Consider the following 72,089-nt stretch of genomic DNA (forward strand, 5'->3'; position numbering starts at 1 on the left):
AACAAGTAGCTCCACAAGCTTTGGCCATACGCATACCGTGTAATAATGCTTCGTATTCTGCTTCATTGTTTGTTGGTAATGAGAAATTCATCCTCAGGACGTATCTCATTTTATCTCCTTGCGGCGAGATTAACACTACTCCAGCCCCTGCGCCTGTACTTCGCTTGGATCCATCGAAATACACCGTCCAAGAACCTGACATATCGGGTGCCGCCGGAATTTGCGACTGGATCCAATCGACTAAGAAATTAGGAAGAATCTGAGATTTGATAGCTGTTCGGTTAACATAGGAGATATCATATGGTGCTAACTCGATAGCCCATTGAGATACTCTGCCGGTGGCATCTAGATTGGTGAGTATATTCTTCAATGGAGCCTCTGTGACAACGATGATTGGATGTTCCGCGAAGTAATGTCGTAACTTTCTTGCTGTTCTCCACACGGCATATGCCAGCTTCTGATAATGAGGGTACCATTGTTTTGCTGGTGTAAGGACTTCGCTAATGTAGTAGACGGGGCGTTGCACACCATGAACTTTCCCTTCTTCTGCACGTTCAACGACAAGTACAGTGCTGACGACTTGAATAGTTGCAGCTATGTAAAGTAAGATTAGCTCTCTATCTTGTGGAGTTACGAGGACCGGAGAGGTTGACAAGACCTTCTTTAAATTGTCGAAAGCATCCTGTGCCTCTATTGTCCACTCGAACTTCTTAGATTTCTTCATCAGCTGATAGAATGGTAAAGCTTTTTGTCCCAATTTTGCGATAAATCTACTAAGGGCTGCTAATCGTCCCGCCAATTTCTGCACCTGTTGTAAACTCTCGGGAGGCTCCATGTCAAGAACAGCTTTAATTTTCAAAGGATTAGCTTCTATCCCTCTGGCTAAAATAAAGTACCCGAGTACTTGGCCTTGATACGTCCCCGACGTATCCATAATTTCTGTCGTTCCATGCTTGTTTTATGACAATACTTACATGTTTTGCTTGCACTTTATGATGATTTCATGCATTTTCCGGAACTAACCTATTAACGAGATGCCACAGTGCTAGTTCCTGTTTTCTGCTGTTTTTGGTTCCAGAAAGGCTGTTCGGGCAATATTCTCGGAATTGGACGAAATCAACGCCAAACCTCCTATTTTTCCCGGAAGGCTCCAGAACACCGAAGAAGAGTCGGAGAGGGGCCAGGGGGCCACCACACCACATGGCGGCGCGGGCCAGACCCTGGCCGCGCCGGCCTAGGGTGTGGCGCCCCCAGGTGCCCCCCTGCGCCGCCTCTTCGCCTATAAAATCCCTTTCGACCTAAAAACGCGATACCAATTGACGAAACTCCAGAAAGACTCCAGGGGCGCCGCCACCATCGCGAAACTCCAATTCGTGGGACAGAACTCTGTTCCGGCACCCTGCCGGAACGGGGAAGTGCCCCCGGAAGCCATCTCCATCAACGCCATCGCCTCCGCCATGCTCCGTGAGTAGTTCCCCCATGGACTACGGGTTCTAGCAGTAGCTATGTCGGTATTCTCTCCCCCATGTACTTCAATACAATGGTCTCATGAGCTGCCTTACATGATTGAGATTCATCTGATGTAATCGGTGTTGTGTTTGTTGGGATCCGATGGATGATACATTATGATTAGTCTATCTATAAAGTTTGTGAAGTTATTGTTGCTGCAATCTTGTTATGCTTAATGCTTGTCACTAGGGCCCGAGTGGCATGATCTTAGATTTGAGCTCTATACTTATTGCTTAGATTGTATCTACAAGTTGTATGCACATGTCACTGTCCGGAACCAATGGCCCCGAAGTGACAGAAATCGGGACAACCGGAGGGGATGGTAGTGATGTGAGGATCACATGTTTTCATGGAGTGTTAATGCTTTGCTCCGGTACTCTATTAAAAGGAGTACCTTAATATCCAGTAGTTTTCCTTGAGGCCCGGCTGCCACCGGCTGGTAGGACAAAAGATGTTGTGCAAGTTTCTCATTGCGAGCACGTACGACTATAATTGGAAAACATGCCTACATAATTAATAATCTGGATGTTCTTTCTTAATGCTTTGATTCCTATCAATTGCCCAACTGTAATTTGTTCACCCAACACTTGTCACTTATTGGAGAGTTACCACTAGTGTAGATCGCTGGGAACCCCGGTCCATCTCTCATCATAATATACTTGTTCTCTATGTCATTGGAAGTAGTATCAACTATTTTCCGGTGTCATTGCTCTCATATTGCTATTACTGCTGCTGTGTTACTGTTACTATTGCTCTCATATTACTGCTACTTTCACATCACCCCTGTTGCTAGTGCTTTTCCAGGTGCAGCTGAATTGACAACTCAGTTGTTAAGGCTTATAAGTATTCTTTACCTCCCCTTGTGTCGAATCAATAAATTGGGTTATACTACCCTCGAAGACTGCCGCGATCCCCTATACTTGTGGGTTATCAAGACTGTTTTCTGGCGCCGTTGCCGGGGAGGCATAGCTCTACTCATAAGTTCACCTGGGGAGTACACTCTACCTCTCTCTCTGTTTTTAATTTGTTTTATTTTGCTTTGCTTAGTTTACTTTTGCCTAGTTTATTTGTGCTTAGTTTATTTCTATCTAGTATTAGTTTGCGTAGTTTACTTTTGCTTAGTTAGTTTTTGTTTTGTTTTATTTTCCTCATATACCCAAAAATCCATAAAAATTTGAAAAACCTAAAAATTAAAAAAAACTGCTGTTATGGGAGAACCAACAACCTACTTGGAGCTTATGGAATGTTATAATTGTTATAGAGAATCAAGAACTGGTAGAATAATGAGTGCTATGATAGAAAAATTAAATACAATTGCTAGAATCTTGCTTAGACGCCATGATATAAACTGTTGCTCTCAACAGGATAAACATCTTAAATTTCAATGTGGCTTTAGTGAGGAATATTTTATTAAGAGCTATAATCGGAATTGCTATATTCATTATGGGTTCGAAGAGGTAGAACAATTTGTCTTATTTATGGGAGCCTCTGAGATAGAATCCTTCATGGTTGAGAATTATGAAACTTGTGCTATTTGTAAGGACCTCAAAGATTATGTCTCTACTATCCTTAATTCTTGCATAGAATGCTACAGTAGGAATCCTTATATCCTTGATTATAAAGAGAGACACATTAATGCACAAGAATGCACTCACAATTTGCAGGAACCGGTGGAAGAAGAAATTGATGAACCTGAAAGCTCATTGGATGAAAAAGAGGAGGAAATTGATGAAACTGAAAGCTCATTGGATGAAAAAGAAGAGGAGAGCGACGAACAAAAGGAGGAAGAATGGATTAGCTACCCATGCCAACCTTCTAATGAGAGTAACTCTTCATCTCTTACACTATTTGATTGTTCTCCATGCTTACCGAAAGAGGTTGAATGTTATGTTCCTGTGGATTCTCTTGAAATATTCCCTATGAGTAATACTTGTGAGAATAATTATGCTACTGTTATATATGATAATCCATGCTACTTTGATAAATCTTATGATAATGCTTTGTTTGTGCCTGATGTCGAAATGCATGGTACTATAGAATTTTGCTTGGCAAATGTTTATGACAAAGCTCTAGATGATGGTCCTATGTTACTTGATAAAATTAATTGTACTACTAATGAAAATGGGATTGGAGAGTTCTTGACTTATTCTATGAGTCCCATATCTCTTGAGATTGATCAACTACCTTGTTATATTATTAATAAAAGTAAGTTTGAAAGTTTTAATTCCACTATTCTTGAGATTGATAAAAATTATGTGTTTGGAAATCATGAAAAGTATGCTGCATGTGATAGTTATATTGTTGAGTTTGTTCATGAAGCTACTGAAAATTATTATGAGAGAGGAAAATATGGTAGTAGAAATTTTCATGGTACTAATACACCTCTCTATATGCTGAAACTGTTGAAGTTACACTTGTTCTATCTTCTTATGCTTGTCACTTTGTTCTTCATGAATTTATTTGTGTACAAGATTCCTTTGCATAGGAAGCATGTTAGACTTAAATGTGTTTTGGATTTGCCTCTTGATGCTCTCTTTTGCTTCAAATACTATTTCTTGCGAGTGCATCATTAAAACTGCTGAGCCCATCTTAATGGCTATAAAGAAAGCAACTTCTTGGGAGATAACCCATGTGTTATTTTTCTACAGTACTTTATTTTATATTTGTGTCTTGGAAGTTGTTTACTACTGTAGCAACCTCTCCTTATCTTAGTTTTGTGTTTTGTTGTGCCAAGTGAAGCCTCTAATCGAAGGTTGATACTAGATTTGGATTTCTGCGCAGAAACAGATTTCTATCTGTCACGAATCTGGGCTGTTTTCTCTGTAGGAAAATCAGAAAAATATGCCAATTTACGTGCGTGTTCCTCAGATATGTACGCAACTTTCATTAGTTTTGAGTTTTCTGATTTGAGCAACGGAAGTATTTTATTAAAATTCGTCTTTACTGGCTGTTCTGTTTTGGCAGATTCTGTCTCTGTTTTTTTTGCATTGTCTCTTGTGGACTTTAAGCGAGCTTTTCTAGACATAGAGAGCTGTAGCTAATGTTTTATTGAGTTCTTGCAATGTGCCACTACAGGACCAAGGTGGATTCAAATTTTTTGAGTACTAACCCCTCTAATGAAGTTTATGAGAAGTTTGTTGTGAAGGAAGTTTTCAAGGGTCAAGAGAGGAGGATGATATATGATCAAGAAGAGTGAAAAGTCTAAGCTTGGGGATGTCCCCGTGGTTCATCCCTGCATATTTCAAGAAGACTCAAGCGTCTAAGCTTGGGGATGCCCAAGGCATCCCCTTCTTCATCAACTTATCAGGTTCCTCCCCTGAAACTATATTTTTATTCAGTCACATCATATGTGCTTTACTTGGAGCGTCTGTATGTTTTATTTTTGTTTGTGTTTGAATAAATTCGGATCCTAGCAATCCTTGATTGGGAGAGAGACACGCTCCGCTTTTTCATATGAACACTTGTTTTTCGTTTTACTTCTAATGTTCAATGATAAAAGTTGGAAGCTACAACACTTATTATTATTTGGTTGGAAAAAGAAAATGCCTCATATGTCTTGGATAATTTGATACTTGGCAATTGTTTTGAGCTCTCAAGTAGATCATAAGTTTTTGCATGTAGTTTAAACCTATTAGTGGAGAACTACCGTAAATCTTGTTAAAATTGGTTTGCATAATTGATCTCTCTTAAGGTCTAGATATTTTCTGGTAAAAGTGTTTGAACAACAAGGAAGACAGTGTAGAGTATTATAATGCTTGCAATATGTTCTTATGTAAGTTTTGCTGTACCGGTTCATACTTGTGTTTGCTTCAAACAACCTTGCTAGCCTAAGCCTTGTATCGAGAGGGAATACTTCTCATGCATCCAAAATCCTTGAGCCAACCACTATGCCATTTGTGTCCACCATACCTACCTACTATGTGGTATTTCCTGCCATTCCAAAGTAAATTGCTTGAGTGCTACCTTTAAACAATTCAAAATTTATTACCTCTGATTTGTGTTAATGTTTTATAGCTCATGAGGAAGTATGTGGTGTTTAGCTTTCAACCTTGTCATTTACTTTTGACGGACTCTCATATGGACTAGTGGCACATCCGCTTATCCAATAATTTTGCAAAAAGAGCTGGCAACGGGATTCCCAGTCCCAAATTAATTAACCTAAATAGACACTCCTCCATGGTTTGTGATTGTTGGACGGCACCCGAAGGATTCGGTTAGCCATGGCGTGTGTAAGCAAAGGTTGGGGGGAGTGTCATCATCATAATAAAACTAAAATAAAAAGGCACTCCTTCATGGTATGAGATTGTTGGCAGGCACCCGAGGATTCGGTTAGCCATGGTTTGTGTAAGAAAGGTTGGAAGGAGTGCCACATAAATATGCAAATAATTCATGGGAGCCGCTCTTGAAAGTCCGGTTGGCGAGGTAGTTAGTGTACCCATTACCATTCGTTGACAACAACAAACACCTCTCAAAACTTTACTTTTTATGCTCTCTTTATGTTTTCAAAACTAAAGCTCTAGCACAAATATAGCAATCGATGCTTTCCTCTTTGAAGGACCATTCTTTTACTTTATGTTGAGTCAGTTTACCTACTTCCTTCCACCTTAGAAGCAAACACTTGTGTTAACTGTGCATTGATTCTTACATACTTGCATATTTGCATTCATCATATTACTTTATGTTGACAATGTCCATGAGATATACATGTTACAAGTTGAAAGCAACCGCTGAAACTTAAATCTTCCTTTGTGTTGCTTCAATGCTTTTACTTTGAATTTATTGCTTTATGAGTTAACTCTTGTGCAAGATTTTTGATGCTTGTCTTGAAAGTACTCTCCATGAAAAGTTTTGCTACATGTTATCTATTTGTTAGCAACTATAGATTATTGCCTTGAGTCACTTCATTCATTTCATATGCTTTGTAATAGTATGATCAAGGTTATGTAAGTAGCATGTCACTACAGAAATTATTCTTTTTATCGTTTACCTGCTCGGGACGAGCAGGAACTAAGCTTGGGGATGCTGATACGTCCCCGACGTATCCATAATTTTTGTCGTTCCATGCTTGTTTTATGACAATACTTACATGTTTTGCTTGCACTTTATGATGATTTCATGCATTTTCCGGAACTAACCTATTAACGAGATGCCACAGTGCCAGTTCCTGTTTTCTGCTGTTTTTGGTTCCAGAAAGGCTATTCGGGCAATATTCTCGGAATTGGACGAAATCAACGCCAAACCTCCTATTTTTCCCGGAAGGCTCCAGAACACCGAAGAAGAGTCGGAGAGGGGCCAGGGGGCCACCACACCACATGGCGGCGCGGGCTGCACTGGCCGCGCCGGCCTAGGGTGTGGCGCCCCCAGGTGCCCCCCTGCGCCGCCTCTTCGCCTATAAAATCCCTTTCGACCTAAAAACGCGATACCAATTGACGAAACTCCAGAAAGACTCCAGGCGCGCCGCCACCATCGCGAAACTCCAATTCGGGGGACAGAACTCTGTTCCGGCACCCTGCCGGAACGGGGAAGTGTCCCCGGAAGCCATCTCCATCAACGCCATCGCCTCCGCCATGCTCCGTGAGTAGTTCCCCCATGGACTACGGGTTCTAGCAGTAGCTATGTCGGTATTCTCTCCCCCATGTACTTCAATACAATGGTCTCATGAGCTGCCTTACATGATTGAGATTCATCTGATGTAATTGGTGTTGTGTTTGTTGGGATCCGATGGATGATACATTATGATTAGTCTATCTATAAAGTTTGTGAAGTTATTGTTGCTGCAATCTTGTTATGCTTAATGCTTGTCACTAGGGCCCGAGTGGCATGATCTTAGATTTGAGCTCTATACTTATTGCTTAGATTGTATCTACAAGTTGTATGCACATGTCACTGTCCGGAACCAATGGCCCCGAAGTGACAGAAATCGGGACAACCGGAGGGGATGGTAGTGATGTGAGGATCACATGTTTTCATGGAGTGTTAATGCTTTGCTCCGGTACTCTATTAAAAGGAGTACCTTAATATCCAGTAGTTTCCCTTGAGGCCCGGCTGCCACCGGCTGGTAGGACAAAAGATGTTGTGCAAGTTTCTCATTGCGAGCACGTACGACTATAATTGGAAAACATGCCTACATAATTAATAATCTGGATGTTCTTTCTTAATGCTTTGATTCCTATCAATTGCCCAACTGTAATTTGTTCACCCAACACTTGTCACTTATTGGAGAGTTACCACTAGTGTAGATCGCTGGGAACCCCGGTCCATCTCTCATCATAATATACTTGTTCTCTATGTCATTGGAAGTAGTATCAACTATTTTCCGGTGCCATTGCTCTCATATTGCTATTACTGCTGCTGTGTTACTGTTACTATTGCTCTCATATTACTGCTACTTTCACATCACCCCTGTTGCTAGTGCTTTTCCAGGTGCAGCTGAATTGACAACTCAGTTGTTAAGGCTTATAAGTATTCTTTACCTCCCCTTGTGTCGAATCAATAAATTGGGTTATACTACCCTCGAAGACTGCCGCGATCCCCTATACTTGTGGGTTATCAGGCCTCCCGGTACCCCGAAGAAGCATTTCTTCGGGTCCAGCTTGATTTTGTATCTGTCGAGGTTGTCGAAAGTTTCTCTCAAATCATCGATGAGAGTAGCCACGTTTCTAGTTTTGACGATGATGTCATCGATGTATACTTCAATATTTCGGCTAATTTGCTCTCCAAGGCAAGCTTGCATGCACCGCTGATAAGTTGCACCTGCGTTTTTTAATCCGAAGGTCATGACGTTATAACAGTACACACCATGTGGAGTTATGAACGCAGTTAACTCCTGATCTTCTTTTTTGAGTTTGATCTGATTGTATCCTGAATAAGCATTGAGGAAGGAGAGTCGATCGCAGCCTGCTGTGGAGTCGACTATTTGATCGATGCGAGGCAATGGAAAATGATCCTTGGGGCAATGCTTGTTGAGGCTTGTGTAGTCGATACACATACGGAGAACTGTCGTATCTTTCTTTGGCACCATAACTGGATTAGCTACCCATTCGGCTTCCTTGAGCTCCCGAATAAAACTAGCTTTGCGGAGCCGACTAACTTCTTCGCCAATGGCTTTTCTTTTTGGTTCTGAGAAACGACGTAACATCTGCTGTACAGGTTTGGCTTTGGGGTCAACATTGAGGGCGTGCTCAGCGAGTTCCCTGGGAATACCTGGCATGTAGGATGGTTCCCATGCAAATATTTCCCAGCGCTCATGGAGGAACTCAATGAGCGCGCTTTCCTATGCGACAGTAAGGTCTGCCGACGTGATGACCGTCTTCTTCGGGTTGGAAGGATGCACTTGATGCTTCTTTGCTTCTTTGGCCACGTGGAACTCGTCAGATTTTATATTCCGATTGTCGGCAGGTGGCTGTGCATGATCGGTAACTGCATCTATTGCATTAAGCTCTTCTCTGACTCCAAACTTGGAAGCGATCTTCTGGAAATCTCTGTCGCAGTTACCAGAACGAGAAAAACTCCCGTGAACAGTTATTGCTGTCCCATTATTGTCTGGCATCTTCAGTTTCAAATATCCGTAATGAGGAACTGCCATGAATTTGGCGAATGCTGGCCTTCCGAGGATGGCGTGGTACTGTGACTCCCAATCTACCACCTCGAACTCGAGCTTCTCCTTCCTAAAGTTGCTGGGTGTGCCGAAAACAACATCCAAAGAAATTTTACCAAGGGGATAAGCGGGTCGGGTTGGGATGATACCATGAAAACCAGTGACGAGGCGGCTCCTCGGCAATGCCCACCATGAGGGGCTTGGGTTTTAGAGAAAGGCGACGATGGAAGTTCCGGGAGCGAGACGGTACACGACGTACCCAGGTTCACGTCCCCGCGGTGGAGGATCGCTACGTCCTGCTAGCAATCCACTATATGAATATATGTGTACAGGGGGACGCCATAGGTGGAGTTGTTGTATCTAGTCTAGTTCTAATCTGCGGGTTGCAATGTCTAGGCGTGTCACCTCTATGATTTATGTTTCTGAATATCCATCCCCTAAGGGGTGCCCCAGCCTGGCTTTATATATCAGCCAAGCTAGGGTTTACAAGCGTCCTAGTAGGATTCGTATTGGAGTATTCTTTCCTTGTAGTCCAAGTTGAGGCGTGTGCAGGTCCAGCTTGTCGAGTCCTTATGCTGGTCCATCTTGATAATCTGTATCGGGTGTAGCAACGTCGGGTACCCGAAGGGTTATGCCCACATCAGTAGCCCCCGAGTGTCTGGCCGAAGTGAAGCTTCGGGCAGGGACTAAAGTTGTCATCGTCCGAATGTCTTGATCATCTGTTGAATGTTGAATCTTGTGCTTGATGTAGAGTCGAAGTTGCTTTTTGTCGGGTGCGCGAAGCGCTTCCGATGGGAGTAGCCCCCGAGTCTATGGGCGGGTGCTTGCAGCCGCGCATAGACTCAAGTTGTACTACTCGAAGATCTTGATGTTCATGTCGACGTCTTCGAATTCATTCTTCTTTATTGACGAGACTTCTATCTTTTTATCGGGTGCGCGGACAGCGCTCCCGATGGGAGTAGCACCCGAGCCTGTAGACGAATATGAAATAGTTATGTATAGGGTGTAAAAAATGCTGAGTTGAATACCGTGACTTCTTCGAGTTCCGAGAACATTTGGATGCTTTTGATGATGCCGATGATTTTGATGATGTCATAGATTGAGGAATTGATGATTGTGACGATATCATAGATAGAGGAGTTGATGATTTTGACGATGTCATAGAGGAATCGATGATTTTGGTAATGTCCTAAAGGAGTCGATGATTCAGATGATGTCCCGGAGGAGTCGATGATGTGGATGATGTCCCGGTGGAGTTGATGATTTGGATGATGGCGTAGAGGAGTCGATAATTTTTATCGGGTGCGCGTCCAGCGCTCCCGATGGGAGTAGCCCCCGAGTCTAGGCACGGATGCTTGCAATCGTGTGTAGACTCAAGTCGAGCAACCTGATGTTATAGTTTTCTTCAGATGCCGGTGGCAAATTTTTTGATATCCAAGGAGCAATTCTTGATGCTTCTTAGAAATTTCTTAGGCATCGGTGATGCTATTGTACGAAAGTTATCGGAGGCGAATTCTTTGAGTGATCAGCTCATGTTGCAGGTTCGATGAACCCTTTAGTAATTGCATCTCCGCTTCATCCGATTGCGTATGTTTTGGCGGCAGCCCCCGAACGAATCGATGGAACTAAGCCTGCCGATGACTCCGTCGCTCTTTAGTACTTCTGTAGTTTAAAGTACCGATCATGGGTTTTTTTGTAAGTTGTATTGTGTCCATCAACTGCAGCACTCGATAATTTATCTGAGGCTTGGATGGATTTTTAGTATATCGATAACCATAGCTCCCGGTGGGAGTATTAATTAATTATCAATATTGTAATAATTCATATTGATAACCATAGCTCCCGGTGGGAGTATTAATTAATTATCAATATTGTAATAATTCATATCGATAACCATAGCTCCCGGTGGGAGTATTAATTAATTATCGATATTGTAATAATTCATATCGATAACCATAGCTCCCGGTGGGAGTATTAATTAATTATCAATATTGTAATAATTCATATCGATAACCATAGCTCCCGATGGGAGTATTAATTAATTATCGATATTGTAATAATTCCTTGCAGCCCCCGAGTAATTCCAGCGCTCCCGATGGGAGTGCATCGAGTCAATATTATATAAGATGATATCCATTGAATATTCCAGACGATGAATCCACTGACCCGAGAGTGCATCGGGAGAAGATATATCCAGAGTCGAAGAAGATAAATCCATTGATAACCATAGATGATGAAGCTATTGACCCGAGAGTGCATCGGATCATTTATATAAGATAATATCCATTGATAACCATAGATGATGAAGCCATTGACCCGAGAGTGCATCGGATCATTTATATAAGATAATATCCATTGATAATCATAGATGATATATCCAGAGCCGAAGAAAATAGATCCATTAGCTCGGTTGCGGCGAAGCCAATATGGAAGCAGGTCGCATTGCGGACGCAGTCGAAGTAATCAATTTTTAATGTGACGAGCGCAGTTTGAAGTAATCATCCGTCCAGAAATAGTTGATGTGGCGGGCGTAGTTGAAGTAATCGCCCGACCAAAGATAGTCCATGTGGTGAGCGCAGTCGAAATAGTTGCGCCACCAAAGATAGTCTATGCGACGGTCGCAGTCGAAATAGTTGCGCCGCCAGAAATAGTTGATGTAGCAGCGCGGTTGAAGTAATCGTTCGGCCAGAAATAGTCGATGTAGCACCGCCCGGCCGGCGTGGTCGAAGTAGCTGCACGGTCAGAAATAGTCGATGAAGAGGACGGGTGAGCATCCGAATATATCGGGTCCGTAATGTCGGGTCCGCGGCAGGCGAGCCCCGAGTGCGCGATGGCAGGCACGGCCGACCGCGCAGAGTAGTCGAAGCTTTGTTTCAATCTGTAGTTATACCGTGGCGCAAAAACCTACGCGCAACTAATAATACGTGCCAAAAAAAATATTTAGCAAAATAAATTTTACGTAATTGAAAATATAGCACCTGGTGATTTTTGTGTCGGATGAAGATGCCGTATTGTCGAAGTCGAGCGGTGTTAGGTCGAAAGCAGTTGAGACGACGAACACGCCGGACCGAGTCACACGGCGGTGTCGCATATTTGTGATGGAGACGAAAGTGAGCACGCTAGGATTGTTGACGTAGAGTCCTCGAGAGAGAAAATACATGGCTGCAATTATTGGCTCGGTTGGCCGTGCAAAAAATAGCAATCTGACAGCTTGATAGCTTCTCCATGCATCTTTCTTCCACAATTATTTCTTCTGCAATCATTGGAGCTTGATTCGTAAATATCATGTACGTATGTATGGTTAGAAGTAAACAGCTAGCTGAGTAATCAATGAGAGAGATTAAGTGGCCTACAACGGCTGCTGCTTTTGGATCCTGTGGTCCTCCAGTCTACTTGGTCCAGCCTCCTTTTTTCTTCTACGTGAAACGCAGCCAAGTCCTGTACAAACTCGGCTTGATCGATCTTGGATGGATTGGATCGGAAACCACGGCGTGACTGAAAATTTCCATTCTCGCAGGTTGATCGTTGGCTTTGAACTATGCGGCAGATGTAATCTTGCCGATTGTTGTTGATGAAGGATCCCGCCCGGATGACGAAATCCAGCGTCGCGCTTCCCACAGACGGCGCCAATTGACGAGGCGGCTCCTCGGCAATGCCCACCATGAGGGGCTTGGGTTTTAGAGAAAGGCGACGATGGAAGTTCCGGGAGCGAGACGGTACACGACGTACCCAGGTTCACGTCCCCGCGGTGGAGGATCGCTACGTCCTGCTAGCAATCCACTATATGAATATATGTGTACAGGGGGCCGTCATAGGTGGAGTTGTTGTATCTAGTCTAGTTCTAATCTGCAGGTTGCAATGTCTAGGCGTGTCGCCTCTATGATTTATGTTTCTGAATATCGGTCCCCTAAGGGGTGCTCCAGCCTGGCTTTATATATCAGCCAAGCTAGGGTTTACAAGAGTCCTAGTAGGATTCGTATTGAAGTATTCTTTCCTTGTAGTCCAAGTTGAGGCGTGTGCAGGTCCAGCTTGTCGAGTCCTTGTGCTGGTTCATCTTGATAATCTGTATCGGGTGTAGCAACGTCGGGTACCCGAAGGGTTATACCCACATCAACCAGTGTCGGACTCTTTTAACATATCGACTGATAAACCCATGGCCTTCATTGTACTTGCAAACAGAAGGTTTAAACCGCTTCCTCCATCCATGAATACTTTGCTCATGTTGTATCCTCCAATCTGTGCTTCAAGGACTAGGGCTGCGTGACCGGGCCGTGGAACGGCTATCGGGTGATCTGCTCTGCTGAACAGGATGTTTTGATCCGACCAATCGATATATTCGGGTACTGCTGCCATAGCCACTTCTGCAAATTTTATCTCCCGCGAAAACTTCTTGGCTTCCCTCTTGAAAAAACTAGTTTTGTGAATCATGTTCACTTGTCCTCGAGATGTAGGGTAGACTTCGGTCGGTATGTAAATATCCTCTTCTGGCGCATGTTGCTGTTGCTGAGAATAACTATAGGCTACTGCCCTTTCTTCTGCCGAACGAGCTCTTGCCTCTGTTTCAGCCCTTAGCTCTTCACAAAACTTCTGAACGTCGAGGAACTGCCGACATTATTTGAGTAAATGAGTGGCTTTCTCGAGGCTATCCTTCGGGTCGATATAAGAGTGCAAGTAACATGGCACATCGAGCTGTTCCGTAGCCGACAAATAAGGTGTACGATAGCGGTTCTGGCTGGATTGCATGTTATAACGCCCTTTTTCACACTGGCATCGGCAACTTGCGGCTCGTTCTTCTTCTTCACGGCGTAGATCCCTTCGCCTTTTCCGTTGCTCCTCTCTGCTACTGAAAATACTTCGACTGATCTCGCTGCTTTCCCTAGGTAGGCCTGCCGAAGCTGTTGATGGGACAATTGTCTCTGGAGCCGAAGTCCTTAGGCTTGACGCGTTTGAACTGGGAAGTCAAAGAAATCCGCTAGAATCGATGATGAAGTGGACACCACCGAAGGTTGCATCCATGCTGCCGCGTAATTCCGAAGAGATCGGACACGACGCCTCAGCGCGTGGTGTGAACTCAAAGGAACCGCAACGAACTGAGTTTCTTGGACAGCGCCAATTGATGAGGGTGCTCCTCGGCAATGCCCACCTTTTGGGGCTTAGGGTAGACGGAATCCTGCAGGCTGATACGAGACATCGGATACCAAACAAACAGGGAGAGAGATTTACCCAGGTTCGGGGCCCTCGGTGAGGTAAAACCCTTACTTCCTGCTTGTCTGATCTTGATTATTGAAACTATCGGGTTACAATGGGGTAGCCGAAGGCTTCGACTACGATCTCGTCAAGAGACTAAGCTTTCTGATGACCTAGCTCTAGACTTACGGTGGTTATGGCTACGGTGATTGTGTGTCCCTCGGCAGACCCTCTCCTGGCCCTTATATTGCGAGGCAGGTCTCAAGAGTTCTGTCCGGGTTAGACTAGGTTACAAAGAGTCCTACGTCTAAACTTTCCTTGTTTCTTCGTCTTCTTGCCTTGTTCGTCAAGAATCCTTCTTTGGAACCGACATATCGGCCCATGTTGGTCGGTGAACAATCTTCATGGGCCCCTGGTCGGGCCGTAGGAGGTAGCATAATACTAGTTACCTGAAGGGTAATGCCCACATCAATAACGGAACAGGAACCAGGCACCAGAAATCCAGAAAGACCTTGATCAGCAAAGAGCGCTAATGATTTAGCTGGCTAGTGCATATCTAGTAAACAACAAGAAACTGCGCGTTGGCATCTTGGTGCAGGGCAGCGCGGCGGAGAGCGTCACCCAGTGTTGTCTAATCCAAAACCAGCTTATTAGGGTGTGGTAGAGATTGCAAGGTCATGCACCTCTTCCGAACTGAGCTGCTGGTGGCGGGCGGCCTGCCAGTCGCGCCAAGACACCACACGATTGCTATCCGCGATGATGCCTAGCTCCCATAGCCGCAGCAATCAGCTGCCTCCATTGGCCGTCGCTCGTTCATGCGCATGCGCGTTGCCATGGTCGTTGCCGAGCAGGCCTGCCCGTGCGCTAGAAGCGCCCACTTGGCCACCTCCCGCACTGCTTTCCATGCTAACCCTCCCATGGGATGCCGAATGCCAATCCCAACGCTAGGAAACACAGCCACCAACTTTTACTCAAATAGCTGAAGGGCACACTCGAGACAAACAATATTTTAGCCATCCAACACCAATAGCAAGATGAGAAGACAACTTGGAAGCACTCGCTGCACCAAGATTCTGTTAGGAGTGAAGACGGACACGCGGACAACCTGCATCCCAAGAAACCACAGAGGGCGAGAGTGAGGTGCTGGACTCCGGCGTGCTGCTGATGTACTGCACAAGGATCTGTTCTCCTGCTGCTGCTTGCCGGTGCGGGCCTAGCCAGCTTCATGCTCGACATCCGGCATGGAGGCAAAGGCGACCGGGTAAAGCGACCGGAGCTTGTTGATGTGGCGGCATAGGGGCGATCTTGATGAGCCAATGATCTTGTTGGGCTGGTCGAAACCGCGATAGTCCTGCGGGTCGGGCACCTACACGCGCCGACCTCGGATGCCTCTTGGACGTGTGCACCTTGCAATACCGGTCCTTGCCCATGTCCCCTTCACGCAGTAGATCCGCGTCGCCGCCGCTCCCTACTGCCTCTGCGTGCCTCCATCACCTCTCCCTCGGAATCTCGTCGGTGAGCTCGCGCTTGGCCGACGGCGCAAGCCCACTCCCCTTAGGTCGGCCCTTCTCCATGGCAGATTCGCTTAGTGGATGATGGAGAGGTCGGAGGGTGCGGACGGTGGAACATCCCAAAATCGCCAGAACCGAGCGGAGAAGATGCAGTGGGAAATGGCCCCAATCGGTCAAACACAGAGCGAGCAATTCCACCGCAGTACAATGAGGCCAGGGGCCCAGCTCTGGCCCACCACAAGTGAACCGGCCAAATCCGTAGCGGACGCCACCTACACCTATGCTGGCCCACCGTGCGTGCAAGCACCGGCAAAACGCTGGGAAGCCAGCGATCGCAACATGATTACTTGTTGTAGTAAAGTCTGATCCGGTCATTCCTTTTCTTTTTGTCTTTTCTTTTATTTGTTTCTTATCTCATATGAGCTTTACAAATTTGAAAAGAGTAAAGCAAAAACCAAATAAAAATCTGCGAAAGTAAATCGTTTATTTAGATTTCAGCCCTAAGCATAATTTTGAAGTAATTTGGAAACCAAATATGCAAATTTTAAAATAGTATGCCATGATGATATGATGCAACTATTAACATCCTTAATTGTAAAATTTGGGATGTTACAATGATAAAGGACAAAGTTCATGTATGCATTTTACATGCATCAACATCCCAAAGCTCAACCTATGCTCGTCCCGAGCATAAAGGTGATAAAACTAACATGAACTTTGAAATTCATAATATATAGCTTCTAAATAATCATGTAAAGTATCACAAGGTTCAGTCAATAAAGAATGACAATAAGTAATATGAACTCATCAAGTGATAACTTTTATATTCTACATAACATGCATAATAGTAAATAGCATTGTAAGAAACATGAATGATAAGTAATATGAATCATAAAGCATGCTTAGGAGAATCCTATAGAATTGTTGGAAGACTCTTTGTCCTCGCTTTTCAGGAATATTTCTTTTGACTCTTGAACACATAAAAGTAAGCAGGGAATGTATGTGCTAAACCTCCAACAAAATAAAAAGTAGAGAGCATAAAACATGGTTTTGAGCTATGCAACTCATGTCAACAATAATAATAAGGATGGGGTACCAAGTATCTCATGTATGAAGATATCTATGTGTCATGAGTTTGACCTCTTATGAGTAAGTATTGCCTCACTTTCTTGAATGCTAAGGACTACACCTCTCGTTTCACAACTTCGGGTTACCAAGACCTTTCAACATACATGTTTCAACCAAGTATCGCAATGGGGTACCTTCATGCCGCCTGTACAAAGGACCAAAGGAGATGTGCATCTCAACTATAGGCCATCCATACCGGGACAACATGAACAACAGACGTTGAGCATCCTCTCTAGCCCTCTCTCACTTTTTTTTCTCATACTCTTTTTTCTTTCTTTTCTTTTCTCACTCTTTTTTTTTCACAACTCTTTTTTCACAACTCTTTTTTCACAACTCTTTTTTCATAGCTCTTTTTTCATTCTTCCTACCGAGGATGCTCGTTGCTGAAACTTTCACCATGATTAAGCATGGCTTCGGTTAGCGGCCCATTGCTCTTCTCTAACAATGCATGCCTACTTGCTTAAAATAACCGCCATTCATTCCACAAGAGATAGCCATCAACAAAACAAAATAAATGATGATCAACGCAGGGTGCAATACCCCATAAGTGCAATGTTGAAAGACTTCCCCATTAAACATGGTTACGGTCTAGCTCATTACTCATAATCAGTCAAACCAACAACATGCATAGTGGTATTTCCTACCAAACCTTACTTTCTTATGAGCTTTAAATTACACAGAAAGGAAATTTTGAAAAGGTTGGAGGCAAAACACACACATTATACTTGGAATAGCAAGTGCTATATAGGTAGGGATGATAGACATTGGATTTGAGTTGAGCTTGGAAACAAGTCTATGCTTGTGTAAGAATTCAAATTTGTTTGGCTAGCAAGAGGTCTACAAGCATGCAATAGTATCCATAGACTATTCATTCATCATCAATCAATGATACTTAAAATTAAACATCTATGTATACTAGCAAGAAGTAGCACTGAATAAGGCACATAACAAATCATCACTCAATAGAGCATGTGAAACTAGAAATACAATACACAAAATAAATTTCAGCTTTTAGGCATTCCTCCTTTTTCTTTTATAAGCATGCAACTTATTTTACTTTGAACATTCAGAGATAAAGAGTTTGGTCCAGTAGCTCATGCATATGCATTATAAACACTCAATATGATGGTCCTCTCATAAAACAAAACAAAACTAGACACAAATAAAACAAAGACGCTTCAAGTTTTTGCGAAAATTCTATGTTGCTCAAAAAATAGAGTTTAGAGGTGCTCAAACCAGGAGTTTTTGAATGAGTCCAGTGGGGTGTCATGGGCATCCCCAAGCTTATGATATTCATCATACTTGATTCATATTAGTGTGATATTCCTCCATTCCCTGTGAAAAAACTTCAACACAAACTTTTCTGCCCATTCTTTTCTATGGGGTGATGTTAGAGGTACAAAGAAATCATGCTTGCTGCTATTTTACTCAAGAATAAAATTATATCTTCATGAACCAGAGAGCAAATAATGTTCTAATCATTCTAGTATATCAAAAGTTCCAAGTAAAAATCATTTTGGTACTCAAAAGAATGGATCTAACAAAGTAAGGCAGAATTTGTCCAGAATTTTTGCTGCAGCAAAACTGAATTATTTACATGACTTAGACACCTCATAAAATTAAGCCAATTTACGTGCATATAGAGGATGAAAAGTTACCGCAACTGCATTTTTATCAAGATTTTAAGAGCTACCCAAAAATTCACAAAAATCATGCACTAAAAAGTGCAGCTCTGAAAGCAGCAACTCCATATTATGTTTGCAACTTTAAACAACCAAATGGGTAAAAACTTGATACTTTATTTAAAAACCAGAGAGCAAACTAAAAGAAAACTAACATGCTACAGCAAGCATGCAAAATAAAAAACACAAATAAAAACATCTCGGGTTGCCTCCCGTAAATCGCTTTCTTTATAGCCATATAGCTAGGCTTACTTACTTGATTCAAGTGTCATGGAAATTATGTGGTAGCATGAATGCTACCTCCTTCTTCCTTGGAAAGTGCTCCATACACTTCTTGTGAGGGAATTTAAACTTGACATTCCCTTCTTTAGAATCAATTATAGCTCCTGTTGTTCTTAGAAAAGATCTTCCAAGGATGATAGGACTAGAGGTATTTCTCCCCATGTCCATAACAATGAAATCAACAGGTACATACGTCATATGCAATTCAACCATTACATCATTTACTTTGGCTAAAGCCTTTTTGGTTGAATAATCAGCCAGTAATAAATCAATAGAGCATTTTTCCATATTTTTGAGATAAAGTAATTCATATAGCTCTTTTGATATGACAGAAACACTAGATCCTAAATCTAGAATGGCATGATGTGTTTCTTTGTCAATAGATATTAAAATCTTGGGGATCCACGCATCCCCAAGCTTAAGTGGTATCATGGCTTCATTATTATACCTCTGAATCTTTTCTTTAATGACATAGTTAGCAATATAGGAACCAAAACTAGCTTGATTAACATTAATAGTGGGATCTTTAGCAAATTTCTTAAGTATAGCAATCAATTCATTCAAGCTACATTTATCAAGATCCAAGAGTGGTTCCCTAGCTTCACTAAGCATTTTAACTTCTTCAATATGTTTGTCATTAGTAGGAACATGAGTTTCTTTTTCATCCATAGCATTCAAAGTTATATTTTCCCCTTCATCTATTTCTTCCTCAACAATATTTGAGGTTTCAAATTGTGATAAAATAGGTGTAAGGAAATTAGTATATTGCAACAACTCATTGTAAGTTTCTTCAAATGTAAGAGGTGTATTTGTTGCAATAGTTACAGAGTTCATGCCAATTGCATGAGGCCCCTGAGGTTTTCCTGCAAACATGCTTAATAAAGTAGCTTGGTTGTTGGCAAGCTTTGATAAAGCTTTATCTAATCCAGCAGCCTGGTGTTCTAATCCCTTGATTTCAGAGCTTATCGAAGCAAGAGATTTATGTAAGCTTTCTATCATGGTGGCATGGCTAGCTACTTGCTCAGTAAGTGTTTTATTTGCCTCTAATGGTTTTTCTGAATTTTTATTAGTTGGAGGCATTATAGCAGGCTTCCACCTATTTTCATTAGATTTTGGGTAGGGAATGAAAGGGAGGCTACCATAATTATTTTGATAGGGAGGACGGCTATTATTATAATTGTTCCCATACCCATTGTTGCCAAATCTTCTTATAAAATTAACATCCACACTTTCATTGTTGTTGTCAACTAAATCTTGTAAAGGGGCATTATCATTATTTTGTTTAGCTATGTAGGCAAGTATGGCATCAATTTTATTGGATAGAGGATTTTCTTGTTCAATTGAATGCACTTTCTTTGTGGGATTAGGTGCTCTTTCAGTATACCATTGACTATGATTATGCAACATGCTTTCTAATATGGCTTTAGCTTCAGGCACGGTTTTACCCATAAAAGCACCTCCCGCAGCAGAATCTATCATGCTTCTAGACATTGTGTTTAACCCATTATAGAAAGAGTGTAAGATACTATTTCGATTTTATAGAATCTTAATAGGTGGGTAATACTTTTTAATGAAAGCCTCTTTAAGATCATCCCAAGAATTAATGCTAGCAGTAGGTAAACATAATAACCATTCTTTGGCTTTTCCTCTATGAGAAAATGGGAATAATTTTAGCTTAACAATATTGGTTTCCACATTTTTAAACTTTTGCATATCACAAATTTTGCAGAATTCATGTAAATGCATAGAGGCATCTTCACTACCACCAAATTGTTCCCTAGTTATAAGATTTAATTACCCAGGTGACGAGGGAGCTCCTCGGCAATGCCCACCATGAGGGGATTAGGGTTGACGGAATCCTGCAGGCTAGCACGAGACATCGGATACCAAACAAACGGGGAGAGAGATTTACCCAGGTTCGGGGCCCTCGATGAGGTAAAAACCCTTACTTCCTGCTTGTCTGATCTTGATTTATCGAGTAATACGGGTTACAATGGGGTAGCCGATAGACTACTTTGGTCGAATCGCCGGGAGGCAAGGAATCTAGGGTTTGTGCTAAGTTGCGGTGGTTCTTCATATTGTTGTTCTGTTGTTCGGCAGGCCCTCTCCTGGCCTTTATATAGCGGGCCAGGTCCCGAGAGTCCTGTCCGAACTCGACTAGGTTACATTGAGATCTAATCTAATCTTTCCTTTATCGACGCCTTCTTGCCTTGTTCATCAAGAATTCGTCTCCTGGTAGGTCTCCTTCGTTGCAACCGATGTATGGGCCCACCTTGGTCTTGGACAATCTTCATGGGCCCCTAGTTGGGCCAAGGGAGGTAAACTAATGTCGGGTACCCGAAGGGTAATGCCCACATCACCAGGACTTACATCAAAGTTTTCAGCAGTTATCTCAGGTGTAGTGATAGGCTTAGCACTAAAATGATCATTAGGAGTGTTTGTGTAATCACACAATTTAGTATTTCTTTCCCCCATGATTTTCAGAAGATAATTACTACTAATTTTTATGTGTTTTTCAATTTTTAAGAAAAAGAACTAACAAGCAAAAACCAAGACAAGCAAACAAAGACTAAAAACAAGACAAGTAAAATACTATGCAAAATCTAAAAGAGATAAGAGAGCTCACAGCGGTGTTACCTCCCCAAGCTTTGGTGAGACGCAGTTGTAAGAAGATTGCAACGGTGCCAGAAAATCTCTTACTTGGTTGTGGAAGTTGGCAATCACTGTAATGCACTCCTTTCAGCTCCCCGGCAACGGCGCCAGAAAATGTCTTGATGACGTTGGGACTCCAAGTGCAGAGTGTTGTGTCAGCAAAGTATTTTCCCCACAAGGGTGACTCGAGGGTTTATATCGAACTCTCGGGGAACTGGACAAAGAGTATACTCTTCTCTCTTCTTCTAGCAATCCTGCAAGTAAAATAAATTCCTTTTGTCCCCAACTCCACCGTGTGGTTGTCAAGCACAAGGTTTCGTGTAAGTAAATAAACACAAGTAATAATAAAGCAAATAAAACTAGACTAGATAAAATAACTAAGTAAAAACTGTAAAGGGGTTGATTGTTTTTGGTGTTTTGGATGCAAATAAGTAAAGTAAATATTTTTGTATTTTCGGATTAAAATAGTGCAGCAAATAGAAAATAAGATAAAAGCAATATAAATGCGTTTCTTATGATAAAAAGTGGACCGGGGTTCATGGGTTCACTTGACTATTCTCTCTTTAAGTTGTGGTGGACAAATACCAATTCATCAATGCAATATGAAGGTGCAAATAATAGTATATGTATGATCAGAATTAATATGGGTATCACGTCCTAACATAGAGATGATGCAACACATCTCTCTTATACTCCACAAGAAAGAAACTTCATCAATCTTGTATTAAGAATTAATAGAGCATAGCCATAAGTACTTTGACATGAAGTTTGAATATCAAATATACTACCTTGAACAAACAAGATCATCACTACTATCACGTGACGAACATAGCACATGCATTCACTTTATCCCTAGTGAGGTAGCAAAAGAAAAGCAAAGCCATAATAGATCTTGAACATATTGTCACTATCCAATCACTAAAACCATGCTGCTCCATCTAACACACAGATCACCCCACACACGCTCTTGCACAGATGTTGGATCAGAACAAATACTTAAGAACGGGGTACATAATATGCATCTATCAATACATCTTACACATAATATGATCAGATCTCATAGCACAATATCATAGAATAAGGAACCACCACATAGGTATTACAAATATGGCCATAATCATGTTAGGCAACTCATATGGCACTAAGAACTATGAAGAACATGAGAAAAATAGATCAAGCTACTGCCACAAACCCGTAGTCCAGAGGTGGACTACTCTCCCTTATTCATGGTGATGATGATGAAGATGTTGGAGAAGGTGGAGATCCCTCCGACGGTGATCCCGGTGGAGTTTCCCCCTCCAATCTTCTCTGCAGCAACCTCCGTTTTCGTGTTTCTGTCTTTCTGCGGCGCTCTCCTCCTGAGAACTCTTCGGGGCCCAGGGTGCTTCTACCAATGAAAAAATGATGCTCCAAAAATCCCAGGTCAATTTGACTTCGTATAGGTCTCTGAAAGTGAAAAATACGCAAAATAGAGTTTTCCTGTTCTGCAGAGTTATAAACCAAATAAAGGGGATCATTGGTAAATCCCCATAAATCAATGTAAAACATGGTATTATTATCATATATGTTGTAAATATGTGGGAATTCAATATGATAAAGGACAAAGTTCATGTATGCATTTTACATGCATCAGGCACACATGGCTAGGTCATTACACCAACCGCTCATTCAGCAGCTACCAAGTGGGCCCGAGGGATTCCATTTGATGTGGCGCAAGGCACCGGTGTGCACGTTTCGCGCCTGGCCCAGAGGGAGTAGCAAGGGCGTGTCGGCGATTGTATTGGGCTCCAAACTGGCCGGCTACTTTTGGGGCACGCCGGTGTGGCCCAAAAAATCACGCCGAACCCCCAAATCGCTATTGGGGTCGCTATGGGGTGGGCCGGTGGAGATGCTCTTAATCAAGCGGCCCAAGGGCGCAGAGGCGCCAGCAAGCCACGGCTAGTTCCTGGTTGCTGGCTCCAGCTAAGAGGATCTCCACTCCCCTCCCCCCATAAGATGTCCGACACATGGCCTTATGGGGGGTGCCGACGTCACTACGTCTTGTCGGGGCATCGGATCCTACCCGTAGCCCCCAAACGCGCCGCCCAAAATAAGTTTGACAAATTCAAACATCAAAGATCATAGATCAGATAGTTTTCGCACCTACAAACCGATTAGATAGTATCGACGATCACGTAGTCGAAAATCGCTGCAAATCAATATCTAGCGAACAAAATAAAGGCGCACGCTGGCCGGCATTACATAGCCACGGAAAATCAAAGGGCGAGTCATCCATCAGGGTAGAAGGCACCTCCTCTGGGGTTGCCGATGGCGGAGTAGCTGTCACCGGTGAAGCCTATGGCGTCGGGAGGGTCTCTGTTGCCGATGGAGTCGAGGTCGCCGGTGGTGTAGTGGTGCTGGCCTGGGTCGTCAGTGGAGCTCTCCTCTCAGACATGATCATGGCATGCTGATCCGCGCACCACGCCCTAGCATCATCATCCATGCCCCTTGTGTCGAACAACAACATCATCAAGCCCTCCATTCTCTTCTTCGCCGCCACGCTGGCCTTGATCAGGATGAGCTTGATGTACTAACTCTCGATGACCAGTGCCCACCCTGCCGCCGTAAGCTCTTCCATCTTTGCGGTCTGCTCTACCCGCTTGGTGGCGTGCGAAGCGGCTTAGCCATGCACGCCATGATGGACGAGCGCAGATTCTCGATGGCCGGCATCACATCCCTTGATGCCTTGGCCTTCTTGTTAACAACGGGCCAATGTCAGAGGCCGACAGTGGCGTCGTAGCGGGCTCGTACATGGCATTGGCCTTGGTGAGAGCAGTCCGCGTCTTCGTCCACTTGTTGTATGTCTCAATCCGGGCAAAGACGTGGATGAACTTAAATTTGACGTCGTCATTGTCCTCGCGATAGGCGGAGATCATGACGCGCATCTACAATGGCCGACAATGTAGCATCACACAAACGGCCTAAAAAATGACCAACAATGCACAATGAAGACTAGTTTTCTTACTTGATCGACGAAGTTGGTGCCGCTAACATGGACACGACAAACCTCCTCAACAACGTCATGCCACTTGTTGCAAGTATGTTGGATGATGTGCCAATGGTGGGACATGGCAGAGTCGTTGCGATAATGGTGCAATTTCTTGAAAAGCCGCCACTCGTCGAACGCCGCCTTCACCCTCTTCCAATAGCACTCCGAGTTTTGGTGAGCGCCGTGAAAGGGTTGATGCTCACCATTTTCCATGATTTGGTGAGGCACTCGTCCTCCCTCGAGCTCCAGTTGGGTCTAGAGCCGCCGACTTTCTTCTTCGGCTCCACAGCCTTCTTCTTCTTCTTCTTCTTCCCTTTGAGGTCGGCCATAGGCACATCCTCCAACTCCTCTTCGGCGACCTCGATATAGGAGTACTCGCCATTTTCCCAAGGCTCGTTGCCGTCTTCCTTGTCGCTATATGCCTCGGCTGCCTGTTGCGTGAAGTAGTGTGGCCCCCCACCGCCGTTGATGATGTCGACCATGATATAGTCGTTGGGCATTCCGCCGAACAGGCCCTGGCTACTGCTGCTTGCGGCGAACTACTGGAAGCCGTGCCGAGGAGGAGCCACACCGTCGTTGAAGAGAGTTCGGCGGAGCTCAGGTGATCCACCGAAGACGCCATTGAGGTCGCCGGTGGTGAGGATGTTGGGGTTAAAACCACCGAGAGGATCGAAGTCTTGGCATCCCGGCGAGAACCGAGAGAGATGCATCGTGGAGTTACCTTAGCTTTATTGGAGCACCGGCCATGGCGCCGACAACGCGCTTGACGGCGAGGGCAACCAGACGCTGCCTTGGCTCCCACACATGGTGGGGATGTATTGGGACGGCGGTGCCACCATCATCCCCACCATGGTAGCGGCCCTCTGCATTATGGTCGTCTCCATCGCCAAAGCCTTCGTTTTTTTTAAGAAAGTCACTCAGACAGTCGTGCATGATGACCACTCACATCAGAAAGGGTATCCGAAATAATGGTTCTCCTAAATATGACGGTGGGGCCATCGGCCGCATATATATGATTCCTTAACATACACAAAGCCATGAAACGCATGCTGACGCCTTGAACAGATCCTGAAGAGAACTCTAGGGTCGGGCCACCTCCGGCCACGCCCCGTTCCGCGTGCGCACGCCCCCCGTTCCTGCCCGCCTCGCCGCCCGCAGGCGCCAACCGAGCGCGGCGCTTTCCGCTCCGTATTCCACGACTGATTATGCGTTCCATCGAGTCCCCCACCCACGCGAACCCAATGCTATTCCATTCCAAGGCACGGCGGGTGCTGCTGCACCACGCTCGGCCGTCCATGACCTGACGCCTGCGCGCGCGCGCCCTCTGCCGCTGTCTGTCCGTCGCCTTCCTTCCGCGGCCGGGGAGGGCAGGCGCCATGGACGGCGGCGGACGCCACCCGCTCAACGTATTCTTCCATGGCGCGAGGTAGGCGATCGTCGATCAGCCAGCCAGAGGACCCGTCCTCTCCCTCGCCCTGTTTTTAACCTTTCGTCTTCCTTTGGTTCGTCGTGCAGGCTCGCGTTCAGGCGGGACGACCTCGGGAAGGAGATCATGGGAATCGCCGTGCCGGGCGCGCTCGCGCTCCTCGCAGACCCACTCGCTTCCCTCGTCGACACCGCCTTCATTGGCCACATAGGTTTGCTTGCTTTCTTGCTTCCCCCTCCTCTTGTCACGATTTCCTTGCCCCTTCCCGTGCAGGTGCTGCTGTCTTCGTCCCCTGCTTTCCATCTTCTTCAAACCTGCTCCATTCAGAATTGGAGTTTTTTTCTTTGTGCATCTTCTAAGCTTTGTTTCTGCACTATATAAGCTTATTGTGTAACATATGCTGAAAATCACTGCTATTCAATCGAAAATTATATACTTTGTGAACTTAATATTGCAGTCACATCATCGCTCGATCTTCTTCTCTTTTGGACTTTTTTCGAAACAATTTCTCACAGCCCTGATCCACTAATAAACTTTCTTATTGTAATATATACCTCATTTTGTATAATGCTAATTTGTTTGCTGTGATTTGTTTCGTAACAAGCAGGCCCAGTAGAGCTTGCAGCCGTAGGCGTATCCATTGCTGTGTTCAATCAAGTATCGAGGATCGCAATATTCCCGCTTGTGAGCGTCACGACATCATTTGTTGCGGAGGAAGATGCTACTTCCTGTGACAGATACAAAGATGAAATAGGCGGTGAGAATGAACCAGATAGCGAAATGGATGAACTCATTCCTCGCCAAGGTACACTTTGTGCTTCTTCTCTTATAAAGTTATTACTCCCTGCGTTTTTTAGATACCCCTCATTCTGAGTTTAGTCAAATCATTCCTATACACCTGATCTCTCTACAAAGATTGATTTTGACTAAACCAGGAGCGCCTGGTTATTAAAAACAGAGCGAGCATAAGGTTAAGCGATATGTCTTTATTTGATAATGGGATTTATTACCAGATACAAGTGCCACCTCCGGCAAGTCGTCTTTGCAAACTGACACAGGGGAGATCCAAATTGAGCTTAAAAGGAAAAATATTCCATCGGTTTCTACAGCATTACTACTTGGTGGGGTGCTTGGCCTTGTTCAAACTGTACTGCTTGTTTCATTTGCAAAACCTATCCTAGGCTTCATGGGCGTGAAAGCGGTAAAATGTTCCTTCATACTCTTTTTCTATTTATTGCTGTAATTAGCTAAAAATATTTTAGCTCAAACATTAATATTACATACTTCAGCTTTAACTTGCATTTAAAAAAATAATTGAGTGCCTTTCGTCAAAATCAGATAATTAGAACACTACTGTAAAGTTGCTTATTTTTCAACAGTTGGAAGGTTGATTTAATTATTAATAGTTGGATAATGGCATACTTTAGCTTTTGAGATTAAAATATTGAATCAAAACATACCTATGGAAACATAAATGGTCCTGGCACTTCATCCTTTTATTGTATAAATTATCGCTATAAATTAGTTGGACTTGAAAGACTCGAACTTTTCATTTGAGTTCTTTTTTGCAAATAATTCGTGGTTTATTTTTTTAATTAGGATAAATTTAAATTTAATAACCAAAGTGTACTTTTTCAAATAGGATTCGGAGATGTTGAAGCCTGCTCTCCAGTACTTGGTACTCAGATCTCTAGGTGCTCCTGCTGTTCTTCTATCTCTGGCAACACAAGGGGTATTCCGTGGACTTAAAGATACAAAGACTCCTTTGTATGCAACTGGTATAATAGTATTTTCTTTGATTGGATAGTACTGTGTTCATTCTCTTTTCACCTCTCGTTCAGAAAAATAACTTGGTTTTAACTAATCTATAAAAAAAAATTAAGTACTCCCACGTCAAAAAAATGATTTAGTATCTAGATACATTACAATTTAGAAAAATCTTCAACATCCTTTCTAGACGGAGTGAGTATCTTGGTGAAGCTTATTCCGATTATAATCATATAGTAATTTTCTTCTTATTATTCTATCAGTGTAACTTCCATGTGACAGATCTAAATGTCTTTCAATATATGCAGTTTTAAATTTTTGAGTCTACACTTGGGAAGTTGCATGTGAAAGAGAATGAAGGGAGTAAGTAATGAGCAAGAGCTTTATCACTAAACAAATATCAAAAATAATGAGTATATAAGCAGTCCATTAGAACACATCTAATAGCTCCCAATTCCATATTTAATCTTAATCAAAATAACACCTTTTAAATTTAGATGCGAAATGTAAATTGAGGATTAATGGTCAGATTCCCTAGGAAGAATTTCTTCCACGCCTAACACAGTTCAACTGTTTTTTTATGATCATCAGTGGCTGGAGATGCGATAAACATTGTTTTCGATCCGATATTTATGTTTGTGTTCCAGTATGGTGTAAGTGGAGCAGCTGTTGCTCATGTTATATCACAGTATGTAGTACCATCCTTTATCTTTTTGTCAGATACCATTTTTTCACAAATAGGAAGATTTGCATATTATCCCAAATTATGAAATCATTATCTATATCTCTCTTGTGATAGTGCATAGTGGATCTTCTGCAGATACTTCATTGCAGCCATACTCTTATGGAAATTACGACTGCACGTTGAACTATTGCCACCTAGCTTGAAACATTTGCAGATTGGTCGGTTCCTTCAAAATGGTAAAATATTACTACTTCTTGTGTTTCCATTTCGGACTTTTCACATTCTTTAATCAGCAACAACAATCGTTAATCTTTGTATGAATGTAAGTAAGCAAGTATAAAGCTGTACTGTGAAACTGTTCATGAAGAATATAGTCATAGGCTGAAAAAGAAGCTTGATTGTACTCTCTAGGACGTCTTTTGGAGTGATGATACATAGTAAGTAAGAACTTTTTTGGGACCCCGTTTCCTATTTGGGATAAACACTTCTACCATATCTACCTTTTCTTTTTGATAATGGAAGTGAGTGTCTCTCATGATGTATGTACCATAGGTGCACACGACCAAGGATTTATTGCAAAGTCATCCAAATATATCCGAGCAAACGGACGTGTGACACAAACTTCAAAAACTATGTAGCCTACGCTGGATTTGCCACCTAGAATGGACCGTTCATCTAGTAAAGAGTTTTCTACTCCATAGATCATTGTGAACTTCTTGTTTGGCGAAGATCATACATGAATTTTTTCCCCATATATGTTCGTAAGGATAACTTTATCTTCATGGATTTGTGTTGCAAGTCGAATTGAATAGTTATTAATGTTGTCTATATTTGACCTATATTGTTGCCTTTGATACTTTTTCATACCTTTTTAACCACTATACTTAAGCCTTTAGGTTTATGTAAATATATTTACTCTTGCAATCTTCAGGTTTTCTTTTGCTTGCCAGAGTTATTGCGGCAACATGCTGTGTGACCCTATCTGCATCAATGGCTGCACGACAAGGTTCAACTGAGATGGCTGCATTCCAGATATGTTTGCAGATTTGGTTGGCATCTTCCCTTCTTGCAGATGGATTGGCTTTTGCGGCACAGGTTAGGGAACTATTATCTTCTTTTATTCGATTAATGACTGGCTAGACATTCATCACCATAACACATACTAGCTATATCAAATAGCATGTCATCATTTTTCACTGTAATCTATTTTACTTTGTGGAACTTTCATTTTAAGATGCAATTCGCACGTTAGTAGTCATCTTTCTTGGTGCTCAACGCTGACCATAAAGCATACGCATCCAGAAATGTGCATAGCTCTTTGTTTCATTCATATTGTGTATTACAGTCAACCACTTTCACAGGCTATACTTGCAAGTGCATTTGCTCGTAGAGATCAATCGAAGGCCACAGCCACAGCTTCCCGCGTGTTGCAGGTATGATTTTTACGTGTATCTAGAAATGCGCATTACTTTTGTAGATTTTTTTTGTATCGTTGAATGAATGCTTATTTTGTAGCTTGGAATGATTTTGGGAGTTTTCCTGAGCATACTTCTTGGAGTTGGCCTTCGTGTTGGTTCAAGATTATTTACGGAAAACCAGGATGTCCTGCATCATATTTACGTAGCAACACCGGTATAGTTACATGCTAAATCCTAATACTACTGTAACTCTGAGTCTTGAAATTCTATAGTTTCATTTTCATGATTTTCTTGCAGTTCATACTAGGCAGCATTACAGTCTTTTCGTAGTTTAATCACCTTAAGACAATTTCTCTAACCGAAAAGGTTCTGTTTTGTATCTGCAGTTTGTTGCTCTCACCCAACCAATCAACACTCTAGCTTTTGTTTTTGATGGTGTCAATTATGGAGCATCAGATTTTGCATATGCTGCTTATTCAATGGCAAGTAAACATCCTGCAGTTCGCTTATCTGTGCTCTAGTTTTCCAACCTTCTCTTCTGACGAATTCTATTGAATTCTGGATCCCTCAGATACTCGTGGCTATTGCCAGTATCATTTGCATTCTCGCCCTCACGAGTTACAGTGGTTTTATTGGAATTTGGATAGCTTTGTCTATCTACATGTGCCTCCGCATGTTTGCAGGATTCTTGAGGTATGATTATCAAAGAATTCAGAATTTCTTATATGAAATTTGTTATCACGTAGAGAACAAAAAATACCCTTCTTTCCTTCTAGTTAATTGTTAAATGGAGTTTTCTAGAATGTACTACACAGTGCTAAATGAAGGTGTAAAATAATATCTTTGGTGGAGTTTACTTATATCTAATTGATTAGACAATATACTGCCTTTTTTATGAATCTATTGCTTTGAGTTCAATTTTATATTTACAGTTTATGTACTTTTGTTTTCAGGATTGGGACTGCACGAGGGCCCTGGGCTTTCCTTCGTGACTGAACATGTGCTAGAGCAATATGTGCGCTTTGCCACACCACATCTTATTTATAATTGTGATTCACTACAGGCAAAAACTACCTTGGACAACATCCTCACATTTCACATTCATCGTACGGTACTGCTAAAGTAAAGTGTGGTCGGTATAATCTTTTAATCAGAAGAGCCCTTGAATGCAATGTACCAATGAGGACACATATGTAAATATTTAATCTTCTAAGAAAAATATATCCAAATCACCAAAAAAATTATACCAAGCTACCTTGCCAGTCTTGAGGTCCTGTGCCAATTTCTGAGTCCGCCAAGTGGACATTGTAGGTGGCGTGCCGCCATCAAAGTCGCAACTCCCGAAGTTAAACCCAGCCCCGTAGTTAAAAGAATCACCTATGAATGAGACTTGTATTGTACTACTAATTACCTCACTGAAAAATAACAATCTATTTCACCAAGGTCACAAGGGGATGTTGTTAGCAAGTTAAACTCAAGTAGTCTTTGTTCATAAATAAGTGATTCAACTTTATCTTGATTCGGTTGTACGTGCCCGTCTTTCGTGTGTAGATATATCTGTATCTAGAAAAAAGATGAGTGATTTATTTTTTGATAGAGGGGGTACTATTTTCTTAATCGATCTTATTTGTTTATAGCTAGCTAGATTCTAAAAGTCCAAGCAAATCGCACCTAAAATTATTCGTGTAACTTAGATTTGGTTCATTTTCACATGTTGCATCTACCACTACAAGGGAAACGCTTTTTAGCTGCAAAATATACTGCCGGCGCACCAAAATAATCATGCGCCGGTGGCAACTACAGCTGGCGCGCCAGGACCTTGCTGCGCCGGCGAAATAGATTACTGCCGGCGCATGAGGCCTTGGGTGCGCCGGCGCTAAAAGTAAGCCGCGTGTGACGCCCCGGAACCGGTACCATGTGGATCCCAGCGAATCCGCCGAAATCCACACGATATCGATTCTGAGACGCCCTTCGACACGAAGTGCGCGACGAATCACACACGTGATGCCAGAGGAATTAACACGAGCGGTAACATTACAACAAGATTACAATAGAACCCAAAAAAAACATATATTACAACAACGACTCCAACGAGTCAAGATACAAGTATACAATACAAAGATCCAAATCACACAGAAGATCAAATACGTCCAAGTACGGACAAGATACAAATTGGACTAAGAGTCCTGAAGATAATCAGCGGCATTCACAACCCTGCTCAGGCCAAGCCGGAAGGGTAACCTTACTAACGTCGTCTTCATCGAATATGTCTTCATACCTGCCCGGTTATGTCCCAAATCAACAATAAGTACGGGTTCGTACTTAACAAAACTTCAAGACGTATAAGTTTCGTCAACCAGTCATCCTTTGTACTTGAGGCACGCAGGGGACTTAGAGGACACAAGAGAAACGTCATAGGCAATATGGTGGGCTTAAGCGGCAGCGCGCAAGCACTAAAAACATATAGAGAAACTCTACAACAGTCGTCTATTAGAGAAGGTGAGAGAGCGCATAAACTAACAGTTCTATACTCTGCAAACATAACCCAACCGATGCATTCCCCCTTCGCAAAGGAAGAAGTACTAATAAGGGCACTCACACGGTTGACAGGTTTTATAAAGTAACAGTTGTAGTAATGCTAAATTACTGCGCAAGTTATTAACAAATTATTAGCAGCAACATAAATGTGTAAGCTGTTCTATGATCGAGCTATACAATTTCAAGTCATCCATAACCGCGGACACGGCTTATCGATAAGATGTACACCCTGCAGAGGTTGCCCAAATATAACCATACGCATGCTCGACCCACTTACGATAGGTGGAAGTCTCACAACAAGACCGTTCCCAGTTCAACAAGAAAGTCTAGGGGGCACCCGACTAAGCTACTCGTGACGAAGTTCGGCCGTACTCCGAGACGAACTCAGGGTTTGTGACGGCGGCTAGACGTGCGAACCACACGCTTCGCTAAACTTCCTGCAGGGTACAGTACAGAATATAAACACCCAAAGGCAACAGGAAGTAAACACCCGAAGGCAACAGTAAGTCAAGCATGGCATACATGGCATAGGCAAATAAAACCATGGTTGTGGCCCCCTTTTTAACTGACTTGAGAAAAGGTAAAGTGTGAGGGGGGTCCGAGTAGTAATCCCCACGTAAGGGTAGAGTGCTCAATCTCGGAATAGATAACAAGAACTCGGGTCCTAGGGGATATTAGCGAGTCAAAGTTCCGATGCTTTCGCAAAGGGTCTTACAGATGCCTCTGCTTACAATTTTAGTTTTTAACAATTAAGTAAAGCACGAGTATCTCCAACAATTATGTCCATAAACCATGTGTTATGATTCCCTAACAGATAACCCGATAAGATAGCGATAACAGTAACAAGATATAAACGATACTAGCATGCACTACGACTCGCAAGGCAGACTCGATAACCAAACAACAGCTGTAGGAGGGTGGTGGATGCAATATGGACTGCTTGAGGTAACAAGTGGATAGGACACGTGACAAGAACGCAACTCAAGGCTAGCATAAGGGATAAGGCAAAATAAAATAGGTGAGCGACTCCTGCGGAGACAAGAGTTTAGGAAATGCTTGCCTGTTAAAGATTGTCAAAGAACATCCGGAGGACTTGTAGTATCTCACAACACCACTTCGCGATCCTATCCGGGAAGAAGTAAATGCTAGAACACACAACGTATGCAAGTCTTACTACTACGGATAAAGAAGATCCAGCATGATCAAGATGATATGCATGACATGGCAGCGATGATGCAATGCAACTTATCCATATTAATCGGAGTCGGAACCCCGAGCAAACAATTAAGGTTGGAGTTGCATTTCTACCGGCAAAGTTAAAGGTTGATTAACATGGCAGTAGAATGGCAAGGGTGAGCTACTTCAAAGTTAAACGGAGCAGGGAAAACCTAATTGGAATTCTGAAATACTCCGCATATATGTGAGGTGAAATTCACAAACTATCACGGCACGACATGATGTGAGATGCAAACAGATGAATGGATGGCATGTTCATGTTCCTTATATTTTTATGATCAAATTTCATATAGAACACATTTTATTTCAAGTTATAGTTTGAAAGATATTAATTTTGCAAGTTTTAAACCTTCCCTGCCATTTTCAGAAAAACAGAAAAGGGCATGGGACGTTTCTCACCGAAGGGGAATACAGCCTGGGTCACTGACGTGCGGGCCCGGACGCTAGTGACATGGACATTGGCTGGATCTGAGGAAAGGACCGCGGGTTAGAACAGGAAAAGATCCAAGGGCCTCGGTGCAAAAGGGTCAGATCTAAATCTCGGAAGGTTTTCTCACCGGAAGCTTGCTAGCCGCAGAGACTGACGGGTGGGCTGGTGAAGAGGATGTGGCGCCAGCGTGGCAAACCATGCATGCACGCACAGGAGGTGCTCGACGCGGGGCGGTGACCACCGCGGACAGACATGGTGGCACGCGGGCGATTTCGGGCATCCCAGTAAGCGCGCGTGGGCACGTTTGACGCCTCTCGTCGGCGTGAACCCAAAGGTGGTGGTTCCATCGTTAGGGGGTCGTCAGAGAGGCACCGGCGGCGAGCAGCTGCGTCGGACGGAGGCAGTCATCGACGGGAAAACGAACCCGGAAGCAAGATTGAAAGAGGAGATGTCTAGGAGATGCGCAAGGTTACTAGGAGGTCGAAGATGGGCTAGGTTTGGCCGGAGGAGGTCGGATGGCGCTGGAGACGACGAAGACCTGTGGTGGCCGGAGATGGGGAACCACGAACGTGCGCTCGATTTGTGGCCTCCTGGGCCGATTACTTGCGCCGGGAGCAAGAGGAGGACACGGCGGTTCGATTGACGGTGGCGGCGCCACTTGGGGTGGCCGGAGACGATGGGGCTGCGGTGAGGCCGATGGTGGTGCTCGGTGGTTGAGAGGAAAAAAGGAAGAGAGGAAGGGAGAGATGGCGGCACGAGGGAGGGAGAAGGTAGGGTTAGGGTTTGGGCGCAGAGATAAAGAGGAGGGGGAGCAGGTGAGAAGGGGCGGTGGCTGTCCCCTTCCCGCGCTTGGCAAGGGTCTCGCGGGGCGGCCCTTCCCGGCGTCGGTGCGCTTCCTCCGGCCGGCGAGGGAGGCGCCGTCGGAGCCTGGCGGAGTGGCGGCTCGGCACGGTGACCTTGGTCGCCGGTGGCCGGCGCGTCCCAAGCTGGTGCGGCCGTGGCCATGGGGGGCGGCGGCGGGCCCAGATCTGGGCATGCGGGCCTAGGTTTGGGCCGCATCTGGGCTGTCTCGGCCCTGAACTGCCCAGATGCATCTCGAGCTGGATCCTGCTAGGGTGCAGGCCAGTTCCCATGCTTGTTCTGGTCGAGGCCGGCGCACGGCAGCTCCGGTGACGCGGCCCGGGCTGGTCCTTGGCACCTTGGTCCGGTACAAGCGTCTGGTGGTCTCGGTAGGGGCAGGGACACCATGGCCTCTCTCGGGTTTGGCTCCGGCCTGAGAGATCTTGAGCTCTGGGATGGTAGGGCAGCGCTTCAGTGGCTTGGTGGCGACTTGTTGCTTCCGTTTCCCTACGACCAGTGGTGACGACCGCGGGGGCGGCGCGTCACGGAGCTGCTCCTGTAGGACTGTTTTGGTTACCCTGGGTTTGGCCTGCAGGGACGCTAGCTGGCTCGATGGTGTGTCCGCGAAAGCACCGCAAGGCTTCGGCCACTGCCGGCGACGACGACGTCTATGGATGCCGTTCACCTCCTTGGAGGCGTGGCCATGATGCACTTCTTGCTGCTAGTTGTCGCCCCGGTGCACTATCTGCTGCTCTGCTGACTTGCGGGTTCCCCGAGGTCCTCCTCGGAATCTCTACTCGTCAATTCCCTGTGTCTCGTTGTGACCAGCTTCATATAAACGGTGTGCCTCCGGCTTTGCGCGGCCGCTCTCGAGCCTAGGGTGGCTGTCGGAGTTTGCGTCGTGGCACGGGGGGCACCGGTGGTTCTCAATAGCTGGTGACTGTCTTGATGGCAGGTGCATTGACTTAGGTCTTCCGTGGGGTGGGTGTTGAAGCTTCCGCGAAAGCTTTGCACAGCTCCCCTGTGCCGACAACGGCGACGCTCGCGAGCGCCGTTTCCCTTCCTGAAGGCGTTGTCGTGAAGTTTCCCCCTGTGAACTCTGGAGGCTCGTTTGTTCACTAGCGCAGTTAGCTAGCCCCCCCGGGTGTCGATGGTCCTCTGTCTGGCGGCTTAGTGTGGTACCTCAGTTTTGGGGCAGCTTCATGGAGTGGCGGCTCGTTGCTTGTTTCTCAGGCGGAGCTGTCGGTGCTTAGTTGTAGTCTTGGGCGTGTTTGTGGATCCTGTAGTTTGGAGCCTTGCTCCGCTCTGCCTGATCTTTTCTTGGTTAGGCTATAGCTTTGCACCACATGTGCTTGTATCTCTAGCTGGCAACCCCAGTTTTCCTTTGCTTTGTTGTTGGTTCCGTTGTAATCGTTGTTATCCTTGCCGGTTGATGGCTTTGTTAATTCAAAGTCGGGCTCTTCGAGCCTTTTTTTAGAAGGGGCGTGGGTGGCGTGAGGACCACGAGCGCACTCACGCCATGTGCGTGCAGTGCCTCACGCACTCGGTGGAGGATGACGACAAGGGAATGGAAAAGCGAAGGGGTATGGCCGGAGGTGGGCTGGGCCAAAGAAAGGAGGAGAAGCTAGACCACCGGGTTGGAAAGGAAAGGGGCCAGGGAAGAGAGGTGGCCTCATTAGGTTAGGTTTTATTTCAGAAAACTTTCTCCTTTTCTTTTGCCTTTTAGGAAAACTATTTTGTAAATTAATTTAAAACCAGCACAACAAAAGTTTGAACTTTTGAACACAGAGGTGGAGATAAAGATAAAATAATAAGAAAGATTTCATAGAAAAAATAATAAGAATTAGTTTTTGTTTTAGGGTTTTCTTAAATGAATAGACAAGGGGAAGGTTTTATTATAAAAACCATATGAGAAGGAAAATAAAATAATTAGGGTTTATAAAATAAATTTTATTTGTTGAAAACATGTATGATATGATGCATGATGTCATGATGATGCATAAAATAAAATGAACAAGTAATTCTATTAGGGGTATTACCCGGGGCCGTTACACCGTGGCTCCGTCCGCTCCGGGCCTGGCCCAAGACTTACTGCCGGCGCACCAGACCATGAGCGCCGACGCTATTTTACTATTGCCGACGCGCCTCTGGATAGATGCGTCGGCAGTAATTTTTGGGCCATGCCCGGTGAAAATACACACGGCAGCCCACCTTATTGCCGGCGCAGCCACACCTTGGTGCGCCGGCAGTAACCTGGGCACTGTTCCTGCCCACACAAACACACACCCTCCCATCTCGCTCTCTCCTCCCACACACTTAACCCGACCCTTCTTCAAACCTAGCTCATTTTTCTCATTTCTACCACTAATTTAGCCAATTTGACCAAAGAATTTCATATTTTTTTAGCAAATCTTCCCGTCCTACATGCATCACACATCATCTATGTTGATCTAGATCTATCTATCCTGCATTGACCGCTCAATCTAGATCTAGATCTAGAAAATAGGAACCAATACGTCGTGGTCGGCGTGACCTCTCGATCTCGTCTAATTATATATCAATCAAATAGGTGATTAATGAACAAATTGCCGATGAAATCGCCTATGTGTATATATTGGAACTTTGAAGCAAAGTGTGTGGCATATATATATATATATTGTGTTTGTGTTTGCGAGTGAATGATTTGATGAGATGAAAAAGAGTTTTCAATGTTGGGATGAAATGTTGATTCGTTAAGTTTCCATTTCGACACATTTCTGTCGCTCCTAGGTCCTAATGTGTACGAAGGTCATGCCGAAATTTTCTGTGAAAATTACCTACAGATGCATGGTCCTAATCAATTATCTTGCCGTGAAGGTGATAATGGTCATAAAGATGAGGGAACCCGTTGTGATGAGATATATCAAACACGCGATAGCCGACATGTATCGAAATAACGTCACAGAGATATTGTGTCCGTGTCGAAGATGCAAACTAGGGAAATGGGTTGACCCCTATTCAGGAAAACTGCAGGGGCACCTGCTCTCTATTGGTTTCATGCAAGGACACACTCAATGGATGAGTGATGATGATGATGATGCGAAGGTCAATGGGACGACGGCAGCAGGTGATAATGGTCGGTAAGAAAGAGGGCATCATGATATTGATGATGGCGAAGAGTTTGTCGCACACAACGATGCAAATCAGTATCATGATGAATAAAATGTTCAAGACGCGGACAATAACATTGATGTCGATGAAGAGGTGCCGCTAGCTTCAGTCATACGGGACCCTCATCTTCAGGATCTGCTTCTCGAAAAGACGAAAAGCGCTAGGTGGAAATCAAAGCTTGAGCAAGTGGAGACAGACTCGAATACTCCGTTGTACGACTCAGGTCGCGGGTTGGAGGAGTCCCGCTTGAGAGTAGCGCTCAATGTTCTGCAGATGAAGGCAAAACACGGATGGATGGAGACAAGCGTTAATGACATTCTGGAATACTTGAAAGATCTCCTTCCTGCCGGAATACGTGTCCTGGTAGTCTAGCCGAGGCTAAGAGAATCACGTGCCCTCTCGATTTACCGCACAAAAAATACCCCGCCTGCATCAATGAATGTATCATTTATCAGAACGAGCACATCGACAAGACCAAATTTCCGTTGTGTGACGCTGATCTATACAAGAAAGGGAAAAAGAAAACTCCTCGGAAAGTTGTGTGGTACTTCCAGCTCGCCCCCCGGCTGCAACGGTTCTTCGTGGACCGCAAGGAAGAAAGGAGGCAGTGCTTAATGATCTAGAGCTGTTCGAACACCCAGTGCTGACACACCCTTCCGAATGCGAGCCAGCGAAAAGCATTAGACATTGAATTCAAAAGTTTCGGGGTAGATCCTAGAAACATCAGGTTGGGTGCGAGCACGGACGGATTCAATCCGTTCGGAAACCAGAGCAGCACACATAAAACATGACCCTTGTTTGTATGGATGTACAACCTCTCCCCTGGCTGTGCATGAAGAGGAAGTACATATAGATGAGTATAGTAATTCAAGGGCCGACACAGCCAGGAAACAAAATCAACATGTATCTCTAACTATTAAAGGAGGAGCTTGACACATTGTGGGCGGAGGAAGGGGTAGATACATGGGACTCCGTTGCAAAAGAATATTTTCCTTTGAGAGCCATGTTGATCACGATGGTGCAAGACTACCTCGGATACGGATAAATTTTGTGCCAGGTGTGCCATGGACACAAGGCATGTGTCAGGTGCTTGGAAGAGACAATATTTTGCAGCTTGGTAAGGATCCTGGTTCTTGGAAAACCGTTTACATGGAGCATCAAAAGTGGCTACACAAGAATGACCCGTGGAGAAAGCGTGGAGATCTGTTCGACGGTACAGATGAGCCCCGAGGACCTCCACGTAAGAAGAGCGGCGAAGAGATCGATACATTATTAAAAGGTTGGAAAGAGTGCCCAATGCTAGGAAAGATTCATCAAAAGCCCGGAGAGAAGAAGAAAAGGGCAACAACGCTGCTCATGGGTGTATGGAAAAGGAGGTCCGTGTTTTGGGACTTGCTGTACTGGAAAATTCTCGATACACTTCACTTCCTTGATGTCATGCATATCACAAAGAACGTGTGCGAGAGCTTGCTTGGCACTCTTATCAACATGTCGGACTGGACCAAAGATGGGCCAAAAGCAAGACACGACCTAAAAGTTTTGGGCATCAGGGAAGAGCTTCAAATCCCGCCGACCCAAGATGGACAATTGGAGGAGGAGACGGACGACGGTCAAAAGCGCAAAAGGGTTAAGCAGCAAGACTATACTGCCCCCTCATGCTTCACTTTTAGTCCGGATGAGATCGATCAATGTTTCAATTGTCTTCTAGGAGTGAGAGTGCCCTTGGGTTACTCAGGGCTAATAAGCAGATACATGGACCCCAAGAAATGAAACTTCAGCGACATGAAGTCTCAGGACTATCACATGATGATGACGCAGATTCTTTCGGTTGCAATCCGAGGTATAATGGATGACCATGTCCGTGCGACGCTGACGGGCCTCTGTAACTCCTTCTACGTCATAACTCGGAAGTTGATAAGCGTGAAAAAACTCGGAAGGCTGCATGAAGAAATTGTGGTGAACCTATGTGAGGTTGAGATGTAATTCCCGCCTGCATTCTTTGACATGATGGTCCATCTGTTGGTCCATATCGTGGATGATATCACAAATCTAGGGCCAGCATTCCTACATAACATGATGTCGTTTGAAAGAATGAATGGGGTCATTAAAGGATACGTCATGTAACAGGTCGCATCCGGATGGAAGCATCGTCCAGGGCTGGTTCACCGAAGAGTGTATCTCTTTCTGCACAAATTATCTAGATGTCAAGGACCCTGTTGTTTTGCCTCGAAACAAGCACCTCCGTAGGTTCGAAGGAGTAGGCCACAAAAATGGAAGGAGGGAATTGCATGTGCACATGTCTGGTCGGACTTCCGACTTTGAAAAGGCCAACTTAGTAGCGCTACAACACATTGACTTGATCGATCCTTGGTTGACAGAGCACAAAACCAGGATAGCAAACAGTGGCAAGCCGATGACGGAAGTGGAAATATTCAGAGAGCACAACTCCTCTTTCGCGCGCTGGTTCAAAGACCACATTGATGCTAATCCCCCACCAATAAATTGTGATGGCGATAAACTAGTATTGGCCTTGTCGCATGGCCCCACGCTCAACATAATGACTTGCCAAGCATACGATACCAATGGGTACACATGCTACACGGAGGAAAAAAGACAAGAACAACATTTACCAGAACTCAGCGGTAATGATGGAATCCTATACGGGTGACGTAAGGACTAGATACTACAGAAGGATCGAGAAAATCTGGGAGCTTAGCTACGCTGGGAGAAAGTGTTGATGTTTCGTATCAGATGGGCTAAGAGCATCACAAAAGAAGACTGGTATTTCACCACCTTGCTTCTACCCGAAGCCAACAAATCAAAGTCCACGAACGCCACCGTGCAAAATGAGCCATGGGTATTGGCTAAACACGTGGACCTATGCTTCTTCATAAATGACCCATCCAGGCCTAGCCGTGTTGTCGTGAGGAGAGGCGAGAGGACCATCGTTGGAATGGATGGAGTCGCCAACGAGGAAGACTTCGAAGGAGAGGTCGGAGACCCAATGATGGAAGAATCCGAGGATGAAGACACAACATACACCACAAGAAGAAGCATGACCACACTACCTAGGTCAGGTCGACCCTTCAAAAGAATAAGTCACGACACGGGGATAAATTATTCAATGACGAGCAAAAAAAGCAAGAAGAAAGTGAAACACTCTTCTCGATGGTGCAAAACTAGAATTTTCAACTTTTTAGTATAAAAAATCATTTTTCATTTTCTAAATGACGAAATAGGTTTATTTTGTGAATGAGATACAAAAATACGGTTCAAAATGGTACCTCTACATTTTTCAGATAAAGTAGGCCACATTTCAGTGGCAATTGCTAACTAGCTATTACGAATTTTGATGCTTTGTAGCTAGTTTCGCACATTTAAATGACTTTATGGCGATTTATTGAAAGTAGTTAAAATTTGAAATGTAGGTGTGTTACAACCGTGTCCAACAAGTCTGCAAAAATCATATTTAAATGCATATTACTTATTACAGAGAGCAACCAATGATAGTACTAAAATATTCAACCCCTTTCTATGGATAATTATGTCGACCATTTGAACTGGTTTTGAAATAAATAAAAGAAAATGAGGAAAACCTCAAAAAATGAAATTCTTTTGCACGGAGTTCTTATATGTGTACTAGTTGATACGGAAAATAAGAAACATATAATAGGGTAATAAAAACAATATTTATTCACAAAACGGACTATCGTGTACGAAGATTCATAACTTTCAAGCCAAATGACATAGTTATGGTCATATTTATGGCATAGATTGTTATAATGTGCCCAAATTGCGTAGGGTGGTGCATCTTGCCATTCCCAACAATGTTGCTAACTAGAATTTTCATATTTTTGGTATAAAAAATCATTTTCATTTTCTAAATGATGAAATAGGTTTATTTTGTGAATGAGATACAAAAATACGGTTCAAAATGGTACCTCTACATTTTTTTAGATAAAGTAGGCCACATTTCAGTGGCAATTGCCAACTAGTACGAATTTTAATGCTTTATAGCTAGTTTCGCACATTTAAATGACTTTATGTCGATCTATTGAAAGTAATTCAAATTTGAAATGTAGGTGTGTTATAACTTGGTCCTACAAGTCCCCAAAAATCATATTGAGATACATATAACTTATTACATAGATAAACCAATGATAGTACTGAAATATTCAACCCCTTTCTATGAATAATCATGTTGACCATTTTGACCCGGTTTTGAAATAAATAAAATAAAAATGAAGGTTCTTGTGTTCATCAACGATTGTCAAGCTCAGGTTTGGGGCATGCATTTCGTCTTCATGTTGCTTGCTGGATTCGTTCCTCTTCTACAGGTTGCATTCATCGCGTTATTGAGGATTTGTTAGCATAAAACCACCACATTTCGAGCTAAATGTCGATTTTTGTACGACTTTATGTTTTGAGAGCAAAAAAACTACCTCATTTTGCCGTGGTTTTCACAAAAAAAACTAAAATGGTTCTAAACACGAATTGACACGCGTTACGACAGACTAGGCCCACTGTCAGGGGTGATGTGGCATGACTTAATGGATAGGGATGCATGTATGAGATAGGTTGTAAATTTTGGGTTTTTTTGAAAAGCTCTCTTCCTCTTCCCCATCCCATCCCACGTCCCTGCCCTTGGCCTGGCACCGTCGTCGCTGGATGCCCACGGCGCCGATACCACCAGGATCCCTTTGCTGCGTTGCCCCTCGTAATGGCGACGGCGTGGGTGTGGTCTCTCAGCTGGAGTCTGCAGATCGTACGATGTGGTGGACGTCGTTGTCGCGTCTCCACCGTCCCCGAACAAGAAGGCGTAGAGCCTCCCTATCTCGTGTGCTACCGTGGAGCAATAAGCCGCAGGCTCTCCCGGATGGTGTGGGTGCAGTCTCTCAGCCGCCAAGCAAGAAGGTGTGCCAAGAGAGGAGGATAGAGCAGCCACCCGCGCGCACGAGTTCAGCAGTAGGCCGGCGGCAGGGGAATGCGGCGTCTACGTCCGATGGTAGCCATGGTGCTGGCAGATTCCCACGACGGCATTGGCCTCCAGGCCGACGAGATCGATGGCCGGAGCATGGTCACGGGGCAGGTGGTCGACGGCGGACATGCCCTCGACCTTGGGGTAGCGGAGTGGAGGGGGACCAGACGACTCTGGCGCGGTCGCGGGGAGGATGACCGGCATCCATGGCGAGGCAACAAGTAGGTGGGATGAAGAGGGGTGGAGGACCGATGGCCCACCTCGTCGGAGTTCAATGGTGGCTGTGTGCACACCAGACGGATGAGGTCAACGGGTGAGGCTATGGCCTCGTCAGATTTTTTATTTTATTTTGCCATGTCAATTTGATGTGCCACCTCATCTTGACTAGTGGGCCCAAGTGTCTTTTTTAGAAAAGGCCTCCAAAACTGCAACCTTACTAATATGTGCACCTCTGTCCATTTGAGTGATGCCACGTCATACCCCTGCAGGTGGCCCCCCTCCCCAGGTTCGTTTTCAATTCGTGTTTAGAACCTGTTTAGTGCATTTTGCAAAAATATCAGCAAAATGTTGTAGTTTTTTGCTCCCGAAACATAAAGTGGTACCAAAATCGAAATTTATCCCGAAATGTGGTGGTTCTATGCTAACAACTCCGTTATTGGGATATTCTATCTACCGGTTGTCTCGTTCTGAAGATCGGGCAAACCCTGAGAGGATCAGGTGGGATCCTCGTATCATCCATTTAATAATTCACAATTCATCCAAATAATATATAGTATGGCTGCATATGATTTTTGATCAGTGGGGATAATCTACAATAAACCCCAAATCCCCGCGTAGATTCAGTCGAGTTATAGAGTTGTTAATGCATTAGTATATAATCCTTGTTGCGAAAAATGTCAAATTTGTCCGGTTTTGATGTTGCTAATGCTGAATATTTGCTCAATTTAGAACTGTATATTTTCCTGAACTGATGATATTCATTTATATATTCCATTTGCGTATTTGGCTGAACAAAACTATAGCAGCCTGTATGTTACACTGGTGGAACCGGGTCCTCTAACTGGCAGAAGCAAAGTTTAGACAAGCATGCGGCGGGGCTATCCTTCCTCTCGGTTCCAAGTGGTTTCGTCACCGGCACTGACGAGGATGTCATGTGGAATCAAAAATACACATCCTTCCGGGTCTCTGTAGATGTCAAAAAATAAAAGAGGCAGAGGAGCTTTTGGAGGCAAGGCCTAGCTTACTGCGGGCCCACTTATCTAAGGCCCAGGCCCCACTGATTGCAGACCCACCTACCCACCTATTCAAAAATTTCCAAAATTTGGGTAGCCCAAATTGCCGCCTGGTCGAAATTTCAAATATCGAAATGCCCCTTCTTCCCGCGAGTCTTGTTTGAGTAGCCCAATTTGCCGCCTGGTCAAAATTTCGAATATCGAAATGCCCCTTCTGCCCGGGTCGAGGGTACTCTAGTGACTTGTAACCCAGAGGCTTAGACCCGGTCAGTTTTCCCAATTCTACGAACCCTAGATCCTGACATCCACCAGCGCTCGCATGCTACTTCTCGCTCGCGTTCGCCGGAAACATCGTCTCCCTCGGCGCCTCCACCTGCCGGCCTACTACAATCCCTTCTCCCATCACACGCATTATCGTTTTAGCTGGCGATGACGATGCCCAGTGGTCCACCATTGGTATAGTTCCCCTTTCGCACAAACTCTATTTGACTATTTATTGATGTCGCGTTTGTTTGGTCGACTTATATGAATTAGCTTGTTGGTTGCTAAACTATATGATGGATCTCACTACGTTGGTTCATTACGTGCGTTTCATTGTTTCCTTCATTTTGTTAATCATGCACTCACACACATCCTATACACTGTCGCGTTTGTGGTTATTATCTTAGATCTCTACATATTAAAGAACACCCTGAGCTATAGCGGCCCTAGCGAACTTGTACATTCTCATCCACCGGAGTTTGTTGCTAGCAGAGTAGCTTAGGTCAAAGTTCCTCCATCTTGTTGTTCCTCATTATATATGAGTTGTTTGATTTGCAGTGCAATTTTTGTCACGTATACTCTATGTGTATGTGTTGTTATGTTCTTCATGTCAAGCTTCATCTATTTCCTGTGTCCCACGAAAGTTGTCTGAGATTTGACAAAAAATGGATGTATCTACTGATAGTACTAGCAAAGGCAACCAAAAGTCTGAACTGATGGAACGTGCTAGTACAATCCACTTATACACTTCACAACAACCCTTCTCACATGTGACACGACAGATACCATGTCAAGCATGTACTACCCAATGCAACATGAAGTCCGAACAGATGGAAAGGTCTAGTACAATCAACTTATACACTTCACAACACATCTCACCAGCCCAGCAATACCTGATGGTGCTCCAGTGATGGCGCCAGACAACCTTGGTGGCGTTTTTTGTGGAAGAGTTTGGGAAACCCCAAGAGGAATGTGTGATGAGCACAACATCAAGTTTTCCCTCAGTAAGAAACCAAGGTTTAATCGACCAGTAGGAGAAAGACGTGACTTTTGAAGGTGTTGCTAGCTGACTAGTGGCATGGCGCACTACCGGTGTCAGCAAAAACGTGGAACCTACACACAAAACAACCAAAGCACTTGCCCCAACTTACAGTGAGGTTGTCAATATCACTGGTTTGCTGAACACAAAGGATTATACGTATCGATTGGAAAGAGATGTTTGCAGTAATTAAACAGAACAGAGGTTTGCAGTAAGTAAAAGAGCGGGATTGCAGTGGTTGAATTTATCAGCGTAAAGGAAAGGACCGAGGTCCACAGTTCACTAGAGGTGTCTCTCCATAAAGATACATATCATGTTGGGTGAACAAATTACAGCTGGGCAATTGACAGAATATCAACCATACATGACAAAATGATTGCTATGAGATTCATTTTGGCATTACAACATAATACATAGATCGTAATCCAACTGCGTCTATGACTAATAATCCACCTTTCGGTTATCGTCCGAACCCCTTTCAGTATTAAGTTGCAAGCAACAGATTATCGCATTAAGCAATGTGTGTAAAGTAAACAATAGAATTACTCTTGGATAAAATATTATTGTTTTCTCCCTAGTAGCAAAAACATATCTACAATCTTAGAAGTTGTTGTCACTCTTCTAGAAAACTAGAGGCATGAACCTACTATCGAGCATAAATACCCCCTCTTGGAGTCACAAGCATCTACTTGGCCAGAGTATCTACCAGCAACGGAGAGCAAGTAAGATCAAAAATAACAGACAACATGAATATATAGTCAATCTCAACATAGTATACAATATTCATCGGATCCCAGCAAACACAACATGTAGGATTACATAACGATGATCTTGATCATGTAGGGCAGCTAACAAGATCTAAATATGAGGTACAAATTGGAGAAGACAACCATCTAGCTACTGCAATGGACGCATAGTCCAGGGATGAACTACTCACGCATCACTTCGGAGGCGGGCATGGAAATGTAGATGCCTCCTGCGATGATTTTCCCCTCCGGAAGGGTGCCGGGAAGAGCTTTAGAACCCCCCGAGATGGGTTCTGCGATGGAGGCCGTGATACGTCTCAAACGTATCTATAATTTCTTATGTTCCATGCTAGTTTTCTGACAATACTCACATGTTTTATATATACTTTATATCATTTATATGCATTTTCCGGCACTAACCTGTTAACAAGATGCCGAAGCGCCAGTTCCTGTTTTCTGCTGTTTTTGGTTTCAGAAATCCTGCACAGGAAATATTCTCGGAATTGGACGAAACAAAAGCCCACGGTCTTATTTTGCACGGAGCCTTCCAGAAGTCCGAAGGGGAGACGAAGAGGGGCCACGAGGCGGCCACCCCACAAGGCGGCGCGGTGGGGCCCCTGGCCGCGCCGGCCTAAGGTGTGGGCCCCTCGAGCCTCTCCCGACTCTGCCTCTTCGCCTATTTATTCTCTCCGTCGCGAAAACCCTATTACCGAGAGCCAAGATACGAGAAAAGTTCCAGAGACGCCGCCGCCGCCAATCCCATCCCGTGGGATTCAGGAGATCGCCTCCGGCACCCTGCCAGAGAGGGGAATCATCACCCGGAGGACTCTACATCACCATGATCGCCTCCGGACTGATGTGTGAGTAGTTCATCCTTGGACTATGGGTCCACAGCAGTAGCTAGATGGTTGTCTTCTCCTCATGTGCTATCATGTTAGATCTTGTGAGCTGCCTATCATGATCAAGATCATCTATTTGTAATGCTACATGTTGTGTTTGTTGGGATCCGATGAATATGGAATACTATGTCAAGTTGATTATTGATCTATCATATATGTGTTGTTTATAATCTTGCATGCTCTCCGTTGCTAGTAGAGGCTCTAGCCAAGTTGATACTTGTGACTCCAAGAGGGAGTATTTATGCTCGATAGTGGGTTCATGCCTCCATTGAATCTGGGACAGTGACAGAAAGTTCTAAGGTTATGGATGTGCTGTTGCTACTAGGGATAAAACAACAATGCTTTGTCTAAGGATATTTGTATTGTTTACATTACGCACCGTACTTAATGCAATTGTCTGTTGTTTGCAACTTAATACTGGAAGGGGTGCGGATGCTAACCCGAAGGTGGACTTTTTAGGCATAGATGCATGCTGGATAGCGGTCTATGTTCTTTGTCGCAATGCCCTAAGTAAATCTCATATTAGTCATCATGATATGTATGTGCATTGTTATGCCCTCTCTATTTGTCAATTGCCCAACTGTAATTTGTTCACCCAACATGCTATTTCTTATTGGAGAGACACCACTAGTGAACTGTGGACCCCGGTTCATTCTTTTACATCTGAATACAATCTACTGCAATCATTGTTCTCTACTGTTCTTTGCAAACAACCATCATTCTCCACACCATACGTTTAATCCTTTGTTTACAGCCAGCCGGTGAGATTGACAACCTCACTGTTAAGTTGGGGCAAAGTATTTTGATTGTGTTGTGCAGGTTCCACGTTGGCGCCGGAATCCCCGGTGTTGCGCCGCACTACACTCCTTCACCAACAACTTTCACGTGGCCTTCATCTCCTACTGGTTCGATAACCTTGGTTTCTTACTGAGGGAAACTTGATGTTGTACGCATCACACCTTCCACTTGGGGTTCCCAACGAACGTGTGCTTCACGCGTCATCAAGCTAAATTTCTGGCACCGTTGCCGGAGAGATCAAGACACGCTGCAAGGGGAGTCTCCCACATCCAATCTCTTTACTTTGTTATTGTCTTGCTTTACTTTATTTTATTTTCTGTCTTGTCTGCTTTCTTTATATCAAAAACACAAAAAAATTAGTTACTTGCATTTACTTTACTTAATTTAGTTTGCTTTACTTATTTTTATTATTGTTAAAATGAATACTCCTGAGAACACTAAGTTGTGTGATTTCACTAGCACAAATAATAATGATTTCATATGCACACCTATTGCTCCACCTGCTACTACAGCATAATTTTATGAAATTAAACCTGCTTTACTAAATCTTGTTATGAGAGAGCAATTTTTTGGTGTTAGTACTGATGATGCTGCTGCCCATCTTAATAATTTTGTTGAACTTTGTGAAATGCAAAAGTATAAGGATGTAGATGGGGACATTATAAAACTGAAATTGTTTCCTTTCTCTTTAAGAGGAAGAGCTAAAGATTGGTTGCTATCTTTGCCTAAAAATAGTATTGATTCATGGACTAAATGTAAGGATGCTTTCATTGGTAGATATTATCCTCCTGCTAAAATTATATCTTTGAGAAGTAGCATAATGAATTTTAAGCAATTGGATAATGAACATGTTGCCCAAGCATGGGAAAGAATGAAATCTTTGGTAAAGAATTGCCCTACCCATGGACTAACTACTTGGATGATCATCCAAACCTTTTATGCAGGATTGAATTTTTCTTCGAGGAACCTATTGGATTCAGCTGCTGGAGGTACTTTTATGTCCATCACCTTGGGCGCCACAACAAAGCTTGATAATATGATGATCAATTACTCTGAATGGCACACTGAAAGGACTCCACAAGGTAAGAAGGTAAATTCGGTTGAAGAAACTTCCTCCTTGAGTAATAAGATTGATGTTATTATGTCTATGCTTGTTAATGGTAGATCTAATGTTGATCCTAATAATGTTCCTTTAGCTTCATTGGTTGCTCAAGAAGAGCATGTTGATGTGAACTTCATTAAAAATAATAATTTCAACAACAATGCTTATAGGAATAATTCTGGTAACAACTATAGGCCATATCCTTCTAATAATAGTAACGGTTATGGTAATTCTTACAACAATAGTAGGAGTGTACCCTCTGGTCTTGAAGCCATTCTTAAAGAATTTATTAGTACACAAACTACTTTTAACAAATCTGTTGAAGAAAAGCTTGGTAAAATTGATGTTCTTGCTTCTAAGGTTGATAGTCTTGCTGCTGATGTTGATCTATTAAAATTGAAAGTTATGCCTAATGAAACTAAAGATATTAAGTCATTTTCTACAGCAAAATCTATCCAAGTTCGAATTAATGAAAATATTAGATTGATGGCTGAATTGCATGCTAGGTGGGAAAGAGAAGAAAAATTTGCTAAAGAGAATAATGTAGCTAAAGTTTGGACTATTACCACCACTAGTAATGTTGATGCTTCACATGTTGCTAAACCTCCTACTATCAATGGTAAAATAATTGGTCTTGGCAATGTTTCTACTCCTAATGCAAAGCGTGCAAAACTGCCTGAAACTGCTAAAACTGCTGAAACTGTTTGTGATAAAGTTCTGAAATTTTTCAGAACATTGGGGACAATGATCCCATTGCTTTAGATCATAATGGTTTAGATTTTGATAATTGTCATATCTCTGAAGTTATTAAGTTCTTGCAAAAACTTGCTAGAAGTCCTAATGCTAGTGCTATAAATTTGGCCTTTACAAAACATATTACAAATGCTCTCATAAAAGCTAGAGAAGAGAAATTAAAACTTGAAACTTCTATTCCTAGGAAATTGGAAGATGGTTGGGAGCCCATCATTAAGATGAAGGTCAATGATTTTGATTGTAATGCTTTATGTGATCTTGGTGCAAGTATTTCTGTTATGCCTAAGAAACTCTATGATATGCTTGACTTGCCACCATTGAAAAATTGTTATTTGGATGTTAATCTTGCTGATAATTCTATAAAGAAACCTTTGGGGAGGATTGATAATGTTCACATTACGGTTAACAATAACCTTGTCCCCGTTGATTTTGTTGTCTTGGATATTGAATGCAATGCATCTTGTCCTATTGTTTTGGGAAGACCCTTTCTTCGAACTGTTGGTGCTATTATTGATATGAAGGAAGGGAATATTAAGTATCAATTCCCTCTTAAGAAAGGTATGGAACACTTCCCTAGAAAGAGAATGAAGTTACCTTTTGATTCTATTATTAGAACAAATTATGATGTTGATGCTTCATCTCTTGATAATACTTGATTTACACTTTCTGCGCCTAGCTGAAAGGCGTTAAAGAAAAGCGCTTATGGGAGACAACCCATTATTTTACTTCTGTAATTTTTGTTTTATATTTGTGTCTTGGAAGTTGTTACTACTGTAGCAACCTCTCCTTATCTTTACTTTATTGCATTGTTGTGCCAAGTAAAGTCTTTGATAGTAAGGTTGATACTAGATTTGGATTTCTGCGCAGAAACAGATTTCTTGCTGTCACGAATTTGAGTAGATCTCTCTGTAGGTAACTCAGAAAAATCTGCGAAACATCATGAGTAATCCTCAGATATGTATGCAACTTTCACTCAATTTGTGCTTCTTCATCTGAGCATGTTAAGTGCCTCTAAAAAAATCGTCTTTACGGATTGTTCTGTTTTGACAGATTCTGCCTTTTATTTCACATTGCCTCTTTTACTGTGTTGAGTGGATTTCTTTGTTCCATTAACTTTCAGTAGCTTTGGGTAATGTCCAGAAGTGTTAGGAATGATTGTGTTACCTCTGAACATGTGAATTTTTGATTATGCACTAACCCTCTAATGAGATTATTTTAAGTTTGGTGTGGAGGAAGTTTTCAAGGGTCAAGAGGGGAGGATGATACAATATGATCAAGAAGAGTGAAAATTCTAAGCTTGGGGATGCCCCCGTGGTTCATCCCTGCATATTTCAAGAAGACTCAAGCATCTAAGCTTGGGGATGCCCAAGGCATCCCCTTCTTCATCGACAGCTTATCAGGTCACCTCTAGTGAAACTATATTTTTATTCCGTCACATCTTATGTGCTTTACTTGGAGCGTCTGTATGTTTTTATTTTTGTTTATGTTTGAATAAAATCGGACCCTAGCATTCTTTGTGTGGGAGAAAGACACGCTCCTCTTGTTCATATGAACACTGGTGTTCTTAGCTTTACTTTTAATGTTCATGGCGAAGGTTGAAAACTGCTTCGTTCATTGTTATTTGGTTGGAAACAGAAAATGCTTCATGTGGTAATTGGTATATTGTCTTGAATAATTTGATACTTGGCAATTGTTTTGAGCTCTCAAATAGATCATGTTTAAGCTCTTGCATCATGTAGTTTGAACCTATTAGTGGACAATTACTGTAGAGCTTGTTGAAATTTGGTTTGCATGATTGGTCTCTCTAAAAGTCTAGATATTTTCTGGTAAAGTGTTTGAACAACAAGGAAGCCAGTGTAGAGTCTTATAATGCTTGCAGTATGTTCTTATTTAAGTTTTGCTGTACCGGTTCATACTTGTGTTTGCTTCAAACAACCTTGCTAGCCAAAGCCTTGTACTGAGAGGGAATGCTTCTCGTGCATCCAAAACCTTGAGCCAAAACCTATTCCATTTGTGTCCACCATACCTACCTACTATGTGGTATTTCTTTGCCATTCCAAAGTAAATTGCTTGTGTGCTACCTATAAAATTTCATTCCTTGTCTTTGCAATATATAGCTCATGGAAAAGTAGCTTAAAAACTATTGTGGTAAAGAATATGTAGCTTATGTATCTTATTTCTTATAAGTTGCTTGTTGAGCGGTAACCATGTTTCTGGGGACGCCATCAACTATTACACTTTTGTTGAATATCATGTGAGTTGCTATGCATGTTCGTCTTGTCTGATGTAAGGGTGATTTGTCATGATTAAATGGTTTGAGTATGCATATTGTTAGAGAAGAACATTGGGCCGCTAACCCATATGAATTATTACTACCGTTGACAAAGTTGTTTCCATGTTTTCAAAATAAAAGCTCTAGCACAAATAGTAATCCCTGCTTCACTCTGCGAAGGGCCTTTCTTTTACTTTATGTTGAGTCAGTTTACCTACTTCTTTCTATCTTAGAAGCAAACACTTGTGTCAACTGTGTGCATTGATTCCTACATACTTGCTTATTTGCATTCATCATATTACTTTGTGTTGACAATTATCCATGAGATATACATGTTGAAGTTGAAAGCAACTGCTGAAACTTATATCTTCCTTTATGTTGCTTCAAAACCTTCTATTAAGAATTTATTGCTTTATGAGTTAACTCCTATGCAAGACTTATTGATGCTTGTCTTGAAAGTATTATTCATGAAAAGTCTTTGCTATATGATTCAGTTGTTTAGTCATTATCTTTACCATTGCCTCAAATCACTTCATTCATCTCATATGCTTTACAATAGTATTGATCAAGATTATGATTGTAGCATGTCACTTCAGAAATTATCCTTGTTATTGTTTACCTACTCGAGGGCGAGTAGGAACTAAGCTTGGGGATGCTTGATGTCTACGCACACTCCTTTTCCTGTAGACAGTGTTGGGCCTCCAAGAGCAGAGGTTTGTAGAACAGCAGCAAGTTTTCCCTTAAGTGGATCACCCAAGGTTTATCGAACTCAGGGAGGAAGAGGTCAAAGATATCCCTCTCAAGCAACCCTGCAATCACAATACAAGAAGTCTCTTGTGTCCCCAACACACCTAATACACTTGTCAGATGTATAGGTGCACTAGTTCGGCAAAGAGATAGTGAAATACAAGTGGTATGAATGTATATGAGTGACAATAGCAATCTGAATAAAATATGGCAGCGAGTAAACATGCAATGGAACAGTAAACAAACGGAGATTCGATGTTTGGAAACAAGGCCTAGGGATCCTACTTTCACTAGTGGACACTCTCAACAATGATCACATAATAGAACCACTCTACACTCTCTTGTTGGATGACAAACACCATTAATTGTGTAGGGCTACAAAGCACCTCAATGCCGGAGTTAACAAGCTCCACAACATTCGATGTTCATATTTAAATAACCTTAGAGTGCATGATAGACCAACACAATTATACCGAGTACTAACATAGCATGCACACTGTCACCGACAAGCTATGAAAGGGGGAATAGATCACATCGATACCATCGTAGTAATAGTTAACTTCATAATCTACAAGAGATCACAATCATAGCATATACCAAGTACTTCATGATGCACACACTGTCACAATTACATCATGGAGGAGGAATAGACTACTTTAATAACATCACTAGAGTAGCACATAGATGATATTCAACTAGATCACAAAGAGAGAGAGATGAACCACATAGCTACAGCGGAGCCCTCAGCCCCGGGGGTGAATTACTCCCTCCTCACCATGGAGGCAGCGATGGCGGTGAAGATGGCGGTGAAGATGGCGGTGGAGATGGCTTCCGGGGGCAATTCCCCGTCCCGGCAGGGTGCCGGAACAGAGACTTCTGTCCCCCGAATTGGAGTTTCGCGATGGCGGCGGCTCTGGAAGGTTTTCTCGGGTTTCGTCAATCGGGCTCGATGTTTTAGGTCAGGGAGCTTTAAATAGGCGAAGAGGCGGAGTCTCAGGGGCCACGGGGCCTCCTCACACTAGGGGGGCGCCCCCCTGGGCCGCGCCGCCCACACGTGTGTGGCCCCCAGGGCTCCCCTCTAGTCCCCCTTTGACTTTCTGGAAGGTTCCGGGAAAAATAAGATGTTGGGCATTGATTTCATCCGATTCCGAGAATATTTCCTTTGTAGGATTTCTGAAACCAAAAACAGCAGAAAACAGCAACTGGCACTTCGGCATCTCGTCAATAGGTTAGTTCCGGAAAACGCATCAAAACGATATAAAGTGTGAACAAAACATGTAGGTATTGTCATAAAACAAGCATGGAACATCAGAAATTATAGATACGTTGGAGACGTATCAGCATCCCCAAGCTTAGTTCCTACTCGTCCTCGAGTAGGTAAACGATAACAAAGATAATTTCTGAAGTGACATTCTACTTACATAATCCTGATCATACTATTGTAAAGCATATGAGATGAATGAAGTGATTCAAAGCAATGGTAAAGACAATGATTAAACAACTGAATCATATAGCAAAGACTTTTCATGAATATTACTTTCAAGACAAGAATCAATAAGTCTTGCATAAGAGTTAACTCATAAAGCAATAAATTCAAAGTAAAGGTATTGAAGCAACACAAAGGAAGATTTAAGTTTCAGAGGTTGCTTTCAACTTTCAACATGTATATCTCATGGATAGTTGTCAATGCAAAGTAATATGATGAATGCAAACATGCAAGTATGTAAGAATCAATGCACAGTTGACACAAGTGTTTGCTTTTAAGATGGAAGGAAGTGGGTAAACTGACTCAACATAAAAGTAAAAGAATGGCCCCTCGAAGAGGGAAGCATGGATTGCTATATTTGTGCTAGAGCTTTTATTTTGAAAACAAGAAACAATTTTGTCAACGATAGTAATAAAGCATATGTATTATGTATAAGATGTCCTACAAGTTGCAAGCCTCATGCATAGTATACCAATAGTGCCCGCACCTTGTCCTAATTAGCTCGGATTACCTGGATTATCATTGCAATACATATGTTTTAACCAAGTATCACAAAGGGGTACCTCTATGCCGCCTGTACAAAGTTCTAAGGAGAAAGCTCGCATTGGATTTCTCGTTTTTGATTATTCTCAACTTAGACATCCATACCGGGATAACATAGACAACAGATAATGGACTCCTCTTTAATGCATAAGCATTCAACAACAGATAATATTCTCATAAGAGATTGAGGATTGTTGTCCAAACTGAAACTTCCACCATGGATCATGGCTTTAGTTAGCGGCCCAATGTTCTTCTCTAACAATATGCATGCTCAAACCATTCAACTCATGGTAAATCGCCCTTACTTCAGACAAAACGAACATGCATAGCAACTCACATGATATTCAACAAAGGGTAGTTGATGGCGTCCCCAGGAACATGGTTATCGCACAGCAAGCAACTTAATAAGAAATAAGATACATAAGTACATATTCAATACCACAATAGTTTTTAGGTTATTTGTCCCATGAGCTATATATTGCAAAGACAAAGGATATAAATTTAAAGGTAGCACTCAAGCAATTTACTTTGGAATGGCAGAGAAATACCATGTAGTAGGTAGGTATGGTGGACACAAATGGCATAGTTATTGGCTCAAGGATTTGGATGCACGAGAAGTAATCCCTCTCAATACAAGGCTTAGGCTAGCAAGGTTGTTTGAAGCAAACACAAGTATGAACCAGTACAGCAAAACTTACATAAGAACATATTGCAAGCATTATAAGACTCTACACTGTCTTCCTTGTTGCTCAAACACCTTACCAGAAAATATCTAGACTCTAGAGAGACCAATCATGCAAACCAAATTTCAACAAGCTCTATGTAGTTCTTCATTAATAGGTGCAAAGTATATGATGCAAGAGTTTAAACATGATCTATATGAGCACAACAATTGCCAAGTATCAGATTATTCAAGACATTATACCAATTACTACATGTAGCATTTTCTGTTTCCAACCATATAACAATGAACGAAGCAGTTTCAACCTTCGCCATGAACAATAAAAGCCAAGAACATATGTGTTCATATGAACCAACGGAGCGTGTCTCTCTCCCACACAAGCATTTATTCAGAGAATGAAAATAACAAAATGAAAATAAAAGCACACAGACGCTCCCAGTAAAGTACATAAGATGTGACCGAATAAAAATATAGTTTCAAGAGAAGTGACCTGATAAGTTGTCGATGAAGAAGGGGATGCCTTGGGCATCCCCAAGCTTAGATGCCTGAGTCTTCTTGAAATATGCAGGGATGAACCACGGGGGCATCCCCAAGCTTATACTTTTCACTCTTCTTGATCATATTATATCATCCTCCTCTCTTGATCCTTGAAAACTTCCTCCACACCAAACTCAAAACAAACTCATTAGAGGGTTAGTGCATAATCAAAAATTCACATGTTCAGAGGTGACACAATCTTTCTTAACACTTATGGACATTGCCCAAAGCCACTGGAAGTTAATGGAACAAAGAAATCCATCAAACATAGCAAAACAGGCAATGCGAAATAAAAGGCAGAATCTGTCAAAACAGAATAGTCCGTAAAGACGAATTTTTTAGGTGCACCAGACTTGCTCAGATGAAAATGCTCAAATTTAATAAAAGTTGCGTACATATCTGAGGATCACTCACGTAAATTGGCAGATTTTTCTGAGTTACCTACAGAGACTACTGCTGAAATTCGTGACAGCAAGAAATCTGTTTTTGCGCAGTAATCCAAATCTAGTATCAACCTTACTATCAAAGACTTTACTTGGCACAACAATGCAATAAAATAAAGATAAGGAGAGGTTGCTACAGTAGTAACAACTTTCAAGACACAACAAAACAGTAGCAAAATAAAGACATGGGTTATCTCCCAAGAAGTGCTTTCTTTATAGCCATTAAGATGGGCTCAGCAATTTTAATGATGCACTCGCAAGAAATAAAAGTTGAAGCAAAAGAGAGCATCAAAAAGCAAATTCAAAACACATTTAAGTCTAACCCACTTCCTATGCAAAGGAATCTTGTACACAAATGAATTCATGAAGAACAAAGTGACAAGCATAGGAAGATAAAACACGAGTAACTTCAAGATTCTCAACATAAAGAGGGGAAACTTAATATTATTAAGATGCATATAACCATGATTCCCTCTCTCATAATAACTTTCAGTAACATCATTGATGAAATCCACAATATACCCATCACTTAAAACACTCTTATCATGGTTCATATGCATAGAAGTATCATTAATTTTGGCATAAGAAGAGTTCTTCTCATTAATAGTAATTGGAGCAAGATTATTATCAAGAATTTGAACATGGTAAACAAGTTGCATATTAAGGGAATTGTTTTTGGCAATCCAATCATAACTATGACAAGTTTCATAAGGATAGTTATAACCTATATCATAGCATTCTTTATAATAATCATCAAAGGTCGAAGGCGTAGTGTCATCATAAGAAATAGAATAGTTATCTTTCACAGTAAGTTCATCTGTGACCATACCATCATTGTTACTAGAAGGAGATGTATCAAACATATAATGATCAGTAGCAAAAGGATTTTCAAACACCTCATCCCCAAGCTTAGAGCTTTCTATATCATTATGGGAGGAAGCATGGATAGTACTGATACTATGGCAATTATTATCATCATCATTTTCAGAATTAGTTTCCCAGAGATTTTTAATATCTAAAATAGCGTGCTCTTCTAAATCATGATCACTAATGTATGTAAAGGGCATAGGAAGATCATTGTATTCAGATTCATTATCATAATAGTCATTAGGAGCAACATACTTACGGTTACCTATCGTTATCTCATTCACGCGGGGATATGCTGTTACCTCTTTCTTTTTATTCCCCTTCTTCTTCTTCTTCGTTCCCTTCTTCTTCTCATTCTCCTCGTTCCCTTCTTTAGGAAGGAGAGGCTTGATGGGAGGCTCCTCCACATAACCTGATTTATTTCCAGAAACAATAGAAGAAACTTGGGAGGATTCCTCCTTTTCGTTAATAAGTTCAAAACACACAGCGGTCCTATCATATTTTGGCAAGGTGTCATCTTCTAAAATATTTTGTATGTCAGTATTTGTGTGGCAATTATCAATGCAATAAGAAAAACACCCATGCAGGACAACATCAATATCAAGATCACTCATATGTAACAAAGAGATTTTTCTTGATAGCTCTTCACACCACAAAAATAAAGTAAGTTCATCATGCTGATTAGGAGTAATTTCATCATCACAATACAAATTTGCAGCACTCATGGGGTTCAAATTATCATTGGAGGAGCATTGAAAATTAAAATGACCCACTCTATGGCAAAGTTCACAAATAAAAGGATAGAGGGCACAAACTTTTTTACCAAGATCATCTAGAGCCCTAGCCCACTTTCTAGTTTTTTCATTAATATGATGGATACAATATTCATCTTCGATTTGATTAATTCCACAAGGTCTATGCATTCCACAAAAATTAACATGCTTATAGGAAATAGCAGTCTTAGGAGTTTGAGCATGTTTATTGCAATCATTAACAACAATTTCATCCTTCATGCAAGCATCTTTAAAAGGTTCATGATACTTATCAAAATTCTTCTTAGGCAATTCAAAATGAGAGGCAAAAGCTTTATAAAGATTTGCAGCAACTTGAGAGTCAAGACCATAAGTAGCACTCATATTTCGAAATTTACCAGTATCCATAAAAGTTTCAATGCATTCATAATCATAATTTATACCTGACTCTTTACCTTTGTCGTTCTCCCAATCTTCAGTATTCTCCTGAATCCGATCAAGAAGGTCCCATCTAGCTTCAACCTCCTTGCTTGTGAAAGATCCCTCCAAACAGGCATCTAGATAGTCCTTGTGATGTCCTGAAAGCCTTGCATAAAAATTATTAATAATAACATTACGGGGGAGCTCATGAATGGGACATTTGAGCATTAGTGACTTCAATCTCCCCCATGCTTGAGAAATACTCTCTCCATCACGAGGATAAAATTTATAAATGTAATTCCTATCAATATGCACTTCATGAGGAGGATAAAATTTAGAATAAAAGAGAGAAACAATTTCCTCCCAACCAAGAGAATGACTATTCTTCAGCAATTTATACCAATGCGCCGCTTTACCAGACAGCAAAATAAAGAATAGTTTCTTCCTCACTTCATCCATAGAGATACCTGCACACTTGAATAACCCGCATAATTCATGCAAAAACAGTAAATGATCTCCAGGATGGACAGTTCCATCCCCTTCATAGCGGTTATCCATAACACGTTCAATAATTTTCATGGGTATCTCGAAAGCAGTACTTGCAGTAGGTGGATTTAAAATATCACAAGCACCATTAGAGTTATCGCATATGGGGGATAAAGTATTATCAGAGCAAATTTTCTCCCCTAAAGATGGGAAGCTAAAAAGATCATAAAAACTAGCTTCCCCAAGCTTAGACTTCTCCATAGCATTAGCAGTGATTGTGTTCATACTAATAACATTGCTACTAGCATGCAAATAAGGTTCCATAGGTTTTCTAATTTTCGCATCACACAATTCATGTCTTAACTTAGGAAATAAATTAAAAAGCTCACAGTTGTTTTCCATTATGCCTTACTAGTGTAAAACAAGAAACAAAAAGATGCAATTGTAGGATCTAAAGGAAATAGCTTCGAGCACTTACAACGGCACCAGAAAATAACTTAGTTACCTGGGACCAGCGTGTGAGTGCCTTTTACCTTTCCTCCCCGGCAACGGCGCCAGAAAATAGCTTGATGTGTACGCACACTCCTTTTCCTGTAGACAGTGTTGGGCCTCCAAGAGCAGAGGTTTGTAGAATAGCAGCAAGTTTTCCCTTAAGTGGATCACCCAAGGTTTATCGAACTCAGGGAGGAAGAGGTCGAAGATATCCCTCTCAAGCAACCCTGCAATCACGATACAAGAAGTCTCTTGTGTCCCCAACACACCTAATACACTTGTCAGATGTATAGGTGCACTAGTTCGGCAAAGAGATAGTGAAATACAAGTGGTATGAATGTATATGAGTGACAATAGCAATCTGAATAAAATATGGCAGCGAGTAAACATGCAATGGAACAGTAAACAAACGGAGATTCGATGTTTGGAAACAAGGCCTAGGGATCCTACTTTCACAAGTGGACACTCTCAACAATGATCACATAATAGAACCACTCTACACTCTCTTGTTGGATGACAAACACCATTAATTGTGTAGGGCTACAAGAGCACCTCAATGCCGGAGTTAACAAGCTCCACAACATTCGGTGTTCATATTTAAATAACCTTAGAGTGCATGATAGACCAGCGCAATTATACCGAGTACTAACATAGCATGCACACTGTCACCGACAAGCTATGAAAGGGGGAATAGATCACATCGATACCATCATAGTAATAGTTAACTTCATAATCTACAAGAGATCACAATCATAGCATATACCAAGTACTTCATGATGCACACACTGTCACAATTACATCATGGAGGAGGAATAGACTACTTTAATAACATCACTAGAGTAGCACATAGATGATATTCAACTAGATCACAAAGAGAGAGAGATGAACCACATAGCTACAGCGGAGCCCTCAGCCCCGGGGGTGAATTACTCCCTCCTCATCATGGAGGCAGCGATGGCGGTGAAGATGGCGGTGAAGATGGCGGTGGAGATGGCTTCCGGGGGCAATTCCCCGTCCCGGCAGGGTGCCGGAACAGAGACTTCTGTCCCCCGAATTGGAGTTTCGCGATGGCGGCGGCTCTGGAAGGTTTTCTCGGGTTTCGTCAATCAGGCTTGATGTTTTAGGTCAGGGAGCTTTAAATAGGCGAAGAGGCGGAGTCGGAGGGGCCACGGGGCCTCCTCACACTAGGGGGCGCCCCCCCTAGGCCGCGCCGCCCACACGTGTGGGGCCCCTAGGGCTCCCCTCTGGTCCCCCTTTGACTTTCTGGAAGGTTCCGGGAAAAATAAGATGTTGGGCATTGACTTCGTCCGATTCCGAGAATATTTCCTTTGTAGGATTTCTGAAACCAAAAACAGCAGAAAACAGCAACTGGCACTTCGGCATCTCGTCAATAGGTTAGTTCCGGAAAACGTATCAAAACGATATAAAGTGTGAACAAAACATGTAGGTATTGTCATAAAACAAGCATGGAACATCAGAAATTATAGATACGTTGGAGACGTATCAATGCTTGATACGTCTCAAACGTATCTATAATTTCTTATGGTCCATGCTAGTTTTATGACAATACTCACATGTTTTATATATACTTTATATCATTTATACACATTTTCTGGCACTAACCTATTAACAAGATGCCGAAGCGCCAGTTCCTGTTTTCTGCTGTTTTTGGTTTTAGAAATCCTACACAGGAAATATTCTCGGAATTGGACGAAACAAAAGCCCACGGTCTTATTTTGCACGGAGCCTTCCAGAAGTCCGAAGGGGAGACGAAGAGGGGCCACGAGGCGGCCACCCCACAAGGCGGCGCGGTGGGGCCCCTGGCCGCGCCGGCCTAGGGTGTGGGCCCCTCGAGCCTCTCCCGACTCTGCCTCTTCGCCTATTTATTCTCCCCGTCGCGAAAACCCTATTACCGAGAGCCACTATACGAGAAAAGTTCCAGAGACGCCGCCGCCGCCAATCGCATCCCGGGGGATTCAGGAGATCGCCTCCGGCACCCTGCCAGAGAGGGGAATCATCACCCAGAGGACTCTACATCACCATGATCGCCTCCGGACTGATGTGTGAGTAGTTCATCCTTGGACTATGGGTCCATAGCAGTAGCTAGATGGTTGTCTTCTCCCCTTGTGCTATCATGTTTACATCTTGTGAGCTGCCTATCATGATCAAGATCATCTATTTGTAATTCTACATGTTGTGTTTGTTGGGATCCGATGAATATGGAATACTTTGTCAAGTTGATTATTGATCTATCATATAAGTGTTGTTTATGATCTTGCACGCTCTCCGTTGCTAGTAGAGGCTCTGGCCAAGTTGATACTTGTGACTCCAAGAGGGAGTATTTATGCTCGATAGTGGGTTCATGCCTCCATTGAATCTGGGACAGTGACAGAAAGTTCTAAGGTTATGGATGTGCTATTGCTACTAGGGATAAAACAACAATGCTTTGTCTAAGGATATTTGTATTGTTTATATTACGCACCATACTTAATGCAATTGTCTGTTGTTTGCAACTTAATACTGTAAGGGGTGCGGATGCTAACCCGAAGGTGGACTTTTTAGGCATAGATGCATGCTGGATAGCGGTCTATGTTCTTTGTCGTAATGTCCTAAGTAAATCTCATATTAGTCATCATGATATGTATGTGCATTGTTATGCCCTCTCTATTTGTCAATTGCCCAACTGTAATTTGTTCACCCAACATGCTATTTCTTATTGGAGAGACACCACTAGTGAACTGTGGACCCCGGTCCATTCTTTTACATCTGAATACAATCTACTGCAATCATTGTTCTCTGCTGTTCTTTGCAAACAAACATCATTCTCCACACCATACGTTTAATCCTTTGTTTACAGCAAGCCGGTGAGATTGACAACCTCACTGTTAAGTTGGGGCAAAGTATTTTGATTGTGTTGTGCAGGTTCCACGTTGGCGCCGGAATCCCTGGTGTTGCGCTGCACTACACTCCTTCACCAACAACCTTCACGTGCTCTTCATCTCCTACTGGTTCGATAACCTTGGTTTCTCACTGAGGGAAACTTGCTGCTGTACGCATCACACCTTCCACTTGGGGTTCCCAACGAACGTGTGCTTCACGCGTCATCAGGCCGCGCCGGAACTTTCCATGGATGGAGGCTCGGGTATCTAGGGTTTTCTTGAGAAGATTATAAATAGATAGAGGATTTAGGTCAGTGGGGTGCCTGGGGGGCACACCATGCCTTGGTGCGGGCCCAGGCTTGGCCGCGCTAAGGACAGGTGTGGCCGCCCTGTGGCACCTCTTCGACCCCCCTCTGGACTTCGTCTTCGTTTCGGTAAAATATTGACTTCGGCTTTTGTTTCGTCCAATTCCGAGAATATTTCCTGTACAACTTTTCTGAAATACAAAAACAACATAAAACAAGGAACTGGCATTGTGGCATCTTTTTAATAGGTTAGTGCTGGTAATCATATAAAAGTTCATTGAAGTGTAAGCAAAACATATTTGAATTGGTATAAAACAAGAATGGAGCATCAAAAATCAAGCATCCCCAAGCTTAACTCCTGCTCGTCCTCTGATACGTCTCCAACGTATCGATAATTTCTTATGTTCCATGCTTGTTTTATGACAATACCTACATGTTTTATACATACTTTATGTCATATTTATGCATTTTCCGGCACTAACTTATTAAAGAGATGCCGAAGAGCCAGTTGCTGTTTTCTGTTGTTTTTGGTTTCAGAAATCCTAGTAAGGAAATATTCTCGAAATTGGACGAAATCAACGCCCAGGATCTTATTTTTCCACGAAGCTTCCAGAAGTCCGAAAGGGAAACGAAGTGGGGCGACGAGGCGCCCACACAACAGGGCGGCGCGGCCAGGCCTTGGGCCGCGCGGCCCTAGCGTGTGGGGCCCTCGTGGCGCCCCCTGACCTACCCTTCCGCCTACTTAAGCCTTCGTCGATAATAACTCCAGTACCGAGAGCCACGATACGGAAAACCTTCCAGAGACGCTGCCGCCGCCAATCCCATCTCGGGGGATTCAGGAGATCGCCTCCGGCACCCTGCCGGAGAGGGGAATCATCTCCCGGAGGACTCTACACCGCCATGGTCGCCTCCGGATTGATGTGTGAGTAGTTCACCCCTGGACTATGGGTCCATAGCAGTAGCTAGATGGTCGTCTTCTCCTCATTGTGCTATCATTGTCGGATCTTGTGAGCTGCCTAACATGATCAAGATCATCTATCTGTAATGCTACATGTTGTGTTTGTTGGGATCCGATGAATATTGAATGCTATGTTATGTTGATTATCAATCTATCATCTATGTGTTGTTTATGATCTTGCATGCTCTCCGTTATTAGTAGAGGCTCTGGCCAAGTCGTTACTTGTAACTCCAAGAGGGAGTATTTATGCTCGATAGTGGGTTCATGCCTCCATTAAATCTGGGACAGTGACAGAAAGTTCTAAGGTTGTGGATGTGCTGTTGCCACTAGGGATAAAACATCAATGCTATGTCTCAGGATGTATTTGTTGATTACATTACGCACCATACTTAATGCAATTGTCTGTTGTTTGCAACTTAATACTGGAAGGGGTTCGGATGATAACCTGAAGGTGGACTTTTTAGGCATAGATGCATGCTGGATAGCGGTCTATGTACTTTGTCGTAATGCCCAATTAAATCTCACACTACTCATCATAACATGTATGTGCATTGTCATGCCATCTTTATTTGTCAATTGCCCAACTGTAATTTGTTCACCCAACATGCTATTTCTTATGGGAGAGACACCACTAGTGAACTGTGGACCCCGGTCCATTCTTTTACATCGAATACAATCTACTGCAATACTTGTTCTTACTGTTCTCTGCAAACATCATCATCCACACTATACATCTAATCCTTTGTTACAGCAAGCCGGTGAGATTCACAACCTCACTGTCACGCTGGGGCAAAGTAATTTGGTTGTGTTGTGCAGGTTCCACGTTGGCGCCGGAATCCCTGGTGTTGCGCCGCACTACACTCCGCCGCCATCAACCTTCAACGTGCTTCTTGGCTCCTACTGGTTCGATAAACCTTGGTTTCTTACTGAGGAAAAACTTGTTGCTGTACGTATCACACCTTCCTCTTGGGGTTCCCAACGGACGCGTGTTGTACGTGTATCATGCTCTTTTTCTGGCGCCGTTGCCGGGGAGATCAAGACACGCTGCAAGGGGAGTCTCCACTTCCAATCTCTTTACTTTGTTTTTGTCTTGCTTTATTTTTATTTACTATTTTGTTTGCTGCATTATATCAAAATACAAAAAAAAAATTAGTTGCTAGCTTTACTTTATTTACTATCTTGTTTGCGTTCCCCATATTAAATACACAAAAAAATTAGTTACTTGTTTTTACTCTATCTAGTTTGTTTTATTTACTATTGCTAAAATGGGTACTCCTGAAAATACTAAGTTGTGTGACTTCACAAACACAAATAATAATGATTTATTATTCACACCTATTGCTCCACCTGCTACTACAGCAGAATTCTTTGAAATTAAACCTGCTTTACTAAATCTTGTTATGAGAGAGCAATTTTCTGGTGTTAGTTCTGATGATGCTGCTGCCCATCTTAATAATTTTGTTGAACTATGTGAGATGCAAAAGTATAAGGATTTAGATGGTGACATTATAAAATTAAAATTGTTTCCTTTCTCATTAAGAGGAAGAGCTAAAGATTGGTTGCTATCTTTGCCTAAGAATAGTATTGATTCATGAACTAAATGCAAGGATGCTTTTATTGGTAGATATTATCCTCCTGCTAAAATTATAGCTTTGAGAAGTAGCATAATGAATTTTAAACAATTAGATAATGAGCATGTTGCTCAAGCATGGGAAAGAATGAAATCTTTAGTTAAAAATTGCCCAACCCATGGACTGACTACTTGGATGATCATCCAAACCTTTTATGCAGGACTGAATTTTTCTTTGCGGAACCTATTGGATTCAGCTGCTGGAGGTACTTTTATGTCCATCACTCTAGGCGCCGCAACAAAGCTTCTTGATAATATGATGATTAATTACTCTGAATGGCACACGGAAAGAGCTCCACAAGGTAAGAAGGTAAATTCTGTTGAAGAAACTTCCTCCTTGAGTGATAAGATTGATGCTATTATGTCTATGCTTGTGAATGGTAGGACAAATGTTGATCCTAATAATGTTCCGTTAGCTTCATTGGTTGCCCAAGAAGAACATGTTGATGTGAACTTCATTAAAAATAATAATTTCAACAACAATGCTTATCGGAACAATTCTAGTAACAACTATAGGCCATACCCTTCTCATAACGGTAACGGTTATGGTAATTCTTATGGGAATTCTTACAACAATAATAGGAATACACCCCCTGGTCTTGAAGCCATGCTTAAAGAATTTATTAGTACACAAACTGCTTTTAGCAAATCCGTTGAAGAAAAGCTTGGGAAAATTGATATACTTGCTTCTAAAGTTGATAGTCTTGCTGCTGATGTTGATCTTTTGAAATCGAAAGTTATGCCTAATGAAAATAAAGATATTAAGTCATTTGCTACAGCAAACGCCATCCAAGTTCGAATTAATGAGAATATAAGATTGATGGCCGAATAGCGTGCTAGGTGGGAAAAAGAAGAAAATGCTAAAGAGAATAATATAGCTAAAGTTTGGACTATTACCACCACTAGTAATGCTAATGCTTCACATGTTGCTACACCTCCTACTATCAATGGTAAAATAATTGGTGTTGGCAATGTTCCACTCCTAATGCAAAGCTTGCAAAACTGCCTGAAACTGCTAAAACTGCTGAAATTGCTTGTGATAAAACTGCTGAAATTTTTCAACATATTGGGGACAATGAACCCATTGCTTTAGATCATAATGGTTTAGATTTTGATGATTGTCACATCTCTGAAGTTATAAAGTTCTTACAAAAACTTGCTAAAATCCCTAATGCTAGTGCTATAAATTTGGCCTTTACGAAACATATTACAAATGCTCTCACAAAAGCTAGAGAAGAGAAACTAAAACTTGAAACATCTATTCCTAGGAAGTTAGAGGATGGTTGGGAGCCCATCGTTAAGATGAAGGTCAATGATTTTGATTGTAATGCTTTATGTGATCTTGGTGCAAGTATTTCCGTTATGCCTAAGAAAGTCTATAATATGCTTGACTTGCCACCATTGAAAAATTGTTATTTGGATGTTAATCTTGCTGATAATTCTACAAAGAAAACTTTGGGGAGGGTTGATAATGTTCACATTACGGTTAACAATAACCTTGTCCCCGTTGATTTTGTTGTCTTGGATATTGAATGCAATGCATCTTGTCCCATTATATTGGGAAGACCTTTTCTTCGAACTGTTGGTGCTATTATTGATATGAAGGAAGGTAATATTAAATATCAATTTCCTCTCAAGAAAGGTATTGAACACTTCCCTAGAAAGAGAATGAAGTTACCTTTTTATTCTATCATTAGAACAAATTATGATGTTGATGCTTCGTCTCTTGATGTTACTTGATTCACACTTTCTGCGCCTAGCTGAAAGGCGTTAAAGAAAAGCGCCTATGGGAGACAACCCATGATTTTACTTCTGCACTTTCATTTTATATTTGAGTCTTGAAAGTTGTTACTACTGTAGCAACCTCTCCTTATCTTAATTTTGTTGCATTGTTGTGCCAAGTAAAGTCTTTGATAGTAAGGTTCATACTAGATTTGGATTACTGGGCAGAAACAGATTTCTTTCTGTCACGAATTTGGGTTGAATTCTCTGTAGGTAACTCAGAAAAATCTGCCAATTTACGTGAGTGATCCTCAGATATGTACGCAACTTTCATTCAATTTGAGCATTTTCATTTGAGCAAATCTGGTGCACCTAAAATATTCGTCTTTACAGACTGTTCTGTTTTGATAGATTCTGCCTTTTATTTCGCATTGCCTGTTTTGCTATGCTTGGTGGATTTCTTTATTCTATTAACTTTCAGTAGCTTTGTGCAATGTCCAGAAGTGTTAAAGAATGATTATGTCACCTCTGAACACGTGAATTTTGATTATGCGCTAACCCTCTAATGAGTTGTTTTGAGTTTGGTGTGGAGGAAATTTTCAAGGATCAAGAGAGGAGGATGATACAATATGATCAAGGAGAGTGAAAGCTCTAAGCTTGGGGATGCCCCGGTGGTTCATCCCTGCATATTTCAAGAAGACTCAAGCATTTAAGCTTGGGGATGCCCAAGGCATCCCCTTCTTCATCGACAACATTATCAGGTTCCTCTAGTGAAACTATATTTTTATTCCATCACATCTTATGTGCTTTACTTGGAGCGTCTGTATGTTTTTGTTTTGTTTGAATAAAATTGGATCTTAGCATTCATTGTGTGGGAGAGAGACACGCTCCGCTGTTTCATATGGACAAATATGTCCTTGGCTTTACTCATAATGTTCATGGCGAAGGTTGAAACTGCTTCGTTAATTGTTATATGGTTGGAAACGGGAAATGCTACATGTAGTAATTGGTAGAATGTCATGAATAATTTGATACTTGGCAATTGTTGTGCTCATAAGGATCATGTTTAAGCTCTTGCATCATATACTTTGCACCTAGTAGTGAAGAAATACATAGAGCTTGCTAAAATTTGGTTTGCGTGATTGGTCTCTCTAAAGTCTAGATATTTTCTAGTAAGGGTTTGAGCAACAAGGATGACAGTGTAGAGTCTTATAATGCTTGCAATATGTTTTTATGTGAGTTTTGCTGTACCGGTTCATACTTGTGTTTGTTTCAAATAACCTTGCTAGCCTAAGCCTTGTATTGAGAGGGATTACTTCTCGTGCATCCAAATCCTTGAGCCAATAACTATGCCATTTGTGTCCACCATACCTACCTACTACATGGTATTTCTCTGCCATTCCAAAGTAAATTGCTTGAGTGCTATCTTTAAAATTTATATCCTTTGTCTTTGCAATACATAGCTCATGGGAAAAATAGCCTAAAAACTATTGTGGTATTGAATATGTACTTATGTATCTTATTTCTTAATAAGTTGCTTGTTGTGCGATAACCATGTTCCTGGGGACGCCATCAACTATTTCACCTTTGTTGAATATCATGTGAGTTGCTATGCATGTTCGTCTTGTCTGAAGTAAGGGCGATCTGCCATGAGTTGAATGGTTTGAGCATGCATATTGTTAGAGAAGAACATTGGGCCGCTAACTAAAGCCATGATCCATGGTGGAAGTTTCAGTTTGGACAACAATCCTCAATCTCTTATGAGAATATTATCTGTTGTTGAATGCTTATGCATTAAAGAGGAGTCCATTATCTGTTGTCTATGTTGTCCCGGTATGGATGTCTAAGTTGAGAATAATCAAAAGCGAGAAATCCAATGCGAGCTTTCTCCTTAGAACTTTGTACAGGCGGCATAGAGGTACCCCTTTGTGATACTTGGTTAAAACATATGTATTGCAATGATAATCCAGGTAATCCGAGCTAATTAGGACAAGGTGCGGGCACTATTGGTATACTATGCATGAGGCTTGCAACTTGTAGGACATCTTATACATAATACATATGCTTTATTACTATCGTTGACAAAATTGTTTCTTGTTTTCAAAATAAAAGCTCTAGCACAAATATAGCAATCCATGCTTCCCTCTTCGAGGGGCCATACTTTTACTTTTATGTTGAGTCAGTTTACCCACTTCCTTCCATCTTAAAAGCAAACACTTGTGTCAACTGTGCATTGATTCTTACATACTTGCATGTTTGCATTCATCATATTACTTTGCATTGACAACTATCCATGAGATATACATGTTGAAAGTTGAAAGCAACCGCTGAAACTTAAATCTTCCTTTGTGTTGCTTCAATACCTTTACTTTGAATTTATTGCTTTATGAGTTAACTCTTATGCAAGACTTATTGATGCTTGTCTTGAAAGTAATATTCATGAAAAGTCTTTGCTATATGATTCAGTTGTTTAATCATTGTCTTTACCATTGCTTTGAATCACTTCATTCATCTCATATGCTTTACAATAGTATGATCAGGATTATGTAAGTAGAATGTCACTTCAGAAATTATCTTTGTTATCGTTTACCTACTCGAGGACGAGTAGGAACTAAGCTTGGGGATGCTGATACGTCTCCAACGTATCTATAATTTCTGATGTTCCATGCTTGTTTTATGACAATACCTACATGTTTTGTTCACACTTTATATCGTTTTGATGCGTTTTCCGGAACTAACCTATTGACGAGATGCCGAAGTGCCAGTTGCTGTTTTCTGCTGTTTTTGATTTCAGAAATCCTACAAAGGAAATATTCTCAGAATAGGATGAAATCAATGCCCAACATCTTATTTTTCCCGGAACCTTCTAGAAAGTCAAAGGGGGACTAGAGGGGAGCCCTGGGGGCCCCACACGTGTGGGCGGCGCGGCCCAGGGGGGCGCCCCCCTAGTGTGAGGAGGCCCCGTGGCCCCTGAGACTCCGCCTCTTCGCCTATTTAAAGCTCCCTGACCTAAAACATCGAGCACAAATATAGCAATGATAATCCATGTAAATCCGAGCTAATTAGGACAAGGTGCGGGCACTATTGGTATACTATGCATGAGGCTTGCAACTTGTAGGATATAATTTACATAATGCATATGCTTTATTACTACCGTTGACAAAATTGTTTCCTGTTTTCAAAATAAAAGCTCTAGCACAAATATAGCAATCCATGCTTCCCTCTTCGAAGGGCCTTTCTTTTACTTTTATGTTGAGTTAGTTTACCCATTTCCTTCCATCTTAGAAGCAAACACTTGTGTTAATTGTGTGCATTGATTCTTACATGTTTACCTATTGCACTTGTTATATTGCTTTATTTTGACAACTATCCATGAGATATACATGTTACAAGTTGAAAGCAACCGCTGAAACTTAATCTTCCTTTGTGTTGCTTCAACGCCTTTACTATGAATTTATTGCTTTATGAGTTAACTCTTATGCAAGACTTATTGATGCTTGTCTCGAAAGTACTATTCATGAAAAGTCTTCGCTATATGATTCAATTGTTTAACCATTTTCTTTACCATTGCTTTGGATCGCTGCATTCATTACATGTGCTTACAATAGTATTGATCAAGATTATGATGGCATGTCACTTCAGAAATTATCTTTGTTATCGTTTACCTACTCGGGATGAGTAGGAACTAAGCTTGGGGATGCTGATACGTCTCCAACGTATCGATAATTTCTTATGTTCCATGCTTGTTTTATGACAATACCTACATGTTTTATACATACTTTATGTCATATTTATGCATTTTCCGGCACTAACCTACTAACGAGATGCCGAAGAGCCAGTTGCTATTTTCTGCTGTTTTTGGTTTCAGAAATCCTAGTAAGGAAATATTCTCAGAATTGGACGAAATCAACGCCCAGGATCTTATTTTTCCATGAAGATTCCAGAAGTCCGAAAGGGAAACGAAGTGGGGCGACGAGGCGCCCACACAACAGGGCGGCGCGGCCAGGCCTTGGGCCGCGCGGCCCTAGGGTGTGGGGCCCTCGTGGCGCCCCCTGACCTATCCTTCCGCCTACTTAAGCCTTCGTCGATAATAACTCCAGTACCGAGAGCCACGATACGGAAAACGTTCCAGAGACGCCGCCGCCGCCAATCCCATCTCGGCGGATTCAGGAGATCGCCTCCGGCACCCTGCCGGAGAGGGGAATCATCTCCCGGAGGACTCTACACCGCCATGGTCGCCTCCGGATTGATGTGTGAGTAGTTCACCCCTGGACTATGGGTCCATAGCAGTAGCTAGATGGTCGTCTTCTCCTCATTGTGCTATCATTGTCGGATCTTGTGAGCTGCCTAACATGATCAAGATCATCTATCTGTAATACTACATGTTGCGTTTGTTGGGATCCGATGAATATTGAATGCTATGTTATGTTGATTATCAATCTATCATCTATGTGTTGTTTATGATCTTGCATGCTCTCCGTTATTAGTAGAGGCTCTGGCCAAGTCGTTACTTGTAACTCCAAGAGGGAGTATTTATGCTCGATAGTGGGTTCATGCCTCCATTAAATGGGACAAAGGATGAGAAAGTTCTAAGGTTGTGGATGTGTTGTTGCCACTAGGGATAAAATATCAATGCTATGTCTAAGGATGTATTTGTTGATTACATTACGCACCATACTTAATGCAATTGTCTGTTGTTTGCAACTTAATACTGGAAGGGGTTCGGATGATAACCTGAAGGTGGACTTTTTAGGCATAGATGCATGCTGGATAGCGGTCTATGTACTTTGTCGTAATGCCCAATTAAATCTCACACTACTCATCATAACATGTATGTGCATTGTCATGCCACCTTTATTTGTCAATTGCCCAACTGTAATTTGATCACCCAACATGCTATTTCTTATGGGAGAGACACCACTAGTGAACTGTGGACCCCGGTCCATTCTTTTACATCGAATACAATCTACTGCAATACTTGTTCTTACTGTTCT

At 42.5% G+C, this 72,089-nt stretch overlaps 2 protein-coding genes across 2 annotated transcripts; one reads left to right on the top strand and one right to left on the bottom strand.

The window, feature by feature from the left end:
• Positions 1-8,782: 8,782 nt before the first annotated feature.
• On the bottom strand, positions 8,783-9,299 carry LOC139832677 (uncharacterized). Its single transcript, XM_071822489.1, has 2 exons — positions 9,256-9,299; positions 8,783-9,185 (listed from the first exon to the last, which is right to left on the bottom strand). Exons 1-2 carry the CDS (start codon positions 9,297-9,299, stop codon positions 8,783-8,785), a joined length of 447 nt encoding a protein of 148 aa, XP_071678590.1.
• Positions 9,300-25,664: 16,365 nt separating this feature from the next.
• On the top strand, positions 25,665-31,122 carry LOC127305652 (protein DETOXIFICATION 42). The gene is made up of 13 exons (XM_051336159.2): positions 25,665-26,002; positions 26,092-26,213; positions 26,610-26,807; positions 27,016-27,203; positions 27,645-27,780; positions 28,361-28,457; positions 28,590-28,690; positions 29,386-29,549; positions 29,816-29,887; positions 29,970-30,086; positions 30,259-30,354; positions 30,444-30,565; positions 30,826-31,122. Exons 1-13 carry the CDS (start codon positions 25,953-25,955, stop codon positions 30,866-30,868), a joined length of 1,506 nt encoding a protein of 501 aa, XP_051192119.1. The 5' UTR covers positions 25,665-25,952; the 3' UTR covers positions 30,869-31,122.
• Positions 31,123-72,089: the final 40,967 nt, after the last annotated feature.

Source organism: Lolium perenne, chromosome 6 (assembly GCF_019359855.2).
Source record: "Lolium perenne isolate Kyuss_39 chromosome 6, Kyuss_2.0, whole genome shotgun sequence".
In the NCBI taxonomy this organism is placed as follows: domain Eukaryota; kingdom Viridiplantae; phylum Streptophyta; class Magnoliopsida; order Poales; family Poaceae; genus Lolium; species Lolium perenne.

Excerpts from the sequence above, each read along its gene's own strand:
- LOC139832677 (XM_071822489.1), bottom strand. The coding sequence starts at position 9,299 with ATGGTGGGCATTGCCGAGGAGCCGCCTCGTCACTGGTTTTCATG. Across the intron at positions 9,186-9,255 it reads CCTCGTCACTGGTTTTCATG|CAACTTTAGGAAGGAGAAGC; the intron begins GTATCATCCCAA and ends CGGCACACCCAG.
- LOC127305652 (XM_051336159.2), top strand. The coding sequence starts at position 25,953 with ATGGACGGCGGCGGACGCCACCCGCTCAACGTATTCTTCCATGGCGCG. Across the intron at positions 27,781-28,360 it reads GACTCCTTTGTATGCAACTG|TGGCTGGAGATGCGATAAAC; the intron begins GTATAATAGTAT and ends TATGATCATCAG. Across the intron at positions 30,566-30,825 it reads ATGTTTGCAGGATTCTTGAG|GATTGGGACTGCACGAGGGC; the intron begins GTATGATTATCA and ends TTTTGTTTTCAG.